General features: G+C 33.6%; 6 protein-coding genes and 1 non-coding gene across 10 annotated transcripts; 2 read left to right on the top strand and 5 right to left on the bottom strand.

Moving 5' to 3' along the window:
* Nucleotides 1-34: 34 nt before the first annotated feature.
* On the bottom strand, nucleotides 35-911 carry LOC126714068 (uncharacterized). The gene is made up of 3 exons (XM_050414064.1): nucleotides 787-911; nucleotides 527-689; nucleotides 35-172 (listed from the first exon to the last, which is right to left on the bottom strand). The coding sequence occupies exons 1-3, from the start codon at nucleotides 909-911 to the stop codon at nucleotides 35-37; spliced, it is 426 nt and encodes a 141-aa protein (XP_050270021.1).
* Nucleotides 912-3,243: 2,332 nt separating this feature from the next.
* LOC126731250 (protein GAMETE EXPRESSED 1-like) lies at nucleotides 3,244-7,287 on the bottom strand. Of its 3 annotated transcripts, none has more exons than XM_050435028.1 (7): nucleotides 6,855-7,287; nucleotides 5,284-5,811; nucleotides 4,599-5,186; nucleotides 4,390-4,516; nucleotides 4,082-4,268; nucleotides 3,833-3,983; nucleotides 3,244-3,735 (listed from the first exon to the last, which is right to left on the bottom strand). In XM_050435028.1, exons 2-7 carry the CDS (start codon nucleotides 5,754-5,756, stop codon nucleotides 3,480-3,482), a joined length of 1,782 nt encoding a protein of 593 aa, XP_050290985.1. In that variant the 5' UTR covers nucleotides 5,757-5,811; nucleotides 6,855-7,287; the 3' UTR covers nucleotides 3,244-3,479. The 3 variants fall into 3 exon arrangements, with proteins under 3 accessions (XP_050290985.1, XP_050290986.1, XP_050290987.1); XM_050435029.1 differs by lacking the exon at nucleotides 6,855-7,287 and adding an exon at nucleotides 6,649-6,838; XM_050435030.1 differs by lacking the exon at nucleotides 6,855-7,287 and having other exon boundaries at nucleotides 5,284-6,617.
* A 7,497-nt stretch (nucleotides 7,288-14,784) lies between these two features.
* Nucleotides 14,785-23,484, top strand: LOC126731286 (uncharacterized). Of its 2 annotated transcripts, none has more exons than XM_050435032.1 (7): nucleotides 14,785-15,054; nucleotides 15,928-16,529; nucleotides 16,628-16,782; nucleotides 17,837-17,932; nucleotides 18,456-18,712; nucleotides 22,380-22,600; nucleotides 22,701-23,484. In XM_050435032.1, the coding sequence occupies exons 2-7, from the start codon at nucleotides 16,176-16,178 to the stop codon at nucleotides 23,070-23,072; spliced, it is 1,455 nt and encodes a 484-aa protein (XP_050290989.1). In that variant the 5' UTR covers nucleotides 14,785-15,054; nucleotides 15,928-16,175; the 3' UTR covers nucleotides 23,073-23,484. The 2 variants fall into 2 exon arrangements, with proteins under 2 accessions (XP_050290989.1, XP_050290988.1); XM_050435031.1 differs by having other exon boundaries at nucleotides 16,085-16,529.
* Nucleotides 23,485-30,590: 7,106 nt separating this feature from the next.
* LOC126701615 (F-box/LRR-repeat protein At3g48880-like) lies at nucleotides 30,591-32,190 on the bottom strand. Its single transcript, XM_050399914.1, has 3 exons — nucleotides 32,131-32,190; nucleotides 31,577-31,866; nucleotides 30,591-30,963 (listed from the first exon to the last, which is right to left on the bottom strand). The coding sequence occupies exons 2-3, from the start codon at nucleotides 31,864-31,866 to the stop codon at nucleotides 30,591-30,593; spliced, it is 663 nt and encodes a 220-aa protein (XP_050255871.1). The 5' UTR covers nucleotides 32,131-32,190.
* Nucleotides 32,191-32,456: 266 nt separating this feature from the next.
* Nucleotides 32,457-32,528, bottom strand: TRNAH-GUG (transfer RNA histidin (anticodon GUG)). The gene has a single exon. It is a non-coding gene; the product is annotated as a tRNA-His (tRNA).
* Nucleotides 32,529-38,565: 6,037 nt separating this feature from the next.
* On the top strand, nucleotides 38,566-45,784 carry LOC126731312 (UDP-glucuronic acid decarboxylase 6). The gene is made up of 14 exons (XM_050435033.1): nucleotides 38,566-38,818; nucleotides 39,104-39,150; nucleotides 39,321-39,443; nucleotides 40,210-40,296; nucleotides 40,494-40,581; nucleotides 41,193-41,284; nucleotides 42,046-42,110; nucleotides 42,186-42,274; nucleotides 42,986-43,063; nucleotides 43,199-43,292; nucleotides 43,740-43,806; nucleotides 43,900-43,963; nucleotides 44,062-44,102; nucleotides 45,236-45,784. Exons 3-14 carry the CDS (start codon nucleotides 39,351-39,353, stop codon nucleotides 45,419-45,421), a joined length of 1,044 nt encoding a protein of 347 aa, XP_050290990.1. The 5' UTR covers nucleotides 38,566-38,818; nucleotides 39,104-39,150; nucleotides 39,321-39,350; the 3' UTR covers nucleotides 45,422-45,784.
* A 1,406-nt stretch (nucleotides 45,785-47,190) lies between these two features.
* On the bottom strand, nucleotides 47,191-49,526 carry LOC126731329 (ATP synthase small subunit 6, mitochondrial). The gene is made up of 3 exons (XM_050435034.1): nucleotides 49,344-49,526; nucleotides 49,193-49,235; nucleotides 47,191-47,426 (listed from the first exon to the last, which is right to left on the bottom strand). The coding sequence occupies exons 1-3, from the start codon at nucleotides 49,462-49,464 to the stop codon at nucleotides 47,423-47,425; spliced, it is 168 nt and encodes a 55-aa protein (XP_050290991.1). The 5' UTR covers nucleotides 49,465-49,526; the 3' UTR covers nucleotides 47,191-47,422.
* Nucleotides 49,527-60,948: the final 11,422 nt, after the last annotated feature.

The following is a 60,948-nucleotide window of genomic DNA, read 5'->3' on the forward strand; positions in this document are numbered from 1 at the left end:
GATCAGGCATGGAGCTCGATTTTTCTGGCAAAGATCAGTCTTGTTTGGGTGGGTTCACGTAGCTCCCAATCCTTACCACGATCCCGTCAATATCACGCACATACCCAACTTTCTGACCCCATTCTTTTTTCTCTGGCTCGCTCACCGCCACTGCACCATTTTCCACAGCCCTCTGTTCCAAAAATCAACTGTTACATTACATTACAAAATATATGCATAGTAGACGACCTTCAATGCATGCCTCATCCGCCAGTGACTCAGCCATAAATGATTTTATATATATATGAGCACCTAAGGACCTGATTTTGATGAACGTTCTTTTCCATAGGTACACGAACAAATACAAAATTGATCATATTATATAGTTTGTATCTCTTAAAAGATCAGTAATCAATCTGATTTTTGGTACACTGTTTGTTAGGGAACATGCCATGCAAATACAATTTCATGAACCAAATTACAACCACTAGAGCTATAGTTTCATGCAAATCACACAAAAACTACTACTACAACCATGCATATATACCTTGTAGGCAGCATCAACATCTGGGTACGCAAAGCAAACCTCAATTGGCTGTCTCTCGCCTCTGGAACCAGGGGTCTGAACCCTACCGGATAGATCATCGGTCTCATGTTGGTGCAGCGGAGTGAACGCTATTGTGGTCTGCCCACTTTCAAGTTCACCCCATCTACCAAAAAATTTAATCATCAACCAAACCCATTAACATATTTTGGACCATTAATCATTAAATGCATTATCAGGGTTTAGATTTTATTGGTTCATACCTGTGTGATTCGTCTAAGCGACGAACATTGTGGCCAAAGGCTTTGGCATAGAAAGCTACTGATTTGGCCACGTCTTTCACATACACCACCGTGTAGGCAAATGCTGGGCTAACGTTAGACGCCATTGATGTTGTTCTTTTTACCTTTAATTTGCTGAATACCAATAATATTGTTCAACTGGCTGATATGAATATGATGGTACAAATTTGATGTTTGAGCGCTTCTTATTCTGGCATTTCTCGAGGATTTTACACGTGGCAAGCGACTGTAGAAGGTGAAATTTGCACGTGGACTCATGCATGTTCTGAGAAGGTCATTGATGTCCACCTGGCATCAGTGCTTCACTTGGTCCAAATAGATAGAACTCAGATTTTCCCAGTTACATCCAAAATATGAAGAGACTTTAATAAAGATTTTTTTTCCACATACACTAATCCTTTTGCTTTTTAAAGTTTTTGCTTGTTTGGATCTTACGTTTTATTTACCAAATCAAAGCTTTTTTATTTGAAATTAAATGGTTTGGATTTAGTTAATAACTTATTTGCTTAAAAGCCATTTTCTATATGAAGTAAAAATAGCTATCAAGCTTCCCAAAAGAACATACATTAACAAAACAAACTAACCAGTGTAAGAATCACTCTACATTTAATCCTTATTAATATTATTTTATGTTTAAATTGTTAAACATATAAGGTGAATGTCTATATTTAAAGCTACAATTTCACATAAAATAAACTGTATGAGATTTTTTGTTACACTAAAACCCCCAAAAATTGTGGGTTTCAGTTAGTTTAATTAATAAAGTCTTTAATGATTGAATAAGAGATACAGGGTTCAACTATTGCCTACACTAAAAACTGATTAGTGTCTTGGTCTGATAATATAAAGTTATCATTAGGAGCAAACGCCATAGGATAAAACTCTCTTAAAAAAAAAAAAAAAAAAAAACCCAAAGATTAAGTGTTACATTTTATTATTGAAGTATTAATTAATAACTTAAAAAGCCTACTATAGTTCCTCAAAAAAAAAAAAAAGGCCTACTATAATGCATTTGAAAAACGTATAAGATACATCAATCTTTTTCATTTCTTAAAAAATCTTACACTTAAGACAAAATTTAGTTACAAAATTGATTATAACCTAAGACTACAACTTTCTTTAAAAAAAAAAAAAATAACATTACTACATATTTTAAAAATTTAAATGATAGATTGCATGTTCTTTACGATCTTAGTATATATGTCAAATTTTGTTCTAATTGGATATTATTTATTATATAATCTATAAACTTATATTATATGTATAATTTTAAACTACAAAAATTTGTAATTTAAACAATTTATTGATGACATAGCTATTAATTTTTAATTTTTTAGAAATTTTGCAAGTATGGGGATATAAGAAGAAAATGTAATTCAATAGTTGATTGTCAAAATTCACTTTCAATAAAAAGATATTGAGCAATGTTGTAACCTTAAACTACCATCAGTTTTAATTGTAGCTAAATTTTCTCCTTACACTTATACAATAGTCTTTTAAATCAATATTAAGCAAATCTTCTTTATGTGTTCCGATTATTTATTTTGAGTTCTTTCTAAGTCTATTTCTCTTCTTTTAAACCAATTTTCGCTCCCGTACAAATTTTGATGAAATATATATTAAAACTCAACACTATAAGATTTCTTGGCAGAAAATTCTTTGTTGTACTAAATTAACTTACAGCCATTAACTATATGATCACTTCAATATTTTGGTGCCCCTTACCTCCATGTTCTATTGGTCTGAAGCCAGTAAGCCACCCCGTTCAAATGGGATTCTGGGCCATTATGGAAACCCATCAATTGTTTCAATAATACTAGTATATAGATGATGAAGGGTTTATTTTCAAGAACATGAAACTCTGCCCCAATTTTTTTTCAAGAATTCTAAAATTCCAATAGTAAGAGTTCTTCAAATGAAAGATGCTGGTTATATTATAGCAGATATGGTTATGGTTACGTGGAGAAGCAGTGGTTCTGGAGAAGATAGCGCAAGCAAAAGCTGATAAAACCAGTGTGTGTGTGTGTGTGTGAGAGAGAGAGAGAGAGTGTGTGAGGCAGAGAATGAATGAAAAGCAATAGGGGAAATCTCTGTTTGCTAACTTAAGCTTTTAAATGTAATTTGGCTTGAGGAATTGTCTGGGTGTTTTTAAATTAGACTTCTATATATATATATATATATATATATATATACAAAAGGCGGAAGAGAATGTACAATATGAAACTTATCTGGGTGTTGCACAAGTGACTTCTCAGTATTGATCAAGAAATATTAATGGACCTTATTAATAGAATAGATCTCTTGCTTATTAATGGTCAAATTTAGTTTGCCAAAGAACTTCTATTTCATGCTTCTCATTGGAAGCCCTGCACCCACTCCACTCACATCCATCTAAAAAATAATATGAAAATGTTTAAATAAGACAAGGAAAAGACAGGAGTTTAGCAAAATCTTTAAACACTGTATTTTTACCCCCACAATCAAGTAGCATCAAAAAAATTTCTATTGAACATAAAAGTTTACCAAATTAAGAAACCAATACATACACTGTTTGATCTGAAAGTACATTATCGTAAATTTTTGTTGGAAACTAACACTAGCACTAAGAAGATTGTCGAGTTCATGGAAACTAATACTAGCACTCTAGAACATTCTCAATGAACTCGACGGCTGCGTAGATTATAACGTCTTGTATTTGAAGTGGTCATGATTGAATTTTCTCCAACTTCTTCTGGAACTATGAAGTCAGGGTCTTCAAATTTGCTTACATCTTCCGGTAAGTCAGTGTCCATCCATGTTGACCAGTTTACATCACTATCCATGTCCCATGCCAACTCCTTGTATCTTTGCATGACATTAATCTTCTCAATTAATGTTAGTAGCATCTGATGGTTCAGCACTTCATAGTCTCTGCATGATTTACAAAGCACTCAATTAAATTTGGAATCTAGAAATGAATCTTCTTAGTTCTTACCCAAATTTTATTTTTTTCATTATTTCAGCATACCTGTATGTGTATATGGCATGTAGAATCTGAATTGAAGCAAGAAGCAAAAAGAGTGACCTGACCAAATTTATTATCCATGATTTTTGTTCAATATTATCATCCTTTGCAAGCCTAAGTATTGCAACTTCAATGATGAATGTAGCACAAAGTCCTGCAGAAAAAATTAATTTTATGGTAATATTGGTTTCCAAATTTAAAAATGATATATATATATATATATATATAATAAGGAAAAGTAGTCAGACATACCGATATATAGCCAGGGTCTGACTTTGTATGTTTGCTTCGTGCTAGTGAACATGTAGATGATAAAGATTGATATACAGTACACAAAGAAAGCTTTGATTAATCGCGATTCAAGCAGCATGGCATTGTGCAAAGCAAACAGCTTATCTACAGCAATAAACATGCTTGCTTGCTTTGATTCAAAAGATTCCTAAAAGCAGAGATGGAGATTCCATATGTCAAAATAATGAATACTAATCCAAGCAACTACTTTGCTCTTATTTTAAATAATAATAATAAAAAAAATGTACAGTTCATAAGAAAATGCTAACCTGAGCAGCCAAAATTGACTTCGAATTTTCCATCAAGTTGTCATGAAGTCTCTGAATCTGTTCTTGCCGCCGAAGAAGCTCTTCCTGTTGTCTGTGGCCATATTCAGCTAACTGTTGCAGAGTACTCCTGTAATTCATTAGTAAGCAGAAAAATATTCACTGAGATTCAATGGTTTTAATTTAATATATCATTTAGTTTCCTATTTTACCTGCTCTCCTCCAGTGCTTTGGATTGAAATTTAGTTAAAATTTGAAGACCCTCAAGTGCTGTGGATTGCCCATCTAAAAGTAGTTGCTGCTTGTCTAAGGAAACCCCTGCCATATTCCCAATGTCGTCCGCTTTGCTTTGCAGACTTCTCATCTTCATAGACATTGCATCGCCAACTTTAGTTATCCCCTTCTCTAATTCAATGGCCTCATTTCTTAAATTATCTATTTCTTGGCCCAAAATGTTGTAAGAATCTTTAAGAGTTGCCATCCCATCCACCAAACTTCTTCTCATTTCCAGTTGTCCTTCTTGCAACTCTGATTGAGAAGCTGCAAGCTCCTTTGATTGCTCATATAAAACTTCTGAATGTTTGAGAACAACATCTATATGATCTCCTACATCCTTAGTTGTTGAAGCTACTAGTTGAATTCGAGTATCAATGGAACTCAAAGAATCATAAATTTCATTTGAGTTCTGCAATAGAGATTCTGTTTTGCCTTCTATAATTTCTAATTTTTCTTCAGCAAGTTGGGCTGAAGTTTTCAATTCATTTACCAATCTCTCTGTTTGTTGCTTGAATGCGTGAACCCTGAAATTAGCATCCAAAAAAAATAAAACCTATGTTTTTAGGTTCATTTATACAAGGAAAAGAAATTATTTAAACTATGTGAAGAAATAACACTTACTGTAACTGATGGCAGATGGAGTTAGTTTCAAGATAGAATTCAAGGTAAACCTTATGCTCATCTTCATTTAAGTTCTTTAAGCATTTAACCATGGCAGATTTTGGGTCACAGAAAGGAAAAGGTGGCCTGCCACAGTCCTTTTGAAAACAATCACCAAGATGCCAAGCAAATCTAGATCGTTTCTCTTCCACTGCAAAAATCTCTGAGCATCCGGCAAAGAGATGCTGGTAAGCATTTTGCCAACAAGAGTTTGTACCAACCAATTTCTTCTTAGCACTTTCTACTAGCCTTTTTCCATTCGGATCATTAAAACCTTCCATGGAGAATTCAGCAAGGCCAGAATTATCCTTTGTACCAGAAGCTTTCTCATCAAACTGATTCTCTGCAGGAGGAGAGAACCAACCCCATGACTGGCACTTCAATGAAAATGAGGTTAAAATTAGCAGAAGAAGAAGATGACGATGATGACCCATTTGAGCTTTACACTGAATGTTTAAAGACTCTAGTCGTTCACCCAAATTATAAAGCCTGCGTAACACAGTTCAATTATATAAACTTAGGCTTCCACTACAAACTACATCCACTAACACATACATTGATATGTCCTCACTCTGCATATATATTAGCTGGATAGAGACCAACAGACTTGGGGGGCAAGAAAAGAAAGCAGGAAAAATGTTCAAACCGAAAAGGACAGGTTGAAAGATAAAGTAGTTTAAAAAATTATATGTAGAAGGGCAACAAGTGGACCTAAAATTATTAAAATAATCATTATTTATAAATATTTTCTTTCTTTATTTTTCTAATTAACATCAAAACATGTCCTCGTTAAAATACCAGAAATGACAGAAAAGCTTAGGCATGACAGAAAAGCTTAGGCATGCAAATCAAAAGAGTTCAGAGCCTGCAGAGAACCCAAAAACAAACACGGGAAATTACACAATTTTCCAATGGTTTGGGTCGAGTTTATATTCAATACCAATTAAGGGTTCCAATTTATTGTTGTAAATATTTATTCCATTCTTCTACTCCCACTAGTATAAAATAAAATAAACAAATGGAAAAAAAAGAAAATCAATTAACACGCACCGCCCTCATATTTTTTTTCCATCTGAATTGTTTATATATTTATTCATTGCATATTCGCACTCAAAATTGATAATCTCAAATCGAACATCTAAAATTTTGTGCCACTCAAGAAAACAATACACTAATTTTATTTAAGACACAATTTTGTGAGATGAAACAATATGAAAATTGTGGTTGCTGATAATGTATCTAGTGCACTAATATTGTATAATTTCAATAAGAATATAAGAATTGCACGAAAAAAACACACAAAGAGAGAGAGAGAAAGAGAGAGACCTTGGTTGGGAATGGGAATGTTGTTATGATGAAGAAAGAGTAAAACCTCTGTGAATTGTGTTTGGCTGAATTTTTTAGCCCTCGTGTTAAAAGCGAATCAATGAGACACGACACACACAGACATGTTTTAGAATTATATAGGAAGCCGACATAACTCTTCTAAACAAGGAAAATTGCTAAACCATATCATCAAACGGTGCATTTACCTCCAAAAGGCGCGTAACGGTTCGTGTTCATTTCGGTAGTTGTTGACTTGTTGTTTGATATAGGGTGAGCAGTGACCCAACCTCACCGACCAAACCGCACCGAACTTTGAGCCGACCGAAGGAGCCGATGCCGGTGAACGGAACTTGATGACCCTTCCGACGCCGGCGCCGACCCACAAACCATACCGACCGATTCATATATATTATATAGAGATAGAAATAAGGGAAAAAAGAGAAAATAAATGCTTAGTAAATTACTAGAAAGAAATCATCCTCATGCCCCCCAACTCAGAAGGTAATACTTTTTAGGTAGATTACACCTTAGCGTCGCCATTGATGCTTCAGTCTTCCGTATTTGCAGAAGAGAGAGCCAGAGTTAGAGTAGAGCTGATGAAGAGAAAAGTAGAGAACAATGATCTAAACAGAATAAATGACAGTGCCACGTTTTGTGGTTAATATGAAAATATATATATATATATATATATATGCTAGTACCAAATTATTGAGCATAATTTTGTGCCACAATTTGTTCCATAACGAGTTATGATTGGCTTACTGACACACTTTTGCCGATTATAATTCATCATATGACAAGCTGTGTGACACAAGACACTTTTGACTAATTATGGCACAAGATTATGTCCAATTATGTGGTACTGTCACAGCTTAAAAAAACAGGTTAAAGAACTGGAAACCGATCCTCTGTTTAATTCTGGCCGTGGATCTGCACTAACGGCGAATGGAACGGTGGAGATTGAAGCCAGTATCATGGATGGAAATGGAAGACAATGCAGTGTCGTTTCGGGTTTGACCACGGTCAAGAACCTGGCCTCTCTTGCCCGACTCAAACGTTTTGATTTCTAAGTTATCCACCATTTTTTTTTAAAAAAAATTTTATAAAGCTTAGAGTGTCACGTTGATCTGAAAAAACAAAAACAGAAAACCACTACACGTTTTTTTTTTAATAAGTCCATGGTTAACAAAAAAAAAAGAAGTCGAAAATACTATTTTAGTCCCTACATTTTGGGGTTACGATCAATTTAGTCCCTACATTTTAGTAGCAGTCAATTTGATCTCTGTTATTTTCAATTTGTAGTCAATTTAGTCCCTACCGTTAACTCACTAAAGAAAAATGCTTACGTGGCAAACGGTTTGTCTTGTTGGTGCACATGTGGCTAACATAATAATATAAAATCAATTAATCAAATATTATAAAAGCCACATCAGCATTTTAATAAAATAAAAAATCTATGTCAAAAAAAAAATCTGAAAAGATTAATTAAAAGAAAAAAAATAAAGAAAATGAATTTTTAAAAGAATCCTCACTTTCTTTTATTTTCTTTAGAATTCTTGCACTTTCTTATTTTCCAAACACAATAAACCCAGTAACACCCAACACCCAGCAACACCGCAATATGAAATCAAATCCCAATATCAAGTGTTTAGTCGGTGAAATAAAGATTTGCAAACGTAACTTAGTTGGTGTGATTCAAATCTAGTCGTTTCGTCGCCAAGGGACCGAAGATTGAATTCCTTCAAAATAAAGACTCTGCAGGCTGGTGTTGTTGCCTGCAATAGGAAGCTGCATTGGGTGGATACAGATAAAGAAAATATGATCAAAGGCTTTTTAGTGTTCGATCCATTCAACGATCCAGAATGATTAAGCTATATCGATCCACCCATTGAATTTTCGCCCAAAGGCTCTGTCTCCTTTGGAGTTTTCCATGGGCATCTCCGAATATTCCAAATGTTTCGTGCCGATCCTTACCATTTTGATGTTTGGGAACTCAAGGATTACGATAATGCAGATACATGGTGCCTGAAACACAAAGTTTACATGAAGGACTTGGTTTCAGAATGTTTTGATCTTGTTAAGATAGCCATGGACATATGGCGGTCCATGTCATTTTTAGCTTTCCATCCAACTGTTGGTGAAATTGCCTTTTACAATTTTAGAATTACATTGTCTTGTGAAACATGCAAACGAAAGTATTGAAAGTAGCAAGCAAACTCAGCGACCGTGAGATTTTGGCTGGGTATTGGGATTTTTTTGGCTAAACACACGGTATTGGGATTTGATTTCATATTGTGGTGTTGTTGGGTGTTGGGTGTTGCAGGGTATATTGTGTTTGGAAAATAAGAAAGTGCAAGAATTCTAAAGAAAATAAAAGGAAGTGAGGATTCTTTTAAAAATTCATTTTTTTTTATTTTTTTTCTTTTAATTAATCTTTTCAGATTTTTTTTTTCTGACATAGATTTTTTTATTATTATTAAAATGCTGACGTGGCTTTTATAATATTTGATTAATTGATTTTATATTATTATGTTAGCCACATGTGCGCCAACAAGGCAAACTGTTTGTCACGTAAACATTTTCCATTAGTGAGTTAACGTTAGAGACTAAATTGACTACAAGTTGAAAATAATAGGGACCAAATTGACTGCTACTAAAATCTAGGGACCAAATTGACCGTAACCCCAAAATGTAGGGACTAAAATGGTGTTCTCGCCAAAAAAGAAAAGAAAAAGATAATAAGAATACTCCTCCTGGTCTATTTGGATGCCGCTTATTGCTGAAAACTGAAAACACTGTAGTAAAATAACTTTTAAATGTGTGAATAATATCGTGAGACTCAATTTTAATGAGAATTTTGCTAAAAAAAGTATGTGAGTTTCGTGAATAGTGCATGGGTCCCACTAACAGAAACGTAAGTGTAGCTAAAAAGAACTTTCAACTCTATCCAAACTCACGCTAAGTTTACCTAAATGAATATGAATTATATACAATAAAACACATGGTATAAAATTTTTCTTTCTTATAATAATTTTTTTTTTTTAGTCTTTTTAACTAATAGTTAAAGGTTGTGTATATATGATTTTTATTTATTTATGGTATTATAACTTTAAAGTATGAATTATTGCTCTATTTTAAGATAATTTGGTATTTTCTAATTAATTTGTGATTATATTGATGTGAATGCTCTAAACTTTTGTGGTTTGCATGATATACACTTTTCCAATTGGCTTGCAACTGACTTTTTTTTTTTTCTCTCTCTCTCTCTCTCTAAAGCACTAATGCTAACTTAACTTAAGATATTGATAATATAAAAATATAAAAATATTTTTGATAAGATTTATTCATTGTAAAACATTTATTTGGTCAAAAAAATTATTATCTTATTGTTATAGTTGGACCTAATTGTGATTGAGTAATGAGTCTAATGACTAACATTTTTTTTTAATATTTCAAACCGACAAAACCAATGAAACTGACTGCAAAAAACTGCACCGCTATTGATTGAAAAACCGATACTTGTCAGTGTGCATCGGTTTTGGTTATGGGAAAACCGATCCCTATCGGTTCAGTGATAAATTTAAGAAAAAATCACACTGATCAAACCACGCACACCCCTAGTTTGATGGGCAAGACTTAGGTATTGTTCCTTAGGTTCTCTTTTTAAGATTTTGCCATGTGAATTTTTTCTCATGGGATGGAAGTGTACTTTTCAATTAAGTAGCCACATGGCTGACTCTTAAGAAGGGAACATAAGGAACAACACATAAGGTATTGTACCTAAGTTTTGTCCTAATTTAATATACTTTATCATACTGGTTGATATTTGTCGTATCGATTAGTGAGCCAGTACAAAAAAAAAAATATATATATATATATATATATACTGCCCCAAATATCAGATGTATCGAGAAAATGGGCATTTTAGCTGGTAAATCAAAACCAAACTGGCACAAATTTTAAGAAGTTTTCCTTATTCTTCTCTCGCTAGGCACCAGACCAGAATCTCCATTGTCTTCTTCTTCTTCTTCTTCTTATATTCTCTGGATCGACATAACCGTCTTCTTCAATTTCTCTCTGCCAGACCAACAGCCACCATCACCTGTATTTGTTCAATGAGAAATGCTAGTCTTTCTCGTTCTTGAGTGGGGGTTCATGGCACAGAATTGGGGATTGTTCTTTTAGTTTTATAAGGGTCGGAGCCTTTGATAAGCAAGGAGCGTTTTCCTTTCTCCTACTATTAAAATGGGCTGGTTGGATTATCAACTGCTCCCTGCCCATCAGCGAATGGGAGCCTTGTGAGTTGCAAGTGGAGCTCCAATCTCGAGGCAAAAGAGTGAAAGTGGGAATCAACATAGGGCAATGTAAAGGCCATTCTTTAAAAGAGAAAGGTGAAGTCCTCTGTTGTTTTTACCTCCGAGAAGTGGGTTGGAATCTGCCCCTTAGCTATAACGTTCTAAAGCTAATGCTAACATCTCTTATCTCATTTTTCCCCACGCGTAGATGTCTCGATGATCTTGCTCAAATTGGGCTTGCACCAGCTTGCTTTTCTATTTGATTTTAACGAGCATTGCTAGTGCCACAACTTGTGGTATAACTTGCCCATGTGGTGAGTTGTGGTTGGTGGAGGGTGATGGTGGGTACATGTAAGGACACCCCTCCACCAACCACAACTAGCTACATGGGCGAGTTGTGGCACAAGTTGTGCCACAAGTTATGACACCTTATCCTTTTAACAAGAGCTAAAGAGCTCTTTCCTCTATGTGGGCCCTGTTTAGCAGGTTGACATTGAGCATATTGGGCTAAAAAATGGCTTGGGCATGGGTAGGGGTGTCCACGGGTCGGGTCGGTTCGGGTTTGGGCTCAACCCGGAACCGACCCGATCTTGTCGGGTGGTTGGACGGCGGACCCGCCGCTAACCGTGAAAAATCACGGGTCGAGTCGGATCGGGCTCGGGTGGACAGCAATCAGATCCTACTCCGATTGAAAGACAAAAATCAAAGAACAAACTTGAAACAAATTCCACAAATCTGAAAGAACAAATCTACAAACCTAAATACTAGTAGCCCATCCGAAGAACACAAATAGAGATAAGAGAACTGATAGCAAATCTGAACATGCAAGAGACTGAAACAAAGAAATAAAGAGACAAAATGACTGAAAATCAAACCCGAGAGAGATTATTTCAGATCGGCGATGGTGCGATGGTGTGATGGAGGAGAATCACAGATCGAGGAGAATCGTAGATCGGTGGAGGTTCGAAGATCTAAAGTTCGATGGTTCGAAGATCTAAAGTTCTAAAGATCGGTGGAGCGAGTTGGCTGTTGAGAGATCGAGAGAGTGAAAGAGTGAGAGAGGCCAAGTGAACTCAAAGAACTAAGTGGTGAACTGAGATTTGTTAAGTGCTGGGTTATATATCACGGTCGGGTCGGGTGGATCGGGTTTTGGAAGGGAAGACCCGCCACTTGACCCGTCGGAATCGGTTTGAGATGGTAGGGACCCGTCGCCGACCACCAAGTCGTTGGGTCGGACGGTGGTCGGTTCGGATCCGGTCGGTTTGGCTGGGTGGGTCGGGTCTGCGGTTTTGTTGGACACCCCTAGGCATGGGCTGGATTCTTTGCAAATTATATAATCATTGATTATATGTATAGATATATGGTAGAGACATGGTTGTTTAAAAAAAAAAATTATAGAATTTTAATCTATGTGTCTGCTTTTGTTGATTGCACTTTTTATCATCAGATTAAGATACCAATTAGTTTTGATATAGGCGGGAATTGAATCTCAAATCTCTTATTCAACCATAAAAAACATAGACTTGCTTTTATAAAGGATGATCAACTATTTGGATTTGATTATTTTTAATTCATATATTATATAAATATTTAATGGTAATCCATTGACAACTTTCTTAATATAGATCATCAAGTAATTTATTTCTTTTATTTTTTGGGTTACTTTTTCTTCATATATAAGGTTGGATTTGAGTTACACCAATATTGTGGGATATAAAAATTTAATAAGATAATAGTGTCACACGTCATATCCGAGACTGATGAGGCCACACTATAGAGGAAGAGTTTTAGAAATGGGGTTAGTCCTGATGTGTCTAAAGGGATGGTAACTGCCACCATATTTAATGCACTACACCAAACCTCCTAGCCGCATTTATGTGGAGAAGACTCCTGAATAGTGCTGTCTTAGTGGCCGTAACTCACAGAAGATTTGGGAAGGCGTCTGATGGGACAAGCACTCGAGTAGTGGCCTACATTATCAACAAATGGAGGGCCAAGATCAGTGGAAAGAGGCTCTATAATGTAAGAGATCCTCCTGAAAGAGGGGGAAGGTTCATTGAGAATCCTAGAGAGAGAAATATTGTAGTAAATCGTTCTTGAGATCAATCTAATATAAGTATTTGCCCTCAGACCTAGGCAGAGGACTAGTATTCTTCTTTGTTCCTTGTCTTTTTCTTCTTCTTCAACTGTGCTAGGTTATTTGATTCAAGTTCCCGCCTCTACAAATTGATTGTATTATGTCAACTCATTCTTGGCAATTACAAATATAACTTTAAACAATATTACACTACTTAGTATTTCTTTAGTGGATGCGAATTTTAATAAATCTATCGTTATATTAGATTTTCTTCTTGTACTTTACATGCTTACAAAATTTCATGATGATCTAAGATCGATAATTATGTCATTAATTAAGTGTTTAAATCTTAATTTTTTTAAATTTAAAAATTGTGCATAAAAGATGGCCTTCTAAATTGAATAGCAAATGACATCCAATTAGCACAAAACTTGGTGTGCATGTTAAGACCATATAATCAACAATATAATTTTTGAAACATTAATTTAATAAAAATTTATTAAGTATTATAACATTACTTAAAATTATACTAGTCATTAGGAAATAGAAAAAGTGGTCAATTTTACCCTAAAAATCTCTATTTTGTATTTCATATTTTATTCTCTCTCTCTCATTAGATATGCTCTCCAAACATAGAATCCCCACACATACTCATCATAAAATACTTCTATACAAATTTACCCCTAAACAAAAATTTTACACACAAACTCAACATCAAATACTTCAATTACACAAACCTATAGCCAAGACCGAACCCATAAAGAAAAACCCATGCCTTAACTACACTATTGCAACGAACACAACCACTGCCACTATCGGAGCTTCGACCAACTCCACTTCACTCCAGAGCCATCACAAACATCTAGCAAGAAATTGACTTGGGCAATTGAAGTATGTGTGTGTGTGTGTGTGTTTTTTTTTTTTTTTTTTTTTTTTTTTTGGGTTAGATTTGATTTGGGTATTCGATATTTGAGAACTTTGTGGTTTGCTAGGATTAATGATAAAATGTATAAGTTTTATTTGGGCGTTGCATTGAGCTTTTGATTGGCTTCTTTTTATTTTTTTGTGCTCGTTTGGCATTAAGCTTGGTGATTTGGTTGAGGAAGAAAGAGATATAATTTGGGAAAATAATAAAAAAAAATTTAATAAAATGTAGTATGAAATAAATATTCTGATGTGAGATGTTTTTAAAAATGGTTGTGTAAAATAAAAATAAAATAAATTATTTGATAAAATAGACAAATTTTTTTACAGAGATCAAAGTGAATGAGCTTAAGGATCTGTTTGAATACCGCTTATTATTAAAAACTGAAAATACTGTAGCAAAATAATTTTTAAATATGTGAATGATACTGTGGACCTATTTTTAATGAAAATTTTACTAAAAACAATTTGTAAGTTTTATGAATAGTACACGAGACCCACTGACAGATTCATTTTTCAATTTTAGGCGTGATATTTTAGCTATTGTAATCATGGGTCCCAAGAACTACAAACGCCAGCCGTAGATGTTGATTTAAAACGCAGTATCCAAACGAGTAATCAGCTTTGTCTCACGATTGGACACAACCTAACCACCTTGAAAAAATAAAGAAATAAAAAACAAAAACACGACCACCGAACACGTATCAAAGTGTAGCAACTTGGCTGTTAAAATTCTATCTTTCAATAATAAAAAATTGACTAATCAAAAATAAAATACTCGCCGGTCAAGTTTTCCACCGAACACGTATCAAAGTGTAGGCGGGCTCAGACAGTCACGTGCGGGCCCGCCCACTCCCTTCTCTCAATTCCTACCGTTTACAGACTGTGAACGAATAAACAAAGACGAATCTTTCTCTCACAGAAATGATCCCAATTCATAATAAAAAGCTCAATAATAAATACAACACCGAAAAAACTGATATGGCAACACATTCTCTCTCTCTGTGTTTCGCAGAGTGCCAAATCTACCAAACCCTAGCTCCATGTGATGTGATCCTCCCAATATAGAAATCGCTCTTTACAATTTCGGGACTACGTGAAGATTTCCAGGTCTGATTATCCTAGTTCGCTAATTTCTACTTCGTTTTGTTACTGGTTTGAAGAATTTGCTTGGTTTGTTTGTTATTTTGATTGAATTATTCTTGGAATAATTCGTGTAATTATGAATGCATTAGCATGTGTGATCGCGAATTAGCACTGACATTGGAGCTTCTTGTTAATCGTACTCCGCTGATTGTACATAGAATGCAAATAAATTAGTGTTCTTTTTTTTTTCCCCCACTAAAAAATGGTTAGGCTTTTGGTGTGTTGATTATAATATATATGTAATTTTAGATGTTTATTAGTTTAAATAACTATTTAGCTTTGTGATTACTAAATGTTTCTGATAATTTTTGGCTTTCTTTCTCTTTCTTTGAAGCAAAGAAATAAAATTTTTAATAGGAAATATCTTAAGTTTTTCATTTCTGTAGTATTTTCATTGTCTATTGTAGTGAAAATAAAGATTTTTATTTATTTATTTTTTTAATCTAGTTGCTACACTGAAAATTTATTCTTAATCAAAAGTTGTGCTAATGAGCCACACAGCCAAGAGGATAATTATGTGTGTAAAGAATTATATATTGACATATTTGGATTTATCTCTGCAAACTTGGTAAGTGCTTTCAGAGTAGTTGATGAATCAAATCATTATATTCAATTCAAACCATTTAGAGAATTGTTCTTTCTCATGCGAGTTAATTGTCAGTTTAGCTTGTTTAGGTATTTTCATGCAAATATAAGAATTGAGTTTGTGAGAAGGAAAATGATGCACACTTTCCCTTAATACTCTTTGATATTATTGCATGTTATATCGCCACCTTGGTCAAAGATGAGTGAGGGCCTGCTGTATATGTAAGTTTAACCAATTATTCTATTTTGCAGGTGCTGATTTTGTCAATCCTTTTATCAGGCTGATAATTGTACTTGCTTTGTTAACCAAGATTATAGGCTAGATATTTAGCACCCTGAGATGGGTGGCTCTGCGATTTTACTGATATCAATGTATCATAATTAAAGTAACTCCTTGTGATGATTCCAGGGGTTCCGGCAGTTTAAGTAAATAAATGGTCAAAGTTACTCTGTAGAGTACTGGTGGATTGAGAATCGTGAGCTTGTTTCAGCTCTTCTAAATGGGTGACTCTTTGAATAGTTCTCAATTGAGCGGAAGCTCTGAAGCAACTAGTGCCGTACCTGAGAAAAAGGTGTATAAAGGAAGTTTAGTTGCTTCTTGCCATAGAGCTTCTCCACAGAATGCTTTTAGGCACATAGCTTCAGTAAGCCATGGTATATTTGGAAGTGATGCAGTCAGTCATGCAGCAGTGTTTTTACTCAAAGTTGCTGCATTGGAGACAGTACGGAGGTTCTCGATGGCCAAATGTCCATTTGCATGGCATGGTCTTCAGACTCTGCAAATTCTTTGCTATCCACCATTTAAGTGGATTCAAAGATGGGCTCCCTTCAAGAATTTGGTGGGAGGCATGCAGGTATGTCCATTGCATGGCTTTCTATTTCTTGTCTTCTCCAAATTCTTTTAAATTTGCTGCTCTTCAGGTTTTTTTATATTTAAATATCATGCTTTCAGGCACTGTCAAGGCCTATTCTAGTCCTTTCAATTGCAACAGTTTTCTCTGATCAATTTGAGTGTAGCAGTGGAACCTCAGATGGTGTCGGTGATTCTCATACACATTCAGAACAGCATTTGGAGCAGTCCTCTGAACAGTCTAATCTAGATACAAGGTATATAATTAAGCAGGATGGTGCTTATAAGTTTGAAATTTTGTCTATTAAGAAAACTAAAAGATGACTGTTGATGATAGGCAATCTGATTTAGTTCAATTGCTATACTACTTTAAAGTTTATTAGGATCAGCTTAATTTGATTGACTGGAATTGCAGATTTCTGATGATGTTTGAGGTTCCTACCTGAACTGTTAAGATAGGTGACTTGAGTGACAACACCCTTTTCATATTATTATAGATTGTGAAGTTTTCGTGTTCGCATTGAGAAATTGTTCATTCCATTTTCAAATTTGGTCAACTCTTGGGATCTCATGTTATTAGAAAGTTGGGATTTCAATGTCAACTCATGAGATTTGAATATAGAAGTCAATGATTGGATCTAGAGCTGGCTGAACTTGACCAGACTTTTCATAGTTCTAAGGATTTGATTTGACTAGGTAATATATTACCTGGTGTTGGATTAGATACCTAAATCCATTTGAGCTTTTTATAGCATATTTCATAATAGAGTGACTAAAATTTACATTGGCAGTCAATCAACCACAACCCCCCTCCTTTTTTGAGTCTTGGGATCGGCTATGAACAAAATATATGTCATTAAGTATAGACATGCTGAGTTACGCAGCATGTCTGATTGGTGTCCTGTTTTTGACTTTTTTCTACTTTTTGTTGTTCTAATCTTTTTGTTATGCTTGATCATTGTAATTTACGATCTTGATGTACTTCTATCTATGTACACTCCCAGTGTACCTAGGTTTTTTTGATTAATGATATTTTGTTATCTATCAAAATATATATATATATATAGAGAGAGAGAGAGAGAGAGACATGCTGAGTTATATTTATGTATACACACATACATATTTATACACACACTAGTCGGTAACACATGCAATGCACCAGAAAGTTTAACATACTAGAAATTTTTTTTCTCTCTTTCTGGTGCATTGCATGTGTTACAGACTAGTGTGTGTGTATATATATGTGTGTACATAAATATCTTTACAATTTATTTTCTGAGTTATTTATTATAGTTTTCATTTAATTTCCAGGACTTCTGATGGATCTTCTCAAAGTTTGGCATCTGAAACTTGGTTGATACAACTCTATAAGGAGCTTGAAATTCGAGGGATTACTTTGCCAGAAAGGTGATTGGGTGATTTTCATATTTGAACAATTATCATATGACACACTTAATGTTTCTGTTTTTAATAAACACAGAGCAGAAGGATTATGATGTAAGCACTATCCTATTAAAATTCCTGTCTTTTATTATATAATACTAATATATTGTATAATACTTCAGTGAGCATTTTATTTTTTGCATATGGGTTTGGTATTATTTTGGCAAAAGTACATTTTAGTCCCTCCAAGAATGGGCCCAATATCATTTTAATCTCTTATCTAAAAAGTTACAATTTACACCCTCCACTACATAACCTTCTCCAAAAACAACATTGTTTAGAAATTTATATATATACATATATATATATATATTTATATTGGTAGTTTAACTGAAAAAGTCTCTTATGCTTCATCTCTTTTACGTAAAATAACCTCTTAGGTATGAATCTGGGAAATAGCATGATGTTTTTTAAGTTAGCATATTTATATTTGAATTTCTTGGCTTCTCTTGCTGCAGTGGACCATGACATAATTGTGTTTATGCAGAATTAATGAAGATGAGCTCCATAGATTTTACAGTGCCGCTAATGGTGACTTTACATGCTTGCTCTCATCAATTAAGAAGACAATCCGCTGGAGGGAGACTTATGGAATTCTTTCAGCACAAGAACTTGAGGTTTGGTCGGATATGGTTTTTTGGCATGGATATGATGTGAGGCATCAACCTTGTCTCATAGTACGGCTCGGACTTGCTTGTGCCACCTTGAAATCTCATGACAAACCTCGCTTTGCTCAAGCAATCAGTATGTTTTCTTTCCCTCTCTGGTAAATGTTTTGGTCACCATGTATCTCCTATGGTTTCTTCCATTTTCTCCCAATTGAAAAATAAGGAAGTGACCACATGTCAAACTAACCTCTGTTGAGTCTAATAATATCTTAATATATAGTAAGAGACTATATAGGACCGTGTCCCATCAAGATTCAAGATTAATAGGGCATCACTCATTTTTTAATGTGATAATGTCTTTATAACAATTTAAGTTTTTGATAAGTTAAGAATATCTTATATAAGATTTATAGTGAAGAATTATGATAAGATGCTTTTTAAAGGGATAAAAAAAAATGGTTTTTTTTAGCTCATTTTTTTATTATCATTTATTTTACAAATATAAGTGTTTGTATTTGCGTATATGCCATAGTTCTTTTGACCCGTCAGGGTGTAGCCTAGTGGTAGGAGGCTGGAGATGAACTGTAGACCCAAACATACTAGGTTCAATCCCAACTAGGATTTTCCTTAGATTACCCAATACAAGGTTGTGGCCCCGGGGGGGGGGGGGGGGGGGGGGTCATGTATTGGTGATTTACTCCACAGGGGTGGGTCCAATGTCATAAAAAAAAAAATGATATATTTCACTTGTTTTAATAAATTTATTATTACTTGTGAAAAGAAAAGGTTGAATTGTGTTAGCCTATATGTTGTATAGATTTGTTTGCACTTGTTGGATGAAAAATGGGTGAGTCCCTATCAAGTTCCATAGGATGCGCCCATTGTAATTTGCTTTATCCAACTTGTGGTCAATATCATCAAGCCTCTTGCTGTGCGTAGTCCGTGACAATGATCTGTTCATTGATGGAAAGCTGTTTTATATTTTAGAGCACCAGCCCATCAACAAGCTTCGTTCAGTACCACTCCTGATATTGGAGAGATTTAGTCTTTAGTTCAAGTAAAGAACTATAGATTTGGCGGTCAATTATATGGCATTCAAAGCATCATTGGCTCAGTTAGTACGTCAAGTTTGACAACAATTTTTTTTTTTTTTTTAAATAGAATTTTTTGATAATGTAGCAAACAATTGTTTGGAGCAATTAATAATTTTTTTTGGCAAAAATCACTCTTTGCTTCTCAACTTTTAGGGCCTGTTTGGTTGGGGGTGATTTGGGAGAGGATGGAAAGGGGAGGGGAAAATAGGGGGAAAAATGACTTTTTAGGGTGAACTATTCAATCTCCTACGCGATGCCCGTGTATACTATAAGTTTATTTTGAAATAGTTGATAAGAAATTGTTTTTATGACTAATTATAATACTTAGTTTATTTTGAAATAGTTGATAAGAAATTATTTTTATGACTAATTTATAATACTTACTAAGCACTATAATATTTGAGGACTAAGCTTCAATTATTCACATGCCATTAGATAAAGGGAAAATTTAAACTTGTTAAGATTAATATAATTTAGAATATGCACATATAATTACTTTTCTAACTAGTAAATACTTAATTACTTAATTAAGTTGGTAAATATAATTTAGAATATGAACATATAATTTAGAGTAAATTGGTAAATACTTAATTACTTTTCTAACTTAAGAACATAATTGGTGTTATATATGCAAGTGTAATAGTGAAATTGTTGACCATCTATTCCTTCATTATCTTGTTGCTTTGGAGCTGTGGGATATGGTTTTTGGTTTATTTGGAGTTTGTTGGGTTATGCCAATGTCTGTTGTTGAGCTTTGTGCTTGCTGGCAAGGTCGATTTGGTTGCCATCGACATCGTAATGGATATATATGGATTGTTGTTCCTCATTGTATGATGTAGTGTATTTGGAAAGAAAAAATAGTAGACGTTTTGAAGGCAGTGAGCATTCTGTGCCTGATCTCAAGTATTTATTTTTTATAATCTTATTGGACTGGTTCTTAGTGTGGAGAAACCAACCCTTTTCTTCAATTTTGGATTTACTTGATTTAAATAATTTTTGTATTTGATATGTGCACCCTTGTATACTCCCTGTTTACTTGGGTGTCTCTTTTTTTTATATCAATAAATCTTTATTAAAAAAAAATTATTATTCTTTTTACATTCTTGATTGCTTGTTAAATTGTTTTTGTTGGATATTTTTTGAATTTGCTTTATTCTCTAAGAATGTGTCACATGGTAAAACTTTAGGCTACTAAGGTTAACAGGCGAAGATGACAAACTTTAAGTTTAGTAGTGACGTAGGACAACCACACTATTTCAATGGAACAAATAAACAACAATAGAATCAAAAATAAACCCTAGGAGTTAGCACCTAAGGGTTGCTTGGAGTCAGCACCAAGCAAAACTGGAGTTGGCACTAGTGTAAAAAGAAACACACTTTTTTTATAATTCTCAAAACTGTCTTACAATAATCAGAAAAAGTGCTTAAATAGCTAACAATAAAATGCATAAAGCCTAATTATTAAATGCTCAGGTTTGCTTAATCTCAAGCCCAATTACTAACAGGCTCCATCCATAAGGCCACAGGTTGGGCTGTCTTTTTTTTGTTCTTCCTCCCATACATGCGTATAATTGGGAGCTTGTACCTTGTGTCCGGATCAAGTGGACTAAAGTGAAATTAACCAAACTTATAAGGTGTAAATGGTTTGTCTCTCACACACACACACAGAGAATGATGCAAATTCTTTGAACTTTATTAATACATTGAAATAAATGCATCTGCCATTTTTGACATAAATATTAATTATTGATGAGGTGGAAGTTTAAATGAACAGAATGTAGAACCTCTTGTTCTCCCACATGAAGACCCTACTTTTATATATATAGATTGATTGATTGATTTCATTTTGGTCTTTACAAAATTAATTGTGTTAGTTTAGTTCTTTTTTTTAAAACCATGTTCAATATTACCTTTGTAGTCGTCTGATTCATGGGACCAGCTGATTTGTCTAATAAAATGCTTATGTATCACTCCATTACAATAAAAAATTAAAAAAAAAAAAAAAAGAGTTTAGGACATAAAATAGACACTTTAGCAGCTTATGTGGCACAATTTAGAGTTTTAGACAACTCACAAATTTTTTTTAATCTCTTTTTTGTTTCTCCAGAAAGTTCAAGAAAATCAAAGAAAAACTAATTTTGTTCAAGACAACCAAGTACCAACAACTTCCAAAAACCTCTCCCTAATAAAATCACATTTCTAAATCAAATCCCAATCGATACAGCACAAAACACAAATTCCAGATTCTCTATTCGTTTCCTTTTCTTTTGTTCAAAATTTTTCTTAGCAACCAAACAGACTCCAAAACGAGAGGAAAACTACAACTCCAAGTTACCATCAACTCAGTAATTTCTGTGATTCGATGACAACATGAGTAACATTGAAACATGTTGAAAAAATTGGGAATTAAATTGACCCAATTAGTTTTCTGAAACTAAAATGAAATTTTCCCTAAAAGTTGAGAACCAAAAATGTACTTTTTGCCTAATATTTTCGTGTGCAACTTCCTGCTATTAATATATATTTTTCTTGTAAGTGAGGAACCCAAATTAAGTCTTTACTATCAGATGGTTTTGAGTCTTTTTAAAACAACTCATTTACATTTGTCTCAAAGTGCAAAATTCTATTATTTATGTATTTATTTTTATCCTATTTGTCCCATCAGTTTTCCATGTGGTATTGTAACTAATTCAATGGTTATAACTACAGTATCTCAGATAGAGCATGGAGTCTTGCGTTTAGTTGATTCAGAAAATTCGAAAATTACAGTTTTGGTGGATTGTGAAGGGTTATCTCCTTTGAAAATTCCAATGCAAATGTTGAGATCCTGTTCTTACCTTCTGCAAGACCACTTCCCAAACCGTCTTGGCTGTTTGTTTGTTATTCGTCTTCCTCCAGTTGTTCGTGTTATTGCTAAAACTTTTATTCAAGTAAGTTTGTCCGATTGGTCTTTAAATGTTTGATGTTTTTGCTTTTCAGTTTCTCTTGTATGAGCTTTGTTTTGATTTCAAATCTCTGGCTGTTTCTCAGGTTCTAAAGCCCATCACTCGGAAAAAGTTGAAAATTGTAGGGGAGATGTACAAGAAGGTTCTCTCTGATTACCTTCAAGAATTACCATCATATCTTGATGGTAAATGCACATGCACAAAATGTTCAACCATCAGCATCTGTTTTAGGCAGCAGCCTCTTACAAATAAGATGAACAAGTTTGATCATATCGCAGATGTTAGTGATGGTGAGGATCCACCTGCACCGTATCCAGCTGATGGGATTGATATGCACCTAAATGGTAACTGTGACCAGGTGTTGAGGACTGCCATAATAAGCATGCTCATGTTGTGGGTTTTCATAGCTGTTATTGCTGGCTTATATGATCCTGAAAGCCGTCCCATGCCTCATTGAGGTAAGAGTGGACCAACCTTTTCATTTCTATTGGCGCTTTGTTCTTCCTTAAGGTAGATATATGTGTGTTATACAATCCGCCTTTTACAAGATTTTGGTTGCTTTCTTTATAATTATTTGATAGCTGTAGTGCCTTATATAATATTCTCTGTAATCAGATGTAATTTTTTTCATAGAGCAAATAGCTGTTAGCTTCTTTCCCTTTTCTCTCTCTTTTTTTTTTTTTTTTTTTTTTGAATTAAAGTTTATAATAATCTATGGGTAATATATTGCATCTAAGTTACTGGACCTGAATTTTACCCATAAGCTATTTGTCCCCATCAAAGCTGTATTATTGATGTAATGGATGTGTGCAAGTGTAGTAACTTTATATTTGATGATTTTTTTTCAATGAATAGTATCTTTTTATTCTTGTTTACAATCAAATCAATATATATACATTATATTGATCATGACCTTATGAGCTGTGTAATCATGGGTTATAAAAATTTTGAGATATACGTACGCCATTGCAGCAGCCTTCACATGTATCAAATCACTGCAGCCTTCACACGTATCAAATCACTTAGGAAATTTCTTTTTATACATGTTTATGGACAGTAGTGGTATGCATGGGTTTGGTTAAGGAGTTTTTTCAACCCAATCCATCATGTTGGGTTAAAAAAAATCCAACTCAACCCAACCCATCGGCCATCACAGGGATTCACCCTAACCCAATCCAACCCACTTGGATCTCATTGGGTCGGGTTGGACCTATGGGTTTGACAAATTTTTTTTTTTAAATTACTATTATTATTATTATTATTATTATTATTATTAAATTGAGCATTAGAATAACACAACCACAAATAATCAAGAGCGTAACACTAAGAACTTAGGATTTAGGTTTTATTTAGGAAGAAGGGCAAATAATAATAATAATAATAAATAAATAAATTCATGACCTAACTCAATCTATCAACCCTTACAAACCGACCTAATCCAGTAGGTTGAGTTGGGTTGAGCTAGTTTTGGCGGGTTCGCTGCATACCCCCTAATGAATAGTTTCCTCTTAGCGTATTTATAATGAATTTACCTAGCAAAAATAATTTTACTTGGCTTTTCTCATTTAGCCAAAATTTAAAATATAATTAAAAATGAGAGAGAGAGAGAGAAAGAAGTGTGATATAGAATCATAGATGGATCTATGATTTTGAGCACCAAAAAAAAAAAAATAGCACTAAAAAAGTGGTAAAGACAAATCGAAGCCTTTGGAAGCTCTTTCTGTGGTGGTGTGTGTCGACCACATCAACAAGATCATCCTTCTTGAAAATGTCATCAAACACAAGCGGCCGGCTAGGTTCAAACTGTTCCAGAGGCACCAAATAGAATTCCCAAAGATGGTGCATGTGGATGACACTAACCTTTTGTAGATGACCCAATTCTCTAGCTTTGTGAGCTTGTTGTCCTTCGCTCAGAGGTATTAACCTGAACGACAATGTAGCCAGGGACTGGGACCACCTTGCCGTTGGGCACGAGGAAGCTCATCATGCCCAGCTTTGTCCGCATTACTCCTATGTCTGCCTTGTATAACTCGTTCTCACCACTAACCTATTCCTACTGCTATTGGTATTGGGGACATTTCAGATTTGGGCTTTTTTTTTTCATCCAACAAATATGGATGATGTGACTTATTATGACAGTAGGCAATATATGGGTGACATGTCAACACCTATCTAACATTTAATAGTGAGACTACCATTAGAGATAGATGGTAAAGCTCTTATGAAAATGGAACTAGAGCATTCACATCAGCTCATCTAAAAGATTCCATCTATTTTACACCAAAAACCTACTTTTTCTATTTTACACCATCACTTATACAAAACACCCACATCAATTCATCTATTCTATCACATCTTTTATTTAAATAATCAATTTTCTCAATTATTTTATTATTTCTTACAACTAACCCATTTTACCAATTTTAATACGCGCGCTCTCTCTCTCTCTCTACCATATTTTCTAATTCTTGCTCTCTCTCTTCTATCTCTCCATACCCAGTCTCTCCCTCTCGGTCTATCTCTCTCCATACCCATTTTTATACTTGAGCTCTCTCTCCTCTCATGGCCGATCCATCTCATAGCTGAAGACCTATGGAGAAAAGCTTTAACACGAAAGTTGAAAACGGAAAAGAGTGAGCCGATCCATCTCATAGCTGAAGACCCATGGAGAAAAGCTTTAACACGAAAGCTGAAAACGGAAAAGAGCGAGGGATCTAGAAGAATCAGTCACAAGCATCGATCCACAGCAGCACCGACCACAGCTCCGATCCACAGCACTGATCCACAACTCCGATCACAAGCATTGATCCACAGCTGCACTGATCCACAGCTCCGATCCACAACTGCACCGATCCACAGCTCCGATCACAAGCACCGATCCACAGCTCAGTTCTCCCTAGCTCGGATCCACAAGCACCGATCTCCCTAGCTCCAATCAGGCAAGACCCATACCCACGAGCTCCGATCGTTCCGATAAGCACCGATCTGTCTCTTTTTTGTTTTTCCATTTGGGTTTGTTTGTGTGTGGGTGTGTTTGTGTATCTCTGTTTTTTTTTTTTTTTTTTTAGCAAGTGTATCTCTATGTTGATTTTTCTGTGTGGATGTGTTTGTGTGTGGGTGTGTTTGTGTGCATCTGAGGAAAAGAAGATGAGGAGTTGAGGTCGTTGTGCACGGAAAAGAGAGAGAAAAATTGGTGCGAACGGAAATTAATAAAAAACTAAATACACATGCAGTATCCGTGTAAATTTACACGGGTACTGAAGCTCGTTGAAAATTTTAGATGATTATACACGATTTTAAATGGACTGATGTAGTCTGTTTTTTGGTTCAAAATGTGTAAAAGTGACCAAAATGTGTATTTTACACATTTATACAAGAGCTGATGTGAATGCTCTAAGAGTGTATTTTAGTGTGTGTATATATATATATATATATATATATATAAAGTTATCTTGGATAACTCACTAACTTAGTCACTTGGACAATTAAAAAAATAAACTTGATATAATGTGACCAGTCAAGGATTAAAATTTTAAAGAGATTAATAGTAATTTTAAAATGTATTAATTTGTTTGTATACACATACATATATATATATATATATATATATATATATACACACAATTCAACCATGCTGTCATGAACTTAAAGCACAACTTAAATCATGAAAATATTAATAAATACTCAACTAGCCTCTATTTGTTTGAGAATTGATAGAATATGAATATCTACTGAAGGCTACTATTGCAGCTTGAACCCCCACTACAACACTTTGTGCATGGGAGTTACCACTTGGACAAAGATGTTTGGTATTGATTTAGCTTTAGGCCTAGCCAACTAGTCACACAATAATAATCACATATAAGATTGGAAGAAAAATTCGAAGTTTAAAGAAATCAAGGAAAAGAGAGGGGGTCAAAGAGGAAGGAAAGAAACTAAGAAAAAGACTCACATGCAAATGTCGGCAGTAGTGTGTTACTTATCTCAACTATTCAAATGTTATGTGTATTTTTTTTTTTATCTTCAATCTTCAATGTTATGTGTAAATTTTTGAGGAAGAAGAAGAATAATGAATTATTCACTTTTGTTTCTTTGCCAAACATCCATCTTCCACCTCAACCCCAAAGGAATTTTTTCCCCCTAACGAGGAAGGAGCAAAAATCAAAATCCCTTTTTTGTTATCTGCTTTTATTTTTTAGGTAATTTTAAAATAATTATATGTTCATCCTAATTTTATGAGTGCCTAATTAATATAAGTTGTTGGTATATACAATTTATCAATATTAGGATTGTAATCCTATTTGAATGAGTGTGCAGTAATACTATATACTCTAGACTTCCTTATAAAATTATATATTTAAAAAATAATAATACTATATATGTGGGGGTAAAATTCACCAGACGACGTTGGGCCATGGCACTCGTGCTAAGCCCAACCATAATAGGAAGCGAAGACACGGGCAGAGGACCCCCCAGCCCAATCATGTTGGGCCGGGCTTGCTTAAGGGGCGTCCGAGGAGGAATACCTCCTCGGACGCACCAAATAGGAGTCCGATTCACACCCTTTACCTGGTGAAAGGTCATCCAAAATTAAGGGAAAATGCAGGACGTTCAGGGGGCAACCACAACTGCCGCATTAAATGCAAGGAAGCTACTTTTCCAGCCGCATTAATGTGGAAAGGACAAGAGAACAGAATTATCTTGGCCAGTGCAACTCACAGAAAAGAAGGAGGATGTCCTATGGGGCAAACACTCAAGTAAAGGCCCAGATGATTAACAAGTGTAGGGTCATTATCGTTCGAAGGATGCTATATAAGAGAAGAAAATCCCCATGGCCAAGGGATCGAAGAGAGAGAGGAAGAAAAAGGAGTTATGTAAACAAAGTATAAGATATAGTCCCACGGACTGTTATCCCAAGAAGCTTAACGGAACATCCCCACGTCCAAATGGTTGCATGGCTTGTTTATAACCACGTTTACTCTGTCAAGACCTAGTTCTGTGACCTACTCTCTATAAATTCATTGTTGAGGGTCTTTTGGGCCAGAATCGCTTGCCTGTTGGTCCTGGGCCCCAAAAACCGCCCTTACAATATACATAATAGAACACTGTCTACAAAATAGAACCACTCTCCCATTAACCCACATTTGCTTCAACAGTTTACAACCTAAGAACCTCTTACCTCTTATCCTTTTTCAAATTAAAAAAAAATAAAAAAATAAAAACCCACCGGGCTCATATCTTAAGGGATTATTAGCTCAAGAAGAAATTTATTAGCAACAAATATTGAGAGTCTCATGGATGTAGGAAGGAGATCGCAATACCAAATTCTTTCTAAGTACACTAACCTCATCACACACGCTTTGCGCATGCAATGAGGCTTTTTTTGTAGCCCAAAAAAAAAAAACTTATGTTTTTATTTTGAGAATGTAATTTATAAGTGGATAAAGGAATTTGAAAATTAACAGAAAAGTAGTACTATTTTTTAGGCAATATTTTAGTGAGAGTTAGAATTGTATTTTTACCAGATTGTCCTTTAGTTTTATCTCTACTTAAACATAAAAGTAAATGGGCATTTTTTAAATAAAAAATGAGAAATCCAAACAGAAAAAAGGCCCTTAAATAATAGTATAGATATGGATAATATTGGTAATTGAGTCTCTCAAAACGTTGAACGATGAAACAAAGGATTTTTTTTTAAAATAACTATAAATCCGAAACAATATTATTAGTTGGGCAACTTTCTAAACTATTTTCATTTCTAACAATTCGAGTCTAATAAACTCGATTTTGCCATTTAAAAATGCACTTGAAAATCGAGTGTGAGAAACTCGAGTTTGAAAATTGAGTGTCTCACACTCGATTTCCAAGTGTATTTTCAAATGGCAAAATCGAGTCTAACAGACTCGAATTACTAGGGACAAAAATAGTTTGAAATATTGCCTTACTAATAAAATAGTTTAAAGGATTTAGTTATTTTTAAAAAAAATCTCGAAACAAACGTATTCAAGTTTCTCATCCTTCTTCATTGCGTAGATAATGCATCAAAAGTTAATGCGTCACTTTTTGGAATAGGACCTCAATCAATCTCCTCAAAAATAATAAATAAAGACTAAATTGAAATTTACACTCTTTAAGTTTGGGGTAATTTTATTTTTGCCCCCCAAAAGTTTAAGATTTTTTATTTGTTCTCTAAGGTTACCTATCTTTTTTTTCTTTTTTTTTGAGAAAGAGGTTACCTATCATTTTGATTGGGAGTCCTTCTGACTATGCATTTGCTAATGAGTTCATCAAATGACACCTAAGTCTGTATACTTGTTGGACTAATCAAATCTTGACATGTAAATTGAACGTGCCAAGTCAATTAAATAGCATAAAATAATTAAAATGAATTCTTTAAAATCTTAATTTAAATAAAATTTTTTTTTTTCTTTACAATATTTTCTAGGCACCCAAACACTTAATTTCTAGTCACCTAACTTTCTGTACAATCCTCCTTTTCTAAGCATCCAAACATTTTTCATATCAACCCTAAATAGCACCCCAAGATTTACTCCACCTGTCATGGCCATGGATTTTCCATTATTTCTAACCTAACAAATCATAGAAATCTAATCTCAAAATTTCAGTTATTCTATTCCCGCTCTTACACAACTACCATATGCAAATAGAATTTATTTAAACGATAAAAATAAAGCCTTAATTCTAAAATTAGGTATTAGCTATGGATCCTACATTCCTATTATATCTGAAATCATGTTTTCTGTTACTTTCTTAATTAATATATCATTTTTTATTACTTCTACTAATGTTATTTTGGTCTTCCTCTACCTTTTCTCACTCCCTCAACTTAGATTAACTCAATCTTTCTTACCAGTTCATTATTCTCCATCCTCCTCTGAACATGACCTAACAATTTCAAGCAACTCTTTCTAATCTTTTTCATGGGTTGCCCTATCTTTAAGGAAATCTCTTTATTTTGAATCCTATCCTTCTGTGTTTCTTACTTATCTATCTTAACATTCACATTTCCACTTCTCTCATTTTATGATATGTTGCTTCTTAACCACCCAACATTCAGTTTCATAAAGTATAGTTGGTCATGTAAAAGTCATACAAAAATTTTCTTTTAAGGCATTCTACAGTCACATAATACTCCTAATGCGCTTCTCCACTTCATCTACTCTCCATCTTTATGAATTATTATCCAAGATATCAAAAACTCTCACTCTTTAGTATCTCTTGGCCATCAAGTATTATTGCTGCTTCATCTTTGTTTCCACTTTTATTAAACTTACATTCCATTTACTCTGTTTTAGGCCTACTTAAACGAAGGCTTTTAGATTCCAAGGTGTCTCACCAAATTCCTAACTTGGCATTAACTCTACTTCTAGTTTTTATTCACTAAAAGCATACACCAAGAGACTTCCTCTTGAGTCGGTTTAGTGATCTCTTCAATCACTAGTGCAAAGAGATATGGACTTAATGTTGATTCTTGATGCAAACTTATAGTGGTAGCAAACACACTTGTGATTCCTCCACTTGTTCTCACAATACAATTTATTCAAAAAGTTCATGAAACTTATCAGCATCAATCACAACCGCCAAATCTGGTGTTGCACAATCCCTCTCCAAGACCCACCCAAAACTTATGTAGAAGAGAACAGAAATAGTACAAAAAATCATTTACTTGACTGAAATAAAGAAGGCTTTACAAGTATAGTTCTTCTAGCGCAACAATCAAACTAATCTGCCATTTTTTTTTTTTTTTTGAATAATCAGACTACACTACTTAATTAGAATAGAAAAGTAATCATTCATAAACAAATTCATTCGACAAGAGAGAAGCCTCAACTCAAACAACAACTTTGCCCTCCTTAGCATCCTCAATTTGTCATTAGACAACCACAAGCTCCCTCCATCAACCCCAAATGACACTGATCTATGTGAAGCAAGTTCCAGTAATTGTTCATCCGATTTAAAGTTTTAAACCATAAAAAACAAATGCACAAAGCTCCTTGCAGCCCTGCAGAATTATCTCTAAACTCTCTTGATCAATGAATCCATCTCTCAGATATAAGTACTTTATGTTTGGCAGAAAGGTGACAATGGCTGACACTACTTCTCTCCAAAAAAGTTCAATAATAACAATCTCTAAATGACAGGAATTCTTGCAGTGAAGACTGATTTCTTCAAGTATCTTTTCCAGTATCTTTTCCATGTGAACGCTATAAGGACTTCCAAGTTTCAACAGCTCCAGATTTTTCCACTTACTTATGACTTCTAACAGAACAAATGAAGAATTCTTCCCCATCACAGATGGCAAACATAGAGCCTTCAACTCAGGGCACCTGGAGAAAATGAAATGCATCAATGTCAATACGGATTCTTCAATTCTATTAGCAAGATCTGCTAATCTTCTACACCACGACCTATGGCTATATATGCACCTTGCAAAGATTAGGGAAGCAGCGAGGATGTGAGAAAAAGTAAATTAATGTTTGCAATTCATGCAAAGTTAAGTTTAAAAACTCGTAAAAATCATTCAGGATTTTTGGCCTAGGAAGCACATATATTTAGGGTGCAGTACTTGAGTCATAACGGTGTCCTATCTGCCATATCATATTACAATTTTTTTTTTAAATTGCTCATATCGTACCCGTAGCAATGTCTATGTCCGTGTTCGTGCATCCTAGCTATTGGCTATTTATTTTGATTCTTTATATACAAGAGTGAGACTAGGTCTCAACAACATTGCCAACCAGCCTTTAATTAGAAGTAACCATTTAATCATGTGCACAATCATGACACCACACCACATACCACATAACATATATATATATATATAAGAACAATGAATTAGGGGAGGCTAAACTAAGACATTGTGAACAGTTGACAATGGGATTGATTAAACAAACATTTTTTTTTTTTTTGTTAATTAAGGTATAAAACTAGAGAACTTACTCGTCTGCTAAATATCTTAACACCTCATCTGGGCACGAGGTAGGGGGCATGACTGAAGTAGCATTTCCTCGACTACGATTGATTATCAACTTCAAATATTCATTTGTTAAAGGCGGCCGATGAACAAATTCTTGAAAATTAATAATTTTCCAGCATGAAGGATCAAGGCTCGCTCTATACCATGACTTGCACACAAAGGGAATGTCATATAGCAATGACTCCGTGCCCACTATTGTAAGAATATTCACCAAACAGTCCGTTTGCAAATCCTCCCATTTTGGTCCAGCCATCTATGATATTACAAAATAAAACTGAAGTTCCTTATAAAAACTAAAGCATGTGTCATATATATAGCCCAGCCCAGTCACAACTGTTTCATATACTAGGCGAAGTCAAACTTCAAATTCAGTTGGTAACAATGAATATACCGTTCAAGAACAGAATAAGATGAATCATAATGAGCAAGGCAATCATAGTAAAAAAAAAATAGAAAGACATTCAACTGTTAGAGAAAACAGAAACAAAATAAAATGGGCATATATTAGAGATTGTACCTGTGAAACCAAGAAGAACAATCAACAATGTGAGAGGTTATGGATCCTAGGGAATCGGATATGGATTCTATCCAACTAGGCACTAGCTAGTGAACGTTCAAGTCTATGTACATAGGGATAACGGTCGATCAAGGTATCGTTACTTGTTTCGCATCCAAAAAAGAAAAAGAAAAAAGATATCGTTGTTTTCGGAGTTAATGAAGAATTGCTCTAATCAATGATGGGCCTATGGATCTGACCCAAAAAATTGAGGGGCCTAACTTCCTAAGCCCACAATACAACTTAGGGTTGTTTAACAGTAAATAATACAAGCATTAAAAAATAAATGTGGCTGCTGGGATTCGAGCCCAGGTCTCCACGGCCACAACGTGGAATTCTTACCACTAAACTACAGCCACAACGTGTATACTGATCTCAAATAAAATTTCCTTTAACGGTTTAATTAACAACTCTAGAATGCAGAGATAAGGAACTTGTCAATTTCTTTTTTAATAATCTCACAGTTATAACAACGAAAATGAATAACCTTGAACCTTGGTTTTCATCATAAATAAAAGCAGGCTATGCTTATTGAATTACAAGACTTTTAGCATAATTAAATTGTTACAAGTGTGTGAGGGGATTTAAACCCTAGTTCTCCTTAAAAAAAAAGAGACCAAGTAATGTCATTAAACTACAAGGTTCATGACATCAACCATGATTTTATTGCTAGTGTCTTCACTTTCTTTTACATAAATTTGAGACAGAAAGGGAGAGAGATAGTATAGCTTATTCATTCCTTATTACTTCAATTTAGAAAATGTTAAAAGGTAGAGTCTGAATTTGATAAAGATTGGGTGCAAAACTCATGTTTCACACAATCTAATAAGAAATTGTCACATCAGTCTTTTACTTAAAACTCATTGCATTTTACCACACCTAATAACATCATATTAGTCTTTTTTATACTTAAAACTAAAATATGGTATTTATTGAGATGTTATCTTATGTGATCAGATGTATTTATATTTTAATAATATGATAATGAGACATGTCCTTATTGGAGTGTGTAAACCAAAGAGTTTACACCAAGTCCCTATAAAATTTATTCTGTAAAAGGTAATATAACTACAATACATTCGCAAAGGGGGAGTTTACACCTTATAGATACATGCATAAGGGTACACCAAATCCTTAAGGGTGTAATTTTCAATTTAGCCTATTTATAACATAATAATTATAAATATGGTAATCATAATATAATAAAGGTTTGGAATTGAAAATAGTGGCTTAATTAAGTCATTTTTTTATGTTCAGATTATTCATCTCAAATGTTTTTAACCTCAAACGTGTGGTAGATCTTTAATTTCCTCATTATGGAATACTTTATTGTGTGGTAGATCTTTTGGATATACACCACTGTAAATTTCTCTAAAAAAACCCTCTCCCCTCTCCTTGTGTGTGTGTGTTAAAAATACTTAGTATTCTAAAAAAAAAATATTGGAAATTCAAATATGGTAAACTTAAAATGCAAATGGTAATAATTTTGGTTAGTTATATGTTACTTTTCTTTTTTTTTTTGGTTAGTTATATGTTACTTTAAGACCTAAGAACTTCACCATCACACATTCTTGGCATGATGGTCACTCCACAAGTATAAGTACTTATAGGATTGTAAGGGGTAAAGATTGGGATTCAAGTTTCCAGGAGTAAGTTTCACACATATACACTTAAAGTAGGCAAGAGTAGAATTCTATTTCACATAAAAAAAATAATAATAAAAAGACTCGAGGACTTCTATTTGTAATATTTAACATAATAACTATAAATATGAGAATTTTTTTGTTTTATACGAAATAGAAATTTTACTCTAAAATAATCTAAGTATATATGTGTGTGTGTGTGTGTGTGTGTGTGTGTGTGTGTGTGAAGTTCTCTCTTAGATACTTGAATCTTGCCCTTGTCCCTCACAAGCACTTAGGGCACCCCTCACAAGCACTTAGGGCACATTTGGTAGATTGTAATAGACACTGTAATGTAATAGATATTCCTATGGCATAACTATTCGGTTGTTTGGTTATGTTTTTATTACAATGAATAGTTATTTCTTATAAATAGCTATTCTTCAAAATGAGGAATAATTATTCGTTATCAAAAGTATTGAATATCTATTCCTTCATCTTATATAATAACTTTTTTTTAAAATTTTCCAAAAAGCCATTAGTTGCGACATCTTCAAAAGAAAATTAAATAAATTTTCCTTGTTATTAATTATTAGCTCTATTTTGAACACCCTAAAATAAGTGTTTTAGGAAATTTGACTTAAAAATGATTTAATTACACATTCTTTTTATACTTTACTAAATTGTAGATGCATATTCAAAATTCTATTCCTAAAGGGTCACCAAGCTAATGAATAGTAATACTTATTACATTCCAACTTAATGTATTCCTTGTAATACTTATTCCTATTGTCATGTAATAATCATTACAGTGTACCAAACTTGCCCTTATACTTGTGGAGTGAGCATTGCGCCAAATATGCACGGTGGTTTAAATATGGTAATAATAATATAATTACATTCTATAAGGTAAAATGGTGGTTTAATTATGACATTAAGGAGAATTTGATTGTGTATTGATTATAAATTCAAATATAGTAAACTTAAAATGCAAATGGTAATCATTTTGGGTGAGTTATGCGTGTACATGACTTCTATTTGTAATATTTATAACATAATAATTACAAATATGGTAATAATAATATAATTAAGGATTGTAAATTGGTTTAATACTTTAATTACGTCCTTTTTAAGGGATCAATTTTTTTTTTTTTTAAAGAGAAAGTTTCAACTTATGACGTCCACTTCTGATAATAGCTCTTTATTATCAGACTAAGACACTAATCAGTTTTTGGTGTAGGCGGGGATTAAACTCTAGAACTCTTATACAACCATCAAAAACTTTATCAGTTGAATTAACTAGAACCCACTTTTAAGGGATCAAATAGATAGTTTGTGAAAAATGTCAATAACAACTTTTGTGTCCCTAACCCCTTTAATTATTTATAATAAGTTTAAAACCACAGTAGAAAATTTGTTGTAATAGCTCTTTATCATCAAACCAAGACACCAATCAGTTTTTGGTGTAGGTGGAGATTAAACCCCAAATCTCTTATATAACCATCAGAGACTTTACCAGTTGAGTTAGCTGGAACCCACTTTTAAGGGATCAAATAGATAGTTTGTGAAAAATGTCAATAACAACTTTTGTGTCCCTAACCCCTTTAATTATTTATAATAAGTTTAAAACCACAGTATAAAATTTGTTGTAATGGTTGAGATGATAAATTATTATTAAAATAATAAAATGGTATAACACAAATATTGTGCCTAGTGGTAAGGGTTTAGGCCAACACAACTCAGAACATACATTCGAGTTCCTCATCACGCTACAATGGTCGCCTGCTCAAATAGGGATGGTAATGGGCCAGGGCGGGGTAGGACTGAAGGATGGGGTCTTCGCCCCTACCCCTGCCCCGCCCCTCATGATGGGGAAAATCTTCTTACCCTATCCCCATCCCTTGGGGCCTTAGGAAGCCCTGCCCTATCTTGTAAAACTTTACTTCTTATGAATTTGCCCCACAACTATTTGCATTTTTTTTAATAAAACTTGTTTCATTAAAAAAAAATACTTGAAATTACAACTAAATTTATCCTATCAAATCAAACTAATTTTTAGCAAAAACTGAATAATATTATCAAAGTGTTTAACAAGACAATATCATAACAAAAACAAAAATCTCATAGTATAATAATAACAAAATAAAAGCAGAGAGCCACATTGGGTAGAATAAAATAAAATAATATTGATATGTTTATTTGAATAGTATGGTTTTAAGGTATACAAAATTTACAATTATAAACCTTATCAACGCGGAGCGGGAACAGGGTGAGGTAGGTCTAAAAAGTTTTAACTTATCCCCGCCTCACCTCATGATGCGAGGCTAAAATCTTGCCCCACTCTCATTCTACCATCTTTACGGGGTTGTGAAAACCCACGCAGGATGAAGCAAGGTGGTGCAGGTCAAGCAGAGCGAGATAAAATTCTCATCCTTATCCTCTAATCATTTTTTATTTACAAAAAAATAAATAAATAACAAAAATATTGTGAAAAAGATTATATAAATAGATATTTATTTGACAGTCTACACCTAGGACTATAAATGAACCAAGTCGATAATGAACAACTTGAGTGCGGGTCGATAAAAAACTCATTTATGTTTGTTTGTTTATAAATAAGCCAAGCTTGAATCTTAGTTTTAGGCTTGTTTAATAAACAAGCCAAGCCCAAGGAAAAAAAAATTGTTCACGAACAAGCTCATGAATTATTAGGTTTGCTACAAAATAATTCAAGTATAAAGTCATTTATAAGTTTATGTGTGTTAACTAAATATATTCATTACACATATCTTAATAATGACACGACCAATATAAGACCACTACCTATTACCTTAATTTTTTTTTTTCCTTAACTCTAAACTGACTAAAAACCACTTTAGATTATAGTTACATTTAAAAATAAATTAAGTGGACCACATATGATCCTTTCTCATTAGCCATCTAAAGTAAAGTTATGAAACATGTTAGTATTTTCTCATTTATAATAACTAGTCGCTAACCAGTGCGATGCACGGGATAATTAAACAAAATTTATACACATTCACTTTTATTGGTACAATCATTTGAAAATAATTTTAACTAATACCCAAATGTAAGAGACACATTGACTTACTATTTAAAGTAACCTTCTGAAGAATTTACACATATTGTGCAACTGAGCCTTAATTTCTCATCAACAATAAAAACATGGAAATTCAAAACATGGAAAGAAAATAAAAATTACAACAATTAATTCCATTATCTTTCATGCTATACTTTGCAATTGTACGGAATTAAGTCAACTCAATTTAAGTAGTTGTAATAAAATTTGCTTTTACTATTCTCTATTCTATAGAGATATGAACATATTGGATTTTTCAAATAATTACCGGTATTGCAATAAAATGATTTATTATTGAAAATAAGAAATAAAGAAAATCTGTCTATAACTTAAAAAACACAATATACTAAAATTGAAGAGATAAAATTTTCGGAGGACAAAATATTATAGATAATTTTAGAAATAGATTATACACTTAAAAGGGTTAGTAATTTATAGCACTTACCCCCCACTATTAGTATATAGACACCAAGTGCGGTCATCGTAACCCTTTGAAAGAACCTTCCCCAATTGGACCCTATAAAAAAAAAAAAAAAACACCCAATTAACAAAATTGATCCAAAAGGGTCTAAAAAGCACACAAAATCAATTCAAAAAACAAAAATATGAGACAAATTAATTACTTTCTGCTACCAATGAAATCGTCTTTTGTATTGATGTTCAAAACTGCAACACTTATCTCTCTAAGACCTTCAATTAACGAAAACACAAACTTCTCTTAGAATACCGGAGTATTATGACCATCTATACACACACACACACACAAAAAACAAAATCAGCATAACTCACTATAACTCTATAAAAGCCTCAAAAATATAAAGAGAAATTAAAGGGGTTGAATTTGATATTTACGTTTGGAGAGAGAGAGAGTTTGCAGAAACTGTGGCTTTATATTTCTTAACTTGAGAGAGGGGTAAGGTTGCTAGGGTTTTGAGGTGTTATAATGTTTTTGTTTTTATTTTTTATTTTTTAAATATTGTGCTGACGTTGAAAATTGTGGTGCTAGCAGAGGCTTCGATTTTATATATATATATATATATTTATATAGATTACAAACAAGTATTTTCTAGTTCACCATCAAAAGTGAATGTATAAATTGTATTTTGAATAACTGTTGAAATTGTAGACAAGGAATAATGAATGAATAAATTTAATTATGTAAAATTTTAATTTGAATAATGAGTAATCAAAAGTAGGACTAGACGAATGCTAAAATGGATATACTATATTTTTTTCTTAATTTTAGAGATTTAAGCATTTAATAATGTAATTTTTTAAATTTCAAGCTCAAAACCTTGACTTGCACTTGAGTTTGAGCTTGTTATTAAGTTTGAGCTTGATTTGACTAATTAATTAAGCCAAATTCAAGTTTTTTGGTTTTTCTACGAGTTCAAGCTCAAACCTTATTTTTAGTCTTGTCAACAGCTCAAGTCGAGCTTTTAACTTTTCTTAACGAGTTAAGTTTAAACATACACTACTTAATAAAACTCGACTAGTTTACTACCGTACACCTAAAAATACTCCATTTATACATACAATGGTCAATGGTGGGTCTTATAGTAAGAGTACACGTGGCAGAACCCCCCAGATACGTAAAGCGTATAAGACAACTCATGCATGAGCAAGAGTATCGAATTCTGTCGTTAACTAGACAAAGTTGCAAGGAACATCCTTCCCACTTACATCGGATGATTCCAATTACATTCCAAAAGCATATTTCTTCACTTCTCGGTCTTCGACTCAAAACTTGTACTTTCTATTTTTATTTTCCCAATCCCATCCCATAATTATCGCTCACTAATCCCCAAAACCTCACTCCTAAAATCTCACTAATCAACTACTATAAAATTATCTTCTGCTCTTCATTTTGCTAATCCCCAAAACCCTTCAATAAAAGCTATGCTTGACTACTCTCTACTCTAATTAGGTAATGAACAATTTCAATTAAAATTTACATTAAAATGTAGTAGAATCTTTTCTTTTTTTTTAATTAAAAGTTTGGTGTGATTTCTAATTCAAGTTATTGTTAACGAGGAGCAATCATGATGACTTTAAAAACTTTCCTTGATTTTGAAGGCTCTGAATTAAATTTTTTTATTTATTATTTAAAAAAAAAAAAAACTAGTACTATTTGGTGGAGAAAGTTTCGATTTTTGGATTGGTTATGGTACTATAAATATGTGTCTCTGATCGTTGAATTTTCGTGGATCAGAAGGGTAATTGGGGTCTTGAGTCCTTTTCCTCTGAACCAACCGTTAGGTCAGCCTCTTTCTCACTCACTCACTCTCTCTCTCTCTCTCTCTCTGAATCGAAAAAATTATGGCTAATTTTGTTCAAAATTTTGATTTTTGTTGTCTTTGATTGTGTTAATTTTTTGATTATTACAATAATTACAGAGTTTGATTGTTTGGGAATGAAATTGTGTGTAGGCATTGAGTTTTGGAGGAGATCTGAGAGCAATGGCATCTAAGAACAGTTCAAACGGGGATCTCCAAACAACAACTAAGCCACCACCATTGCCGTCTCCATTGCGATTTTCAAAGTTCTTTCAGGTGAGATATTTCAATTTCACTTCTTGGGTTTTTTTTTTTTTTTTTTTTTTTTTAAATATTTATATGACAGCTATTTAATTATTATTATCAAAACCTTTTGGGGTTGCCCTTATTATGTGATTGTGATTTGTGATATTTCTGCATCTGGGTGGTTGCCTTTTCTTGTTGGCAGTTATCATTTCTGCATAATTACTGTCCATATTGCATTTGCTTTATCTAATATTGATTTGATCTCATTCTTTTTGTACAATTGGATCTGCTGAATAGCTCGGTAACTATTTGGTTTGTCTTTTTGGGGCTAAAACTATAGCTTGAACTAGGTTCAATTTTAGACAGGCTTTTTCTTAATCGTAGTAGGTTGGTGCTTAATGATTGGTGGGCTGATTTATCTTATCCTAGAGTCTCTTTACCATAATTAGCTTAACAAACAAGCAGGGGAGGCTAATTAATAAGATCCTGTATTTTGATCAAAGTTCAGGCTTACATCTGTTAAAGCTGAGAGATCATCTCTACCTGTTAAGTATTGGATGGATTGTAATTAGCCCATTTCTTTGGTTTCAACATTACGGTGCTTATGTGCTTTTAAACAGATATGTGTTTATAACATTGTTTGGTTTGAAATTCTTTCCTTTCACTGCACTGCAGAAGGAAGTTTATAATTGTGTATAAGCAGCCCATTTAACATCTTCATGCATTTTTTATTTTCATTCTTATCAATTAGTTGATTGATCTGCTCTTCAATTTTCGCTATCGTTGTTGATGACAGTCAAATATGAGAATTTTGGTCACTGGAGGAGCTGGATTCATTGGCTCTCACCTAGTCGATAGATTGATGGAAAATGAAAAAAATGAGGTCAGCATCTTTTCTCATTATCCAGTGTCAGTTTTTGTGTTTATTATGGGATAATTGTGCCTAAAATAAGTTTATGGAAGATTATTATTCTACACATATCTGAGACACTAATACCAACGAAAAGTATGGCTACTGATTTCATTTGTATTACCTAAAACAATGAAGATGACTATGTTCCATAAATTTTTTCTACTCAGGTAATTGTTGCTGATAACTACTTCACTGGATCAAAGGACAACCTTAAAAAATGGATTGGTCATCCAAGATTTGAGCTTATTCGTCATGGTACTTTCTTAAAATTTTAGTATCTTCCAATTGTTTATAATTCTAAGTCTTCCAATGGAAATTCTATGATACTAAATTATTCCTTCTCTTGATACTTAGATCCATAGCAGCAATATGGGTTCAGTTTATGTTTTTTAATGGTTATATACTTTCAGTTACTCCTAAAATACAATCTTGCTAGCATACACTCAATTCTTTTAAAGTGCCACTGTGATCTGTACTTGACATCTCAGATCTAGCTTGTATATTGTCCTCTCTTTGACTAAAATATCAGGCTGTGCCAAAATGAAGCATTGCTGTCCTACGAATAAGTTGGCTAATATCTGCAGCATTTTTTTCAACTTTTTATCCTGTTATTTCCAGTCATGTAGGGGTATTTTACTGTTAATTCAGTTGATTCACAGGCAGAAAATGCAAATCCCGTTATAGGATGAGTGCTAATCACCATATCCCATTATAGGATGAGTGCTAATCACCATAATCATTGTATTTCGTTTTGAACTTATGTGCTTTGTTAGTTTTGCAACAGACTATTGTCCTGTTTCTTTCACTTCGTGGGATTAATTTGGATGAATATAAATTACACTTTGCTTTTGATTTTTCTTATATAGATGTCACTGAGCCATTGTTGGTCGAGGTTGATCAGATTTATCATCTTGCTTGCCCTGCTTCTCCAATTTTCTACAAATACAATCCTGTGAAGGTGTGTATTATATAAGTTTAATTCTTTTTTTAGATATATATTTGTGTGTATCATCAGTAATTTAACAAGTGTCTGCTTCTTGTCTTTTTCTTGTCAAGGAAGTCCTATATGTCCTTTTTGTTAAACATTTGATGTGGTCAACAACAATTCCTTGCTGCATTGTTTATCTCCTCCCGCAATGTCCTATCTTTTGAACCTATTTCTTTTTCATTTGAAAATGCGAATGAGCTCCAGGCCTCCAGCTCAAATGGCACCTCCTCCCCTTGTACAAGAGCAAGGTGGAGGTTGAGGACATGTGTTCAATGCCTACTGTGTGTGTAGCTTACCAATAAATTGATTACAATAAAAGCAATTGGATTTACATCCAAATGACCATTTAATAAATACTTTACTATGAATAGATATGGTGATTTGAAACATCATCAACAATCCTTGGATACTGGCATTCAAGTTTTACATCATTTACCTTGTTATATTATGGAATCTATGTTGATTAATGCCCATGTCTTATAATATTGGTTGTTGTAGTAGAAGTACAAATTTTAGTTGGCATTTTTGTAAGACAATTATTTTGGCCACATTGATGAAAGTAGAGGCAGTTGGAGCATAATTTTTTCCTGAGCTAAATGTACCTTATTGCTTTATCATCTTAAATGTTTGATTTTTATTTTTTTTAATGACAAAATCTTCAACCAAAATTTGTTCTAAACTTGTGAAGAACCACTGATTTTTCCTAACTAGTAGTTTTTATACTTTAACAGACAATAAAAACAAATGTGATTGGTACACTGAACATGCTGGGACTTGCCAAGCGAGTTGGAGCCAGGTTGGGGAATTTACAGTCTACTTATTACTTTGATTGGCATCATCAACTAGTTATACTCATTATATCATTGAACAGGATTTTGCTTACATCAACTTCAGAGGTATATGGAGATCCTCTTGTGCATCCCCAACCCGAGAGCTATTGGGGAAATGTGAACCCAATTGGTAGGTTTTCCTCTCCAATTAAACCTGTGATCCTTTGTATAATCTATAAGGTGGTTACCATTTATCTTATTAGAAATTGTGACTGGAGATGTATCTTCATTGAAGAAAGTAGAAAGATTTTCCTTATTGTCTTAATTTTCTTTAAAATGGCTTTAAATTTTGATCAAGGTATATATACAAATATGTCTACTGTATTTGACATGTACAAAAAATCATGATATCTCTGAGAACTTATGTCAGGCAGATAGTGAACAGACCGAACTTCTTTCCTTGATCATTGTCATAAGCTATGATTTATTATCCAAAATAGTACAAAAATGAAAGACAATATACTAGTGAACTGCACAATGTGATCAGTCGGCTGCCCATTGCTATTGTTTCAGCAAATATCTAATAAGTTCCATAATGTGGAACAAACTTGCAGTAATATACTAGCTATTTAGCAGATTTCTTTGCCTTCTTAAACATATCATGATTGTACTAGATGCATACTAGATGTCTGCATCAATAAAGGATTTCATTGTTATTCTTCAGTGGTCTTCTATTAAACTGTTCTGTATCAAGGCAGAATATGTTACTCCTTTTTTTTTTTTTATTCTTTTTCTTTATATTTTTTTAGTCTTTTTTCTGTATACAAATACTTGAGGATTTAGAAAACAAAACAAATTAACAAGAATATACAGCTCAAAATACATTGTTTTTGAATAATAGGAGTTCGGAGCTGCTATGATGAAGGAAAGCGTGTGGCTGAGACTTTGATGTTTGATTATCATAGGCAGCATGGGATAGGTAAATGTATAGCTTTCCTTATTCCAAGGAAATTCTTTTCTTGATTGTCCTTGGTAAAGTTGATGTTAAGTTTTCCTCTTTTTTAAAATAATAATAATAATAATAATAATTAACTCCCTTTATCTTTTCCATCAGAAATTCGCATTGCCAGAATCTTTAACACATATGGGCCACGCATGAATATTGACGATGGGCGTGTCGTCAGCAATTTCATAGCTCAAGCACTTCGGTAAGCCCTTTGTTTCATTTCTTTGTTGCCTTTCTATCTGACCGTGATAGTGACATTAGTGTGATGCAGCAATGATACAGTTCTCTCATATTGAGGCCTTATAGAAGCCCAAATTAATGTGTTTGATGTGCACGCATGTCAGTAAATATGGAAATCCAAAAGCTGTTTAGTAGTTACCTTGTATTCTAAGCCAATGAGCTAGCTCAAATGACACTTCCTTCTCCCATAAGAAGTTGAGGGTGAGGCTGTGGTTCAAAACCCACTGGATGCATGTATAACTTACCAATAGGAAATAAATCCTAAATTTTAAAAACAAAACAAAACTTATATTGAATTATAAGAATTGGTCCATAATATCTTCCCTCAGTGGAATAGTTAAAACCTTTGCCTCTTGACTCAGCAGCTGGTGTCATAACTGTTAATATTTTCTCCCTGTTTCACATGCAGTGGTGAACCCTTGACAGTCCAACTTCCTGGAACACAAACTCGCAGTTTCTGTTATGTTTCTGACATGGTATGCAACATTTCCAGTTTTCTTTGTTCCTTGCTGCAATGTATGAATGTGTATCTAGTTATCATACTATAATTATTTGTTAAAATGCTTTAGGTCGATGGCCTCATTCGTCTGATGGAAGGAGAGAACACTGGGCCAATCAATATTGGAAACCCAGGTCATTTTAGAAAGTGTGATCATTTGTAGATACATCAGTTCCATTGTAGTTGGTTTTTCATGCATTTCCTAACCTAGATTGTTCTTGTACAATTTCAGGTGAATTTACAATGCTTGAACTTGCAGAGACAGTGAAGGAGGTCAGTTTCTCTTTGCCATTGTTTTTACTGTATAAATTGTGATATTTAACAAAGTATGAACCAAAGTTTTGAAAACCAGCCCTTACTGCTTGGTTCAACTGGTTTGTCAAACCTGCAATTCAGTCGTTTCTTGAGGCTTCAAAAACAGGCAGATAAAAGACTAGCCAAACCGCAGGACTGGCAGTCAAACCATCTGACTTGCAAAATTGTTTGTGAGTTGAAATGGTGTCGTGGTTTTGGCTTTTTTTAGATTGGTGTTTGTCACTTTTTTATTTGGGGTGCCCTGAGGCCTGAGCCCCCTCCCCAGCCAAAGGATGATGTGCTTGGGGTATCAATATTAGGAGGTTCTGTTGGGTTTGGGGAAAATGTCAGCCAGTCCTCTCCTTAGAAAATATTGTTACTAACAGTCAGTCACATATGATAAGGTGGATTAATTACAATTTTGATACTGGTTTGTTTGTTTGTTTATATTTTATTGTCTTTTATTTTTCTTATATAAGTTGTGAAAAATAGTTTGAAAATTGCTTAAATCTCTTTAGATAGGTTTTAGTCAATTTTGTTAGTTTTACACATTGATTCTATTTAATCTTATTTCAATTAATTGTATCTCTAGTTAAACTCCAGTTGACGTCATAGCCTTTAACCTTTTTATTTTTTGGTTCTTTAATCAGCACAGTTTTAAAACATCTGCATGAACATTGTATTTTGTTTAGTATCATGCACTTATTGAGAAACTGTGAAGTAATTTGATTGCTGCTCCTGGTAAATTTGAATTCTTGGACTCTTGGAGATGTTCTTCTGATTATGAGGCTATAAAAGAGTCCCACAGCCATCTCTAAGTCCAAATCTGGACTTTGTACTTGCAGTTAATGGACCAAAATGAGTACCATAGTTGTGGTTCAAATCTATCTTTTATAGGTTATTCTGAATCAGCAGTCCAATGGAAGAACTTTTCTAGCATAAAATTTATTCAATCTTGAATCAATATACATCTTGACCAAATATTGCTATTCAGAATGAAGGGACAGTGTAAATAAGATATGGTGATGTTATCAGCCACTTGCTTGACCATTCATTTACTGAGCTATTTTTAGAAATATTTATTATCAATGCTTGACCTGTTTGCTTTGCAGCTCATTAATCCTGAGGTGGAGATAAAGAAGGTGGAGAACACTCCTGATGATCCACGACAAAGGAAACCTGACATCACAAAGGCCAAAGAATTGCTGGGATGGGAGCCAAAAGTCAAGTTGAGGGATGGCCTTCCCCTCATGGAGGAAGATTTCCGACTGAGGCTTGGTGTGGCCAAAAAGAACTGAATCTGTTGCCTGAAATATAGATGCAGGGAGAACTTTTGGCTGCGGGTTTGGCATCAAACGGGGTAGTGCATACACAGTTTTTTCTGTCGGCCTTTTGTACTTCCCTCTGCCTCTTTTCCATTCCATTGTGTTATAATAGAAAATAAGTCATCACGAGTGTTGTCTTTTAATTTTTCGCTATTTTTCTCCTTTTCTTAATTATACCGAGACATGTGGAAGCTCTTAAACTTGGCATTTGCCAATCTTTTGTAGATGACATAATATTGTTCTTTGGTTGAGTCAATACCATTTGCTTCTTGTGATCCCAATTTTGCTGCTACATTGAATAATAAAGGCGTATTGCTGTTGGATTCGGCTATACAAGTTATGTTTTCCTTTTCTTATTCTTGGTTGCCTTGGTCTCTGATTACTATTTATTTTAGTTTCTTGTGTACACCATTTGGTTCAGCGGATAAAAAATTAAAAATGAGAAATTTGGACATTCACCCCATACTAGAAACTCTTTTACTACAGTTGCCAACCAAAGTAGCTCTTTGATGTATCTCTGTCAAGATTCTTCCTATGATGCTGGTATAAGAATGCTGTTGCCACAACCCACAAGAATGCTGTCAAAGAAATAAGATTGACCCTTAAAAAAAAGGAAAGTGCATTAAGAGTTTGGAATTAGTTAAGATCATCCCTTGGTATGATTTGTCTCTTTTGCGATGTAACCAGAAGTAAAAAAGCCTCTAACCAGCATTTAATGTATGAAACTATCAATTCAAAGAAATTGCCTCGAAGAGCTTCGTGCTTAGAAGATGTTCTTAAATCTTAAGTTCCATCAAAGGTGCCATATTCAGATAGATTATTGCCACCACCGTGTCAAATTGACCATAAAGTTGCAACTTGTCTAATAAAATTGTGGAGTGTCAAATTAATAAAGTCAACACTTGATTTCTTCCAATTCCACGCAAAGATATGTTGGCAAGAAAAAGAACGAAAATCTTTGCTTCGGATGCCAGGAACATCAACTTTGCTACGGTCACAATTTGTCTCACAACCTATTGACAAAACAATGTAGACGTGGTAGATAATAGCTTTCACATAAGCTTACCAAACACATTTTTTTTCTACCACTCACAATTGTTATTTCAGCAAATTATAAAAAATAAGTGACAAGTTCTTCAACCTCTCCCACTTCTAACCTCCCCAGAACCAGACAGCATTTATTTTACTACAGAAAATCCGGCGTTGTCTCCTACAAATCTCATGGAAAAATTTTGAATACCACATTTAATTAAAAAACAATTCTTGCAAATTTGGTGAGATGCTACCTCCCCCGATTGATTTGCTAAATTAAGCTCGTCTATTTCACACAATATTGGGAGGAAATATCTTGTTCTCTTAATTTAGACCATCATTTTAGAGCCAAATGGATATTGGAAATATTAGTCCGAAGCAAGGTGGTGAAGGCCAACTAGTTATATACTGTAAGAATCCTATTAAAAATATTAGGGCACTAGAGTTAGATACCCTTCCCAACTTCTGTTATTCTAATTCCACACTGCATAACAAGAATGGAAGAATAATGCTCAAAAGAACCATTCCATCGAAAAAAATTTATAGGCCCCATAGGAAGCTATATAGGATGTCAATTGTATGGTTCTCACTTCTCAACCTCAAACCAGACAAATTAACACAAAATATAATTTTCCCAAAGGAGAATAGATATTGCACTTGACCCTAGCAAAAAGGCTAGAGGACAAATCCATATGAAATTGCTATCACAATAAAACAAGCATCAAGCCATTCTTAAATTTGATCACTTCAAGTGCAAAAGGCCCTTGCCCAATCAACAAAAGTCTTCAATATTATTCATGTTGAAACATCTGCTGGTAAAAAAAAAATAGAGTATCCCGAACATCTCACTTCTGTTATTACACAATCATTGAAGCAAAAGCAGGAAAAACTCCCCTCTCAAAGTAGGGGTGCTAAGCTAGCATCTATGCTGTCATTCAGAAGTCACCTACAAAATCAGGACAAATATAAGTAATGAGACTCACCAACGCCATTTTACTTATAAGATTGTAAAAAAAAAACTAAAAAAAACAAAAATTGTCCCATGCAGATATATATTAATCATATCTGACCAATATCACCAGATCAAATCGTGTTATTGACAGAACTTTCCATGGAAAATAATAGGTGACCATATCTAACCCAAAGTATATTTGCCACTACATCCCAAGGGAAGCTTTATGCCATTTGATACTTCACACTACTTATCACTCCTAATTTCAGATAATAGTTGAGTAACCATGGCAGTGGAATGTCATCTAAAGTGAGTAATCTATCATAAAAACTACAGATTGAAGTAAATTAATTAGCACAGACCATCACCATATCAATTTCCAACTTTCAAGTTTAAGCCAAAACATATGTCATCTAAAGTAAAAAACCTATCACAACAGGTACAAATTGAAGTAAATCAATCAACATAGGCCATCGCCATATCAATTTCAAACTTCAATTTTAATCCAAAACATGTGATCATATGCAACTCCTTCATCAAAAGACATGCCACATATACAAACAAAGAAGAGTACCAGGATATTTCAATGAAGAAAAACTTAAATAAGAATACATGAACATAAACTTCAAGGGACTTTAAGGAAATCACTAGACCTAAAAAGTCTCATACGATGCATATAAATAAAATTAGCAAATAGTTTTAATTCAATCGTTTGAAGTCCTCTACACAATTCATATCCAAGTATTTTCTTTAAATTAGAGCTGTGTGTGTCTAATTATAGTACAAATGATGCAAGAAATATGCGGAAATAGATATGTCATGTTGCGTCCATGCCAAAAAATCAATTAGTATGAGGTCTGCAACTCATTGTTTTTGCTGGGGAGTGAGTGGAGTTTTCCATGACTGAACATTTTTGATCCATAATTGGTATAAACCAAGCTAAAAGATAGAGAGATTCATACAAAGATGCAAAAAAGTCACCTCAACTAACTGAGTCTCTAAAGTCGCACAAATATACAAGCATGAATTGCTAACAAGGAGGTGGGAGGCCAAGTGGGTCTGGAAACCAGAGCCTCACCCTCCACCTTGCTCTTAAAGAGAAAGAGGTGTCATTTGAGCTAGAGCTCTTGTTTTAAGTAAATAACAGAGTTGAAAAGGATGCTCTAATAGTGACAACATAACCAAGTGAGTGCCAATGGCTCCCATAAGTCACATGAGTGTGTCACTCACTCTGTGTTACCCCAAACACTATCAGAACATGTTAACCATATGCAGACTTCTAGTGCTGTGCTGCTTACCACAACCAGATACATTCGAAACACAATAAGCACCACCTTTACCAATTCATAACTCAACTCTGTGCCCGTTTGGTACAGCTTATTTTTGTAGCTTATTAAAAATAAGCTATTGAACCCCCAAAAAATAAAGGCTTTAAAAAAAGTGTGGTTTTCAGCTACTGAACAAAATGGGCACCAAGTCATGATCCTAACCAATTCAGTTCCACTACTTCTACGAATTTATATGTACCAAAGGTCCAAATCTTTAATTAACATAAAATCATCTCATCAATAAGCCACAATCAATCACTATATATTAATCTTAGGTCTAGATCAATGCAGAACTAGTAAATATCGCAGATTCGAGCTACTTAAATCTGCAACCAAACAATTAATATTTAATCGTAGATTTCAAATATGAGAGATTTCAATTTTAGGAGTCAATATGAAATCTAGGGTTTTGTAGATTGGAGAGTAGTGTACTTCTTGTGCCTCTGAACGAAGGGTGAATTCTTGGCATCTTCCTCTGCAGGTCAAATTAATCGGACGGTTAAAAATCTGGAGCTAAATAAAATGATAATGATAATAACTAGGGATTTTGAAATGGTAAAAAAAAAAAAAATTAGATATATACCGGTGAGGCCGAGAGACATCTTGGTGATGATGGCTCCGGTGATGGCAAAGCCGACCAGGAAAGGCCAGTTGCGGTTCCACTCGCGCTTGAAGAAAACAGGCCATGGATCGAATTTCGGCATTTCTCTCTTTTCTCTTTCGCTTTCTTTTTTCTCTCTCTTACTCTCTCTTTAGAGTGCGTGGCCACTAGCTATTTGTAGTCCTTGATCGTAAGCAAGAAAAAAACCCACAGCTTTTCCGTAATGACAAATTCGGGCTCTAGTTTTTTATTTTGTCATTTTAGACCAAAGGTTTTTATGAATTATAACAATCTCATCCTTTTTTCTTTTTTTTTTTGGTTAGATAATTAAAAATGAGTTCAAATTATAACAATCTCATCATTTTATATACTATCTAATAAGAAATTGTCACATCAATTTTTTACTTAAAATTCAATACATTCTACTACACCTAATAACATTGCAATAAACTCTTAATTTGGTTGGATTTATATATGTTTATTAGAAACTAGTATGTAAAATAGCCTTATAGCGTATATGATGAAGCTCTCTTTTTCTTTTCTTTTTGATCTAGTGTCATAATTTTTCATTTATTTCAATTTTTAAACAACATATCCCCCCCCCCCCCCCCAAAAAAAAAGAAGAAGCCTTAGAGCTATCATTTAGAGAGATTAAATTGTTTAGATAATTAAAAAAAGTGAAAAGATTTGCTGCAAACTAAGTTACAGCAACTCTTGCAAAAATGCACACATGTCAATGCCTCAAATAGGCACATATCCAAACTTATATTTAAATGAAAACTTCTTTGTCAAGATTGAATTTTTCACCAAATGGCCACTTGACATGTGTACATCTTGCAAAAGTTGTTGTAACTTAGATTGCAACAAATCCTTACCCAAAAACAAAAACAAAAAAAGTAAACTATTTTTCAAAGTGAACTGAGAATTTTTTTTTTATTATTTAAATTCTTGGATAAGTTTGTTTTGAAAACATGGATTAGTAGGAGAGTATCATATTTTGTAGGTATTTTAAGTGGAGTTGGAGATATATTTGTACCGAGTTGTCCCTAAATTTTGTCTCAGGTCTAGGGGTATTTCTGAATTATAAAAAAATCTAATTCAAAGAGGGAAATTCTATTATAGATAGTACAAATGATTGGGTGTAATTGTGGTTATTCTTAAATATGTGATAAGATGATGTAATATATTGGGATTGGAGAGGTAAAACATGAGTTTTACACTACATCGTTACAGAAATTAATCTCTTTAAAAATAAACATAGCTTCTTTTTTTTAGGGAAAAAAAATAGACATAATTAATAGTTACAACTCCCACTATAAAAATGAACATGGCTAGATATTTTTAAAATATAACCTTGGATTGCATATTTTTTTAGGTTTTTAACACACATGTCAAATTTTAACACACATGACTAAATTTTAAGAAAGAAACCCAAGGAACAGCATCTAAGGTACAAATTATACATTTTATCTTTATGAATTATTATGAATACAATTTAATCTATAAATTTCTTCAATACATCCATTCAATTTTTTTAATCCAGTTTAATAAATTCAACTATTGAACACTTGATTTCAACTTTCCATTCAATTTATATATTGCATAGTTGATAGCATGTAGTAATAATAATATTATTAGTAAATGTAATAATAATAAATTAGAAATGCATAATGGCTAAATAATTATAATTTATAACCAAAAAAACCACCCAAAAAAAAATCCCTTGGTAGTACATTACCCTATTGTAAGGACTCAATTTGTAACGATCCCAAACTGGTTTATTGGGTTCGAATGTTAAAGGCCAAAACAATAAATTTATAGAAAGTGGGTTGAAAGGCTGGGTTTTGGTCACCGGACAGTGGTTAGTCATGGTGTTCATGGTAATTGCACAAGGATGAATCTAGCATATCTAATAAGACTTTTTCCCCAACACGGCCTGAACGGCTCCGGTCCTTAGACCTCGTCCGAGGAGTTTCGTGTTCTTGTTATTTTCCTTTTTTAGGATTCAATGGCCTGGGAGACGATATATTCCCCCCCCCCCCCTTCCCTGAATTGCTTCTCTTTCCTTTTTATACTAGCATTTACCCTTCCTCCAACATCCACGTGTAGGTTCAACTTTCTAGGGTTGATACTTGTTCTATCAGCCCATACCCAAAATGATTGGGAGTGGTTGTAAAAGCTGAAAAGTATTGCTCTGTTAGGCGTAGAGTACTTAATTGCAGTAATGATAGCCTTTCCCTTGTCCTTTGTCACCACACTATTCAAGGGCCCTTTCCACATTAATGCGGAGGTGTTTGGCTTCTCCATGCACCGCTCCTATACTATACTCGCCCTTTTTTCTAGAAGCGCCTTGGGATGCCGAGGACAGCATCGTCCTCGGCTTTATCTTCTAGGCCATTTGGACTTTCGTTGCATGTCCTCGGCAATGTCTTTCCTCGGCTCGAGCCTTGGGTCCTAATGTAAAGTGGGCCGGGGTCACAAATTCTCTGGCCCCACACCTATATTTTTTATAAAAAAAAATCAAAAAGGATAAAATGGATCATTAAACTAATAGTACACGTACATTAGTTTCCTTAATAATAATAATAATAATAATAAGCTTGCAATGCATGGACGTATCACTAGTTTCTATTGAAAAAACAAATTGAGTGATGCTAAGCATAAATTTTTATTATATAATCATAATATGTCATTTTAGAATTTGTAAAAAAATAAATTGTGAAAATGTGGACTTCTTGTAAAATAATTTTGGAAATTGGAAGTGATTTTAAAATTTATGCCAAAATATAAACTACGTGCGTGCCGTGCACTTAGGCATATGGTATTTGTTGTTTTGCTTGTGAAATAAATTTCATACTAATAAAATTTGTTAATTATTTCAAAGATTTTATTTTTCAAGTATATTTGATACAATAAATACTCACAAACAAAATAATAACAATACAAATAATTATAAGCTTATAAAATAAAAGTATGAAAAAAAAAAAACAGTTAAAAACCAATAATATTTTGGTAGGATATGACTAAGACACGCTTAAGAGATTTGAATTTAAAACTCGTTGGAAATAATGCATAATATAGCTTAGAAAAAGAAAAAAAGAAAAATAAAGACTTTCTAAAAAAACTGAAGACACTCATTTGCTTGTATAATGACTTGGGAGATTCATTTGTGGATAGAATATGAACGATTTGAGCAATTATGATAATTTATCTGAACGTCTCCTATCAAAACTATTATCACCTTAACAAGCAAATATATGACTTATATAAATGTATGTGTATGGTGATGTTTATGTTATTCATGTCTTGTTACTTGTGAAGTAAATTTTCATAGTACAAATTAACTTAGATATTATATTTTTCTTAAACATTTGAAACAAAAGGTGTTCATGTTGCAAAATAAAAATGAATATAATGTAGCAAAAAATAAATAAATACAAAATTCTGGACGATATATCCAACAACAAATTTAATACAAATTGGATTATGATTGAACGTCTAACAAAACACCTTGGCACTAATGTAACATTTATTATAAAAACACATTAAAAACTTATATAAACATGTCTAATGGTGTTTATTTATTTATTTTTATACTATTACATTTGAAGTAAATCTTCCTACGTTTAAAAAAAAAAATTATTAGATTAAATATAATAGTAACATAAAAAAAACCTCACCTCACTTCATAATTTTATTTTATTTTTTATTTTAAGAATACTAAGTATTAACACACATACACGGGGAGAAGAGAGAAGATTTTTTTAAAAAACTTATAGTGGTGTATATCCAAAAGAGTTGTAATTTTCATGCATAGTGTTTCATGTTGTATTGCTCTTTGTACTTCATTTCAGAAGAAGGATTTTAATTACAAAAAATGTACTCCATCTAAGATATTTCTCTATAGAATTGCTTTACCTGCATGCAGAGAGATTGAAGATTCTGCATCAATTTATGAAGCGAGGTTGGTATGTGATTTTCTGACCTTGGCGGGCTGGGCTTCTTTCTTCCCTTTGTTTCATGAGACCTTTACCCATTCATGGATTTGGGTTCCTCCTTATAACCCTTGATGGGCTTGGGCTTCTCCTCCCTTTCCTTTATTTGAAGGCCCAAATATTTTTTTTTTCTATAGTTCAATCCTTTGTGCAGTTTTGGGCCTTGGCGCAATACTGTGAATTTTTTAGACCTCAACACTAAGTTTGTTCAAACTTTGTAAAATTTAGGGTGGTCACAAATTTTTTTAAAGGTAGAAATCATTAAATTTTTAAAATTTATATATAATAATTTTTTTTTCAGGTCAGGGTGTCCTATGACCACCATGACATCAATGTGGAGCTGCCTCTGATTTGGTATCCAACAAAAAAGTTAATACAAAGTGGATCATGATTGAACGTCTATCAAAAAACCTTAACACTAATGTAATATTTATTATAAAAATACAATGAAAACTTATATAAACATATGTCTAGTGGTGTTTATTTATTTTTATACTATTACATGTGAAGTAAATTTTCTTACAAGTAAAAAAATATTTATTAAATTAACCTTGCTACATGTATTAAGGACTAGGCCAAAAGGATAAGACATATATGGGCATTGTCCTTGACCAAAAGCAAGTCCACTGAAACAGTGAAGATTGGGCAATAACCTTGAGCCATGACTTTATCAAACCAACGATTAAAGTTGTCAATCAAATTACAATGAACTCTTTACATCTCTTTAATTTCTTTTTCTTTTACAAATGTTTAATATTATAGGAAAGAAAGTTCAAATATATCAAGAATCTCGGTGGACTGATATGACTATTTTAGCTTTAATTTCTTCTATTTTATGTTATAATACATAGATTTGGCAAAATGGGCCAAAATTTGCTGATCCGACCCAAACCCGCCTGTTTTGACTCGACCAAAACTCGCCCATTTTATCCTAAATTAAAAACAGGCCAACTAACCCGTTTCATCTAATTTTTTTTTTGTGGGCCAATCCAACCCAACCAACCACCGCTAGCTTAAAATCCTGAGTCCATCTCTGATTATAAATGAATGATGTAAAAAAAGAATTTAATAGAATGGATAGATTATAAATATATTTCATTAAAAAAAAAAAAACTTGTTTAATGGATAGAATCATTTTGTTTATATATATAATGGATAGAATCATATTATATATATATATATATATACATGAACATTTAAATTAATTCCTCGATTTTTTTTTTTAAATCACATCAAACCATTGATTTAGTATAAAAACACTAATTATAAAAAGATAAATAGTTGGGACTAATGCAAATCATAACTTAATTATACAATTAAGAATATCAAAAAGAAGATAACACCCAAATAGATATATAATGAATAAACATTTTTAATGCATTATCAAGGATTTACAACAACCAGTTGTTTCCAAAAGGAAGAAGTCTGAGTGTAATAATTAGAGATAGATTGATCAAGTTCCTAGTATAGATGGTAGAACTTTGATACAATATGGAATGAATTATGCTAGGGACACAACTTTTGGCACAACTTTGTGAGTTGTGATTGGTAAGGGTGTATCACCACATGGCCCACTAACATACCCTTACCAATCATAACACGCCATATAGCGAGTTGTGGCACAAAGTTGTGCCAAAAGTTGTGTCCCTAACATAATTCATATGGAATTCCAAAGTAGAATCATTAGTACAATTGTAATGATTGGTCAAGAAATCCTGAGCAGCTTTGGCAGTTCTGAAGGCATGGGAAGAGACTGTTAATAGTGGTAACAAAGGTATTAATGAAACAAGTTAAACTCTTGGATTGAATGCTTTCCCATTCTTCAAGTCGTGTCTCAAATTCTTTAAGATGCGTCTCAAAAGAAGTAGCACGAATGACAACAAGATCAACATCAGCAGTAGCATCATCATCAGCTTTTGATATTCTGATATGGTGTCAGATTCAACAAGAGTTGGTGGCAATTTTAGAACAACACCAAAGACATATCTCCAAAATTTCTGCCTCTAAGGAATACAATCATATTTTGAGACCAAGAATAGTGATCAGAGTCATCCAAGATAATAGTGATAGGATAAGTAACTTCATGTTGAGGAGCCATGGAAGACATAGAAGTCATTAAAAAGGCCAAAATTGGCAATTAACCCCAATTGCCCAACTATATAGTTAGTAGGCACTATTTCGAAGTATATTTATTACTAACATCTTGAGTCTAAAAGACTCGATCTAGGGCTTATAAATCCAGTCTCAAATACTCGGTTTCCATGTTCTGATCACGTCTGATTTTGCGTTTTTTCCATGTGGCGTCCACCTAGAACTCGAGTATTAAAGACTCAAGTTATATCTTGACCCTTTGAGCATTGATTTGTGTTGTTTGAGAATGACATGGTTGATCCACGTGGAAGCCACTTGGAAACCGAGTCTCTAAAATTCAATTTCATAACGGGCTTATCAAATTTCCTAAGTCATAGACACCAGACACTCTCACTCACCCTCTCCACTCTCCACTCTCACTCACCCTTTCCACTGTCACTCAGTCTCCACTCTCAGAGGCCTATACTCTCAATTCCTCACTCTTATTCTATCAAATCCTCACCTTCACTGAAACCCACGCTAGGTAATCCATTTCTTAAATGCTTGTTTTGTTTTAAGGGTTTAAATTTTTTTTTTGGTTTTTGTTTTGGTCGGTTCTCAAAAGGTAGATTTGGGTTTGTCAAGAATTTGGGTTTTTCTTTATTTTTTTATGACTTTAATTATATGTTGATGAATATTGAATATTTGTAGACAAGGTGTTTGTTGAAAGGCTTCTTAGAGAATATATGGGTTTTTTTAAGGTCTGGGTTTGTTTATTTGTTATGGGTTATTGAGTTCTTGTAATGGGTTTTTGTTTATGACTTTGTGTGGATATTGGGTTATTGAGTTCTTGTATTGGGTTTTTGTTTCTTGAAAGGCTTCTGTTTGTTAGTAGTTTATTGATCAATACAACTATATATTTAAACAATAGTCCTTTTGTTTATACAATAAAAAGATTAGGTTTTTTTATTCATTAAGGGAATTCAATGAATCCAATTCATAATATAGTTATATCCTGTACATAATTCGTATCTTTGTTTAAACTTTAAATGTTTCCTTGTACATACTTCTTACATAATTCGTAATATACCACAATCCATCATCATAAATCAATCAAATAGGCACATCTCATTGTTCATAAAAGACACTATAATTCATCAAATGGCAGAATTTTGATAACTTGCCCAATTCAAAAATTTTAGTTGCTAGACCTAGTATATCCAGCCTTTACCAAGATCAATCTTTACCACCCCATTTTTCCCTCAATTAATATAAGGACCTAAAAACCATGTTGGAAAAAGTTTCATATAGTGTTAGCTGTCTCAAGATGCCTAATTCAACTCAAGACACTTTTTGACCAATATATATTATCGTACATCCAATATATTTCTTTTCTTGCTAATAAAGCTTAATGGCTGTTTAAATTATAACGTCAATGTTTATTGTTAAGTTCGAAAAAGTGAATCGACACGACCAATTGCCAATAGAGTCATGACACGTGGCACACCTAACGCTGACATAAGGACACACGTCCAAAGAATAAGTATTAGGCTATATAGTACTCTGGACGACCTTTGGACAAGGGGGTAACTGATGGTGAACTAAGAATCGATGCTCCATACTTGTCCATAAGAGTCATCCAGGTCAGGAAGATAAGAGTAGCTATACTTAACGAAATAGTCGTCCATAGGCTTATGGGTTGTCCATGAGGATTGTACCAGGATGATTCTCAACATGGAAAAATCCCATAAAGATTTATCTTTATGAACCACGTGTTATTATTTCACGACATGAATAAGATCCTGATTCATCGCTATAACCTCCCCCTCAGTGCTCAACTTCCAATGACAGTTATAGGAGAAAAAGATCAAATATTATAACTCCTGTAGCGGTTGAGGAAGTTAACTTTGAATCCTCCGATCTCCTCAAACATAGGAGGAGTTACAAGATAAATAACCACTTCAAGAACACACTATATAAGCACCCATTCACATCAAATGAAGGTAAGCTTTTCAGACAACTCCAAAAAAGTTGGAACTCCAAAATTTAAGAGAGAAACTAACTTAAGCATCGAAGGGTTCTTGGCCTGTTAGCCCCGGTCTCCCTTGATCCTTCGTTTTCCTTTTTAGGCCTTCTAAGTAGTTGTTAGATCATTGAAGCCCGGACCATTCAACCTACTGATTTTTTGTGCATTATTAAGGCTTATTTAGCCCAATGCTTGACAACTACTCAACAGATAACTTATCTATCAAGATTTACGAAAATCAACTTTTTGGATTTGATTTCACACCAATCTGTGTATATTTGTTTAGACTTTCTTTTTTCACAACCCTAAGCATATATAATGATTATTTTAAGGGTCGTCACAGCTAATGCGACTTAATGCAAAAGTTTTTCACAAGTATATTGTGACTGGAGACATATGCCCTAGTTGATCTTTCTCTTGAAGAAGCTGCTACGTTTGTACACCGTAGGGTTTTGTAACCAAAGAGTTTTGTGATCTTCATCGTGTTGATGAACTGAAGAACTTTGCAGCCAACATCCTTCTCAAGTTGGTGGTTAGTCATGTACTAGGAGCCGTGCATTGAAAATGAGAGATTGTTACTACAGAACAAGTCCAATTGGGTATTGGAGTAAGGGTTCAACTGTAGGTTTGTATAAGGTACTATGATTCCATTACTTGTAACCGCTTGTTGTTATAATAGTGGATTCTCGGGAGTGGTGGCCTTAAAATCACCCGGTGGGGTTTTGCCTTGGAGGTTTTCCCCATTCGTAAACAAATCACTGTGTCAACTTTATTTTCCGCTGCATATTAACTTAGTTGGTGATTTGTTTGTGCTACCACGCATATTGCATGTTAATTGAATTAATTAATTGGTTAATTTATAACAAGGGGTCAATACATTCTTGACCTATCAGAATTGGTGTTTTTTGAAAGGAAATTCAATTCTCTACAATATTTCCAAAAGTAGAGAAAACTAAATTTCAATGTTTCTTAAGCCAAAAATGCGATTCAAGTTGCTGCTGAAGATAATAATGTTTTTTTGAGCTTTTTTTTTTTTTGAATTTTTTCATGGATTATATCTTTTTCTCTCCAAATTGTTTTTCAAAAGAGCAGATAAGATGCCATAAAGGAAAACATTTTTTATTAAAAAAATAAAATGAAATCCAATCAAAATTCACACTTAATTAATTTTAAATTAATTCTTGTGAGAACCAATCAAAATTAAATGTTTAAAATAGGACATGATCGGGCCTATCATGTAGGTAAGCCATAATTATTGAAAATTGTTTGTATGATAACTTTTGATCAGGTGGTCCGATCAAAGCCCATGACATACCATTATGATCGTTCGAGCATCAAGATTTGTTTTGTATCACAAATCTGAAGATCTACCTATTGGTTAAATGCAAGTTGTAAAATGGGGCGTCTACAATGCGCGTTCCTTAAAGAAATATATGAAAGAAATTAAAGGTGAGGTTGAAATAGAAGGGCTATTTTACACAAATAATTGATTTGTTTCTAGAATATAAGAAGTTGTTCATGAACTAGAAAACCAAAATAGAAAAGACCAATGTACATTGACATACACATTCCATTGAGCAAGAGCAAATTTGAGCAGAGCAAATAGAAAAAATGATGATAATGGTGAAAAGAAGATTAACACAGAGTTGAGAGAGTTAGAAAACTGAAGAAGAAGCAATTTAAATTTGAAACCATACTTAGAGTGCGGTCCTATTTTGTAGATAGTGGTTCCAAAGTTGATTTTGATAAGAATAAGTGGTTATTTTTTTGAGAATGATGAATAAAGTTTTGTTTTTTTATTTGCACGGGATGGGATAAGTAAAAAATTAAAAAAAAAAAAAAAAAGTATTTTGAGCTCATTTAGAAAACATGCTTATTTCAAATGTGTTTATCTATAGGAGTTAAAATTGTATGAGTTTTATAGGAGTAAAATGTGGGAGAGTGGAAATCAAATGTGTATATCTATTTATTTAATTTTTTTAAAATACTAAACGTGAGATGTTTTTATTTTTATTTTTAAATAAAATATTAGAAATGTGTGTTAGAATAAGTGGGTTAGTCATTAGTGGGAGCGTTCCTATTTTGTAGGCAATTTTTTTTTTCAAATTTATCTAAAATTCAGGATTTTAAAATTAGTAATTTTACATATTTATCCTTGTTAGTTGAAAACTTGTAAGTGAGTATGATGAGGGTATTTTAGGCATTAAAAGTGAGGAATCCAAACTGGGAAAGCCCCTTAATTAATAGTATAGATAATTATTCCTCATTTATTTATTTTTACTTAATACTACATGCCAAAACCAAAAGTGCATGCAACTTTTAATTTTAAAGAATAATTATTCATAAAAAATGACTATTGCATGTAACAAAAATATAACAAAACTAAAAAATAACTAAACTATGAGAATAATTATTATAGTTTACCAAACATGCCATAATAAAATTTTATCCCTAATATCGGTCAATTGCTTCTTCTTTTTTAATGGTTATAAATTTTTTTACTAAAATAATCAAATTCAAGGTACATCGTTTGTCACATCTTCCATCGACAATATAAGAGATCAATTCCTCTAAGAGCACTAGCATTGGGGGTGTAACCCCCCCTCCCCAATTGCTATTTTACAACCCGAAACCCAAAAATAGAGTTACATCCAAGTATGAGAATGCAAAATGTTTAAGCATTTGTGAACAGTAAGTTTGCATATTTAGAGCATCCACAGCCGGTTTTGCTATCTCATCTTATTTTATCATTCCAAAAAGCTACTTATCAATTATACCATACCATTTTACAATACACCCAACATCCCAAAACTCTATTTTTTCCCCCATTTTATTTAAATATTCTTTTTTATTCCTTTTTTTACTATTTTTTTTCTCTTCCTTTTCTTCTCTTTCTCCCTCAACCTATAGCACCAGCCACCACTACCTTCGGCCCAACAAAATCCCACCGGAACCAAAAATCCAAAATAAAAAAAAACAAAATAAAACCCACCAAGTACCCACTACAAACCTAGCAAACCCATAGCAACCCAACCAACCAAACGCCGGCCACCAAACCCAGAAACCGGCCACCATGTCAACACCACCAAACATTGACGCTGACGTTGATGTTGACGACGACGAAGAAGACCCACCTCCCAAAAAGCAAAAGCCCCTTTCTTCTCTCACCACCACACCCCAACAGCAACAACAACAACAACAACCCTCTCAAAACGACGATCCCACCCCGCCACCACTACCCCCGGCCCAACAAAATCCCACCGGAACCAAAAACCCAAAATAAAAAAGACAAAATAAAACCCACCAAGTACCCACTACAAACCCATAACAACCCAACCAACCAAACACCGGCCACCAAACCTAGAAACCAGCCACCATCACAACACCACCAAACCCACCAAACGCTGGTCTCTATGCTAATCTCCACATCAGTCTCCACGCCGATCTCCACCGCGTTGACCTCCAACCACCACGCCCATCTCAGCCGCACTACTAG

This window comes from Quercus robur, chromosome 1 (assembly GCF_932294415.1).
Source record: "Quercus robur chromosome 1, dhQueRobu3.1, whole genome shotgun sequence".
Taxonomy (NCBI): domain Eukaryota; kingdom Viridiplantae; phylum Streptophyta; class Magnoliopsida; order Fagales; family Fagaceae; genus Quercus; species Quercus robur.

Bases quoted from the DNA above. Each gene is read 5' to 3' on its own strand.
- LOC126731250 (XM_050435028.1), bottom strand. From the start codon at position 5,756: ATGGGTCATCATCGTCATCTTCTTCTTCTGCTAATTTTAACCTCATTT. The intron at 5,187-5,283 runs GTAAGTGTTATT...TGCTAATTTCAG, and splicing joins TCCATCTGCCATCAGTTACA to GGTTCACGCATTCAAGCAAC. The intron at 3,736-3,832 runs GTATGCTGAAAT...TAAATCATGCAG, and splicing joins CATGCCATATACACATACAG to AGACTATGAAGTGCTGAACC.
- LOC126731286 (XM_050435032.1), top strand. From the start codon at position 16,176: ATGGGTGACTCTTTGAATAGTTCTCAATTGAGCGGAAGCTCTGAAGCA. The intron at 16,783-17,836 runs GTATATAATTAA...TTTAATTTCCAG, and splicing joins CAGTCTAATCTAGATACAAG to GACTTCTGATGGATCTTCTC. The intron at 18,713-22,379 runs GTATGTTTTCTT...TTATAACTACAG, and splicing joins TCGCTTTGCTCAAGCAATCA to TATCTCAGATAGAGCATGGA.
- LOC126731329 (XM_050435034.1), bottom strand. From the start codon at position 49,464: ATGCCGAAATTCGATCCATGGCCTGTTTTCTTCAAGCGCGAGTGGAAC. The intron at 49,236-49,343 runs GTATATATCTAA...TTTGACCTGCAG, and splicing joins GATGTCTCTCGGCCTCACCG to AGGAAGATGCCAAGAATTCA.
- LOC126714068 (XM_050414064.1), bottom strand. From the start codon at position 911: ATGGCGTCTAACGTTAGCCCAGCATTTGCCTACACGGTGGTGTATGTG. The intron at 690-786 runs GTATGAACCAAT...ATTTTTTGGTAG, and splicing joins CGCTTAGACGAATCACACAG to ATGGGGTGAACTTGAAAGTG. The intron at 173-526 runs GTATATATGCAT...TTTTTGGAACAG, and splicing joins ATGTTGATGCTGCCTACAAG to AGGGCTGTGGAAAATGGTGC.
- LOC126701615 (XM_050399914.1), bottom strand. From the start codon at position 31,866: ATGGCTGGACCAAAATGGGAGGATTTGCAAACGGACTGTTTGGTGAAT. The intron at 30,964-31,576 runs GTAAGTTCTCTA...CATTTTCTCCAG, and splicing joins TTAAGATATTTAGCAGACGA to GTGCCCTGAGTTGAAGGCTC.
- LOC126731312 (XM_050435033.1), top strand. From the start codon at position 39,351: ATGGCATCTAAGAACAGTTCAAACGGGGATCTCCAAACAACAACTAAG. The intron at 43,293-43,739 runs GTAAGCCCTTTG...TTTCACATGCAG, and splicing joins TTCATAGCTCAAGCACTTCG to TGGTGAACCCTTGACAGTCC. The intron at 43,964-44,061 runs GTCATTTTAGAA...GTACAATTTCAG, and splicing joins AATCAATATTGGAAACCCAG to GTGAATTTACAATGCTTGAA.